Source organism: Ursus arctos, unplaced genomic scaffold, assembly GCF_023065955.2.
Source record: "Ursus arctos isolate Adak ecotype North America unplaced genomic scaffold, UrsArc2.0 scaffold_15, whole genome shotgun sequence".
Classification (NCBI taxonomy): Eukaryota; Metazoa; Chordata; class Mammalia; order Carnivora; family Ursidae; genus Ursus; species Ursus arctos.
In genome coordinates, this window is record NW_026622819.1 from 1,264,582 (window position 1) to 1,334,252 (window position 69,671).

Consider the following 69,671-nt stretch of genomic DNA (forward strand, 5'->3'; position numbering starts at 1 on the left):
TCGGGAAGAAACGGCTGGCAGACCGACTGACGGGACGTGGTCCGGAAACCAGAGGATGTCAGGTGACCAGTTCGAGAACAGCGGAGGGTGCTTGTTGTCAAAACGCTGAGCTTTCCAACAAAGAGCGGGAGTTTGGAAAGCTGTCAGCCACCGTGAGCTGGGCGGGTTCCCCGCACTCGCAGACTTGGCTGATGTGGTCCATGAGCGCATGACGAACGTAATTTCCTCATGTTGTGAAATAAAACGTCTTGGCATATGGAAGATCTGTTTAGCTAAATGATCTGAGGATTTGCTAATGACCAATGTGGGTAGTTACAAAATTATGGGTAGAAGATGTGCTTAAAGTTCAAGCTAGACCAGTGGATTTTAACACAACACACAAAATCTATTGATAGGGTTTCAGAGTTCATTTTATGACTAAGCTTTAGGAGCCTCTACCTTGGTGAGTTTTGGTGTGATATCGGAGAATAACCCACATGATCTGAGAGTACTATTAGAATACACCTTTCTCCTCCAGCTGCGTCTCTGTGCGGGGCTTGATTTTCCTCGTCCTTCAGCCAAAGCGGCGAATCTGCACTGATGGAGCGCGGCCGCAGGCGTGAGCGCTCAGCTGTCTGCTACCGAGCCAGGCACGCGAGAGATGCGAAAACGGTAAAACAATGCCACTCTTTCCACTATTTTTCTTGAAACATAATTTTAATAGAAAGTATGCCACTTATGTTAACATGTGATGGATTTATTTTTATTTTTAAATGAATTGACCCATATTTTTATGTGGCCTGCCCTAACTTCCAATACTGCGAACAGCCATGGATATAAGCCAGAAAGGAAAGCGTGTTGGCGTCCTCCATGATGGGTCCTGGGAACAAGGTGTTGGGGCCGTGGCTGTGAGGGCTGCCTTCCTCTCCCTGAGTTTCTGCCTTGTCGGTCTCTGGATGAGGGAGCACCTGTGCGTGCCGGGAGCGGCGCCTGGCCACTGCGCGGAAGACAGGTGTGCTCCCTAGGGAGGCGAGAGTGCTCCTCACGGAAATGCCAGTGCCGGCCGCTGGGCTCAGGGTGACGGTGGGACTTCAGCACATTCAGTATGAAACACCTTGCTTGACAGCGGACACAAGAGCACGTTGAGGAAAAGGGACCCCTCCTCCCCGCCATGTGTTCAGCAGCGGGGGGGGCTGCCGAGCCCCGAGATTCTCCGATGCGCTCCGGAGTTTGCACAAACACCCCCAACGTTGTGCTTCTCTAGTCAACAATTAGCGATGCATTAATTTATTTAGCGTAAATGTTATTAAAATAAAGGTTATGATTTATTTCCCCAAAAGCATTTTGGCCGTGACCGCATGGGTCCGAGTCACCATGCCTGTGTCGGAGCACTCTACTTACCGTGGCGGTGGCTGCGTCCTGGGACGAGCGTGATGCAGAACTTAACAGGAAGAGCCGCTGAAGTGCGAGGTGAGGACCGTGAAGCGTGTTCTCCCGAGCAGGTGGGGACGTCGGCGTCGCTGCCCTGGGCTTCCCGGGTGCTGCTGGCGGGGTCCCTCCTCCCACAGAGAAGTGTCCTTCCCTGCAGGTGCTCGAGCTGGGCTGGCGTTCTCTGCAGCAAAGGGAAGAATCCTTCGAACAGGTGTGTCAGCTCTCTCTTCCCACCAGAGCCCCGCGTGACAAACAGCCGTACTCAGTGGCCTGGCGCAGGGAGTGGCTGATTTACTAGTGTGTGGCCCAGGCTGTGTCCCCGGGTCTTGGGAGCCCTGGCTGGCTGTTGGCCAGTGTAGGGTGGGCTCTGAGGGTGACCAGGCACGCGGCCCCATGCCTCATGTCTCCTGCTCCCAGGCTAGTCTGCCTGCATCAATGTCTGCTCCTTTCCTGATTAAAATTCTCCTGTAATCAGCAGGTTAGCCACCGATCAGCAGCAGGAGGCCATAATCTAAACACTATTCTAAGGCGGCATCCCAGTCATGGCCCAAAGAAGAAGCCAGCCCACCCTGATTTTCCAGAGGGAGAAGTGCACACCAGGGCCTCCGATCACCCAACTCATGGGTCCACCGTGGGGATGGGTGTGCACAGCCCAGCCCCGCCCACCACCGTGGACTCTGGGAGAAGCTGGAGCCTGGAGGAAGAGGTGCCAGGCAGAGGAGTGGGGACCGTGCTGCTTCTCCAGCGGGAGGGCCCCACTCTGGGCCTGAGGGGCCGACCGGCCGGTGAGCTGATGGGGAGCCGGGTCCCCGGGGCTGAGGCCCCCACCTGTGGGGCTCAGAGCACCGTCCCCTGTCCCATGCTGTCAGCCTGCTTCTTCCCCGCCCCCGTGCCCTTTTCACTGTGGCCGGTGTTCAGGGGCCGACGGAGGGGCCGCGTGGACACCACGGAGCAGCAGCGGAACCAGGGCATTCGCTCAACATGAAGCATGGCCTTTCCTGCCACCTCCGCCTGCTCCGGAGCCATGTGCCCCATGACACCAGCTCGCCGCTGACGCCCACCCCCGCCCCACCTCTCGGGCCACCTGCTCTTCTTCTGCCCTCAGCTTTTACTTGGGAGCAGTGAACTTTCTGGCATGCAGTCCTGGACATCCGGCGTCCACCTGGTGAGAGGCTCCTTCCTCCCACGGCACAAGCGGTGGCTGCGGTGGGCAGGGGCCGCTGGTCTCAATCACTCTGGGCCTCTCCCCCGGGCGGCGGCGGGAGGCGCTTTATTACCCTCAGGGATATTGCTGATGCTTCTGCTAATTGAGTTTTATCCTCACCACCGGGTCTGCCTCTTGCCTTTGCATACGCATCTGCATACTCAGAGTGAGTTATGGGGCTTGGCTAATAAACGGAGCTTGTTTTGTGGCTAGAATGGCCATCGTGTGCCCTGGAGGCTGCTGGGCCGCGAGGGGGTGATTCCAGACCTTTGCTGGCGTCAGGAGTTTGCACTCCATGCGGACACTCTAATAGGGAAAGTTTCCAAGCAGGAAAAGATGCAGCTGAGGCATTAGCCATGCTGTCCAGTGACTTCACGTGACACCCACACAAAAAACTCACTTCTAGTGCAGCTGAAAATTGCAGAAAAGCGTCTCTCCCAGGCCCCATGGCCATGGCCATACGGCCCCGCGCTGCTCTGCACAGGGCTGGGGGCTGGACAGTTGTCAGAGACCCTTGTGTGTTTATGTTTCAGATGCACTGGAGGTCTGTCTCTGGAGCGTCAGGAGGCCCCATGCCCCCTCTCAGCTCGGCCTGCGCCCTGCTGGTGACACCCGTCTCCTTTGTGCAGCACGTGTGGGGAGGGAGGCGGCCCTCTGAGGGTCACAGGCAGGCTGCCTCAGGCATGCAGCCTGGCCGTGGGCACTCCGGCCCTGACCTCTGCCCCGGCTCACCTGTGGGCCCTCTGCTCCCCACCCAGGGCTGACGCCCAGGCTGGCTGGTCCTGCCCTGGCCCCCGTAGGGGTGGTACTCCATACCCAGAGCTTGTGGAATGGGGGCTCACCCACTGAACCCTGCAGCCCCTCCTGGTTTCTGGGTTCTGCTCCTGCTCTGCAAGGAGCCCTCCCGGCCCGCCTTCCCCAAACAGGGAGGAAGAAGGTGTGGGGCAGCTAGAAGGGCCCCGAGCTGGAGCAGGCATCTGGGAACCTGAGGCAGGGAACAGGAGACTCGGAGGCAGGTGGTGGGGCCGGCCTCGGCTCTCAGCCCGGCCCACAGCCCCCACCCTGTCCACACCTCCACACTGGTCGCCATGGTTCCCACTCCACACACAGAGCGCCGCTTTCCTTCCCCCGGCGGCTGGCAGGTGCTTGCCGTCATCTACGTCACCAGTATTTGGGACTGTCACCGGAGGGCCATCTGGCTGCGGGTCCCTGTCCTGACGGTGCGGGGTCCCAGACACCGACTTGTCCTGCAGCCATCAGAGGGGTGGGAACGAACGGCGTCCTGACTGAGGGGGCGACGGGCCTCCGAGCCGGACGGATACCCACTCACAGCGGGAGACGCGCAATCACACGCTCACAAAAGGTCACATTTGCAATAAGTAAAAAGGAAATGTAGGTAATTGGTTCTGGAGCCCGTGAATACCTCTGCCGGCCTGAGAGGCAATCTGACGGACTTGAAACCTTTTTGTTCAGGTAATTAAAAATAAGATTTCATTATATCATTAAAAATGAGGGCCAGCGAGCTGTTTCCTCGGATGCTATAATGTTATCAGAAGAGGGAACTAAATCCAGCCAGGCACCCCACACACGCACGGGTGCCCGGGCCCCAGGCTGGGGTGGAGGGGTCGGACTGCACAGTGAGATCTGGGGAGAGCAGCCGAGACGATTCGCAGGACAAATGGGAGGGGAATGAGGAAGGCCTCCCGCGGTCCCACCGCCTTCTCCAGACAAAGGCGCTGCGGCGGCTTCCCCGACCGGTGACCCGCTGGAAACAACTGAAATGGGACAGGTGCACATTCTTCAGGGAGGCGAGGCCTGACACAGGGTCCCGGCAGCCCATCAGGAGCCCGGCCTCGGGTCATAAGAGGCCCTGGACATCCTGCTCCACGTGTTTCAAACTAAATCTGTCTGGATGTAAACCCGTAGCCACTTATCCACGGGGGGCATTGGCGTGCAGCGCTGTTCCCAGCGGAACTGGTGGAATGGAGCGCGCGGGCCCCAGGCGCACACGCAAACCCCTGATGCCAAGAAAGCGTAGCTGGGCCGTCCTGCGGCTGCTGAGGGTTTCGGGTCTCCCCTCGGGCTTTCCTCTCACACGGGCCTTTCCTCTCCGGTTTGTAGGAAGGGTTTGGGGCAGTGACCTAAATAATTTCTCGGACGGGAAAGGCATGATCTCGTCGTTTGTGGCGAACGAGGCGTGGAGTCCTGCCCGCTGGCGGAGGCCCGGTCCCACGTGGGGTTCCCGCATCTGGGGGAGCCGCCGGCTTCCGAGGGCACCTGTCAGCGTGCAGGGGGCCGGCAGGCGGTCCCGTGTGCGCCACTGGCACAGTAACAAGCTGTTTTCAGACGGTGACTTATTTTTAAAGGCTTGGGTGTTCTCCGGCGGCTAATTAGTCCAGACGCCCATTCTTTGTGTTTCCAAACGAAATAGATTTTGAGGAGGATTTTCGCTCACCTGGGGGTCTGGGTCTGGGTCTGAAGAACTCCGCGGTCCATGAAGTCGTTTGTTATTTTGTTGTGACCGTGCACACGCTGGAAGGGTGAGAGAAAGGTCAGCAATAACTCTGTTGTTGCATTTTCGCCTGGAAAGAATGTAATATTGATCGATAAGAAAATGGGAGAGCACAACTATTAGGGCCTTACTTGACCTTCTCCGACCTTCACCCACCATGTTGATTTTGTTCTTAAATGTTATGTCTCCCGTTCAAAGGTTTGTCCTGTTTGGTCTCCTATTTAATTAATACATGATCTTCTTCACTCTCTCTAATGTTGCAACAAGACATTTCCTTGATGTCCTTGTAGAACCACTGTCCTCGCTCCATATTCTCTCTGCCACTCTGACTGGTTCACCAGCGACTGGTTTGCCTGGAGCCGCCATTTCATGCCTCTGTCTTCCTGCAGGTCCTGGGAACAAGTCGCTGTTGCCCACGAGAGAGCCCTGTGTGGACAGGCGCTCCACCAGGAGGCTGACCCACGTGTGTGCGTGTGTCTGCGTGTGTGTTTCTGCATGTGTGTGCTTGCGTCTGTGTCTGCATGTGCCTGCGTGTGCGTGTGTCTGCATGTGTCTGTGTGCGTGTGTCTGCATGCGTGTCTACATGTGTGTGCGTGCATCTGCGTGTGTCTACATGTGTGTGCTTGCGTCTGTGTCTGCATGTGCCTCTGTGTGCGTGTGTCCACATGTGTCTGTGTGCGTGTGTCTGCGTGCGTGTCTACATGTGTGTGCATGTGTCTGTGTGTGCGTCTACATGTGTGTGCTTGCGTCTGTGTCTGCATGTGCCTGTGTGTGCGTGTGTCCGCATGTGTCTGCGTGTGTCTACATGTGTGTGCTTGTGTCTGTGTGTGCATGTGTCTCTGTGTCTGCATGTGTCTGTGTGCGTGCGTCTGCGTGTCTACATGTGCTTGTGTCTGTGTCTGCATGTGCCTGTGTGTGCGTGTGTCCACATGCGTCTGTGTGCATCTGTCTGTGTGTGTCTACATGCATGTGCTTGTATCTGTGCGCATGTGTCTCTGTGTGTGCATGTGTGTGTGCACATGCGTGTGGGTGCCTTGTGTGCCCGCATGTATGTGCATATGCACATGTGTCTGCATGTGTGCATGTGTCCGTGTGTGCATGTGCCTGCATGTGTGTGTCTACGTGTGTGTGCATGTGCTTGTGTCTGTGTTTGCCTATGTGTGTGTGTCTCTAAGTGTGCATGTGTGTGTGCATGTGCACACGTGTTTGCACATGCATGTGTGTGTGTGTGTGTGTGTGTGCATGCCAGGAGGTGAGCCTCACGGGAGAGCCCAGTGGCCTCCTCTGAGGGCAAGTGGGACAGGAGTGTCACCTGCTGGGAGGCTAGAGTGCAGGACCATCCAGGAGGACGGAGGTGTGTGTGCCAGCGGTGGGCCTTGCAGAGAGGGGAGCGGGACCAGAAGATGGGCTCAGCTCAGGACTCAAGGGCTGGTCCACACGGCCAACAAGCTGGTCGCACCTGTACTGTGTTGAATAGTGTCCCCCGGAATTCCTGCACACCCGGAACCGGTGGGTGTGACCTTATTTAGAAATGGCACCTTTGCAGATACGGCGGAGTTAAGATGAGGTCACGCGGGTTAAATCCATATGACTGGTATTCTCATGAGAGGGAGGCACAGACGGGGGGAGGGTTGGAGTGAGGCATCTGCAGCCCCTGCGGCAGGCAGAGGCCAAGTTGGGTGGGCCCCCAGAGCCTGCAGCAGGAACCGCCTCTGCGGGCACCTCGATCTTGGGCGTCGGACCGCTGCCCCCTGTGAAACAACATGCTTCTGTCTGTGGGAAGGGAAGTAGGACCCAATGAGCAGAGGGCGTCCCTGGCTTGCCTCCCATGCACGGTGCTATGAGCTCCTGGGGGTCACTGGTCCCACACAGGAGCTGGGGGTTGGGCCCATCACTGGGGTCACTGGGCCGTGCGTGTGCTCCAGGCCCCACTAGGCGGCTGGCGTGGGCCCTTCCACGCTGGCATCCCCGAATGCCAGGCAGTGCCGGGTTCAGGGCTGGAGTTCCAGGAGGAGCCGCGTGGGCCCCGGAGAGTGCCACCCCGCTGTGGGACAGTCCCTCCCCGCAGAGGCTGGGGGCATCTAATGGGTCGTTGGCCATTCCCAGGGAGGCCACTGCCTTGTGCTGCTGCTTCTGCAAGATTCAAGACTGGTGCTGAGTGTGGGTTAATGATGCAGGGGGCTCTCTGGGCAGGAGTAGGACAGGAGAGGCCCAGGGACCCCGGGACCCTTCCCCTCCCCACCAATTCTGCTCTCCTTCAGGGGCCCCTCCACGTTCTGTCCCTTCTCAGGGGAAGGGGGGGAAGAAGGACGATGATAAGGCCTCTCGGGGATGGGGTTATCTGGCTGACCTTTGGAGAGGCTGAAAGGGGAGTGTTGTCACCCAGAGGGCACGGAGGGGTTGCTGGGCGGGGACAGCCACCAGCTGCCAGTAAGGTCAGAGGCAGGCCCGCACAAACAGCCCAATGGCCTGACCCACTGTCAGCGCCGTCAGCGCCACCGTGGCTCCCAGACGCCGACATGCCTGCCGGCATGCATGAGTGCGCACGTGAGCCCCCTGGAAGGGGCCCGGGGGGGTGGGGGAGGCCAGGAGGGAGGGGCCCATGGGTGGCCTGGCAGGCCCTATGGGGAGGAGGTAATAAGCAGTTTATTGGGACGTGGCCTTGAGAATAATGACCCAGCTGGGAGTTGCCCATAGGCTTCTCCTTAGGTTTGGTCAAATCCCAGGACACCCGGAAGGGAATATTCGTAGAGGCTGCTGCTTTGTTTAGAGAAAGTAGGCCTTTGGCTCTGTGGGTTCTGCATTCATTCGTAAATCAACAGCCTCCTGCATATGAAAGACTGCAGAGTCATCTCCATTTATTCGCACCAAACACAGCCTTTCCAGTCCTGGACGCCTGAGGGGGGGCGGTTCATGGGATGGGGAGAGGAGAATCGAGAAACAGGTTTTTCCCAAATAATCACTGCTTTCCAATTCCCTGGGATTGGTTTCAGAGAGGACCGTCCACAGATTCATGTTCTCACTTACTGGAGCATGGGGGGGGGGGCGCCCCTGCCCAGAGTGCGGGACAGCCCCAAAGCTCCCGCGTGCGCGGTCTTCAGTCCACACAGGCGCGTGGCCCACAGGAGCGATCCCTGAACACCACTCCATGGTGACAATGCCTGGATGTCCCTCTTTGGAAGTACGACCGTTTCTACATTGTTATAAAGACACCTTGATTGTGTGTTTTATAAGGTACATTTTATTAATCATACGTTACACATGTGTCACCAAAGAGAAAGTAACTTTTCAGGGCAGAAGAGGTGTGAGTTACAATCTTTTAAAGAGTTTTCTAGATTATAAATTTCATTCTACCATAAAAACTGGTCAAAACAAGGCAGGCACTGTGGCAGGCACTGTGGCCCGAACACACCGTGGAAACATGGGCAGTGTGTGGTGCGCACGGTGCCTTCTCCCACGTGGCCCGCGTGCGCCACGTCAGTGCCCCTGGGAGAGCGGTAGGGGTTTTCTCAGCTCAAATAAGACCAATGCCACAGACACCGCAGCACACTGCCCTGCGTCTGGCTTCTTCACAGTCATCCCAGATCTGAACCAACCGGGACTTTCCATACACAGAAACCCCTCCTTTCTGACCAAGCCTTCTGCGGGGTGCCTGCCACAGCGCCTGCCACAGCACAGCAGGAAGGTGATTCAGGACAAGCTTCCGTGCTCTGAAATCAGGGCCTTGAGGGCTCCTGTCCGTGACAGTGGGGTTTCTCCTTAGAGGTGGGGGGCGGGGGCTGGTCCCCGCTGAGGCCAGGAGCCCAATGATGGATGCACGTTCGGGTTGTCCCCCAAACCTAGCGGCTGGGAATTGCTTTGTCTTCCCACACCAGTTATGAAATAGAGTGAGTCTTCAGGAAGAGGGACAGTCAGGCCCTCTGTGTTCCCGGGGTTTCCATGTTTCCGCTTGGGCCCCAGGTGAGCGGCCGACTGGCCTTGGTGACCCACACCTTCTCCTCGGCTCAGCAGTGTCCTCGCAAAGACCCTGTTCTGTTTAATTTGGACAGAAGTGGGATGCGACTCAGGGTCCCAGCTGTGGGACAGCCTGAGTAGGGGTGCCCGGGGCTGTCCCCAGGGTGGGACGCCACGGTGCTGTCCACGGACAGTGCAGGGCACTGGATTGGTCCACATGACTATTCAGATGACACTTTTTTTTTCTGTTTTCCCTGTGACTCATTTTAAGAAATGGGTCAGCGGGATAATCCATGCCACGAGGCTGGGCTCGCGGGATTGGTGGGAAAGGAGCCTCCGACCCCTCCCCCTCAGGCCAGGTGCTGCCTCGTTGCCATTGCTGCTCCTGGAATAAACTTTTTGACGGGCTGAAGCGGCATCCGTTCAAATCCGTGAAATGAAACCAGGTGCAGCTCACCTCGCGGTGGGCGATTTCCCGGGTTTGTCACGGAGTAGGCCGGTCTGTTTCAAATGCCCGGACCGGAGGTCCCAGATGCTGGGGACAGAGGAGCCAACAGTTTGGGTCATCCACGTGCAGGAGAGCAGCAGCGGACCCTGCCATGGACTCTGCTCCAATAAGACCCACGCAGACAGCATGTACTGGCCCGGCGGGTGGGGGGCTGTTAGACCGTCCCCAGGGACACGCTGTGCACCACTGTCGGGGCTCAGGGAGGCGTTCAAAGGGGACACAGCGTGTTTTCGTGGGGTTGGCAGAGTTCTTTTATTTTGGCCCTTGTTGTTGGTGGCTTACTCCTCCAAAGCGTGTGTCACTCCCACGCAATGTGGCAGAATGACCCAGGGCTTGTGGCACAGACTCTGAGGGGGTCCCGATGACCCTCCCCCATTCACACCTCTGTGCCGTTCCGTCCCCTCCGGGTGGGTGGGACCTGGGACAGAGTGTAACCACGGGATACAGCCAAGTCAGCACGTGTGCAATTACGTGCACGCGACGACACACCCACGAGCTCGCTGTGATCACGTGTGCGAGCCAGAGGCCGGGAGTTCCGGCTCCACAGCAGGCGTGTATTGGGTGCACACACGCTCCCACGTGCACACGCATGCTCTCACACTGTCACACGCACACTCGTGCACAGGCCTCCTGCACTGCCTCAAATCTCCGGACAACGTCTCGGATCCTTGTTCGTGGGGCTCTGGCTGTCCCTGTGTCTCCCAGGGCGGGATCTGAGGACAGGCTTCTGGCCCGTTCTGGAAGACGGTGCTCGGGAGCCAGAGGGGCCGGTCTGGGAAACGCAGACTGAGCTCTTATTTGCTTATGAAGAAACACGTGCAAATACAGTTACTTTCCACAGATGGTTTTCTCCGGGGTGGATGCAGGGTGAACGGTGGACTTCATCCAATGGTGTCTGCTCACACCACGCTGGCATCTGGACACAGAAATCCTTTCCTGCCGGCGACTCCAGCCCTGTTACGGTGCTGCTGAACTGTGGGATGTGTTTGCACCCTGAGTGTGTGTGAGCCTGTGGGTGTGGCCACGTACGGCTGTGCACATGTGTGCGAGTGCATGCGTGTGCACGTGTGTGCATGTGTGCGCGTGGGCAGGGGCACGCCTGGGTGTGTATGTTCTGCATGTCACCGGCTGACCAGGTGTTTAACTCTTGGGCCCAGTTAAAATTGACGCTCTGTGGCCTTGGACAAAGGCCAGAGAGGATTTGAAGTGTGGACACCGTAGATACGCTGGAATGTTCTGTCTCTGGCCTCCTCACTGGCAAGCATGCCCACATCATGCCCGGAGGTCTGGGTCCGGAGCCGGCAGCCCAGGGCCCCCTGAGGCCCCAGCTCTGTAGATGTGCTGGGGGGCAGCCAGTGGGAGCTGCCAGAGCGAGCCGCGGGCCCCTGGTTTTGTTCATTGTTCCGGTTGTTTCTGGAGCGGCTCCGTGCTCTGCTTGCCCACACGGAGGAGATTCAGCTCTTAGGCTGGTTTGTCAATTGATGAAGCAGCAGGGATCCCACGGTGCCCAGGGCAGCAGGTGACGCCTGATCCATTCCACCACCGTCCACGGCTCCTCCCTGACACCGTGGCTGCCACGTCTCGCTTCCCAAGCTGCCACCCAGAGCGGCCTGGCCTTCAGCCTCTTCCTGCGCCGTCCCAGCCTCACACGGGGCCCGGCACTGAGGGACTCGGGAAGGAAGACACGGTCATCAGCCCCAGGAGCGCACCTGGGTGGGCGAAAGGCCCCCGTTGCAGCCACACCCGGGCCAGAGCTGCCACAGTGAAGGGGGGTGAGGATGCAGGTGCGGAGGTCTTTCCCGCCTCATCTCTTCCCTTCCCTCCCCTGCCCGCCAGTCCCCCCACTCCCGTCGCCTCCCTTCCCCCCTTTGCAGTAGCCACGTGTTAGCGCAGTGAAGCAGACAAAGCCAGACCGCACAGCAGCCATGCTGGCCACGTGGTGCAGGCACAGAGCCAGGTAAGCAGAACACAGCTCCTCCTGTACCCACAGACGTGTTTGGGCGTCTTCTCCATGTGTGACACTGGCAGTCCTCTCCGTGTATGTGGCTGGGGAGAGACAAGTGTTCGTGGGGGACAGAGACGAGCCCAAGGCCATGAGACCTGGTCCTGACCCCACCACTGACAGGACCCCCGCTGTGGAGCTGCGGGGTGCCCATGTGACACGCAGAGCACACGCACTTTATTATTTACACGTGTCTGGCCTTTGTCTACAAAGGACCCTGGACAGCCGTACGTAACACCTGGGACATCACGCGCTGTGTTTATAAAATGAATGGATTGGGTCAGATCATCACCATCACAAGATAATCAAGTATTTACAGAGAGACTCACTGCATGGTTCCTTAGAGAGCTGCCCTACCATGCAGTGAGTGCACACACATGTGAGCGCACACACATGCATACACACGTGCACGTGTGAGCACACAAGCATACCCATGGAATGCACACACAGGAGCACACATACGTGTGAGCACACACATGCATACACACGTGCACATGTGAGCACACAAGCATACCCGTGGCACACACGTGAGCGCACATACGTGTGAGCACACACATGCATACGCACGTGCACGTGTGAGCACACAAGCATACCCGTGGAATGCACACACAGGAGCACACATACGTGTGAGCACACACATGCATACACACGTGCACGTGTGAGCACACAAGCATACCCGTGGAATGCACACACAGGAGCACACATACGTGTGAGCACACACATGCATACGCACGTGCACGTGTGAGCACACAAGCATACCCGTGGAATGCACACACAGGAGCACACATACGTGTGAGCACACACATGCATACGCACGTGCACGTGTGAGCACACAAGCATACCCGTGGAATGCACACACAGGAGCACACATACGTGTGAGCACACACATGCATACACACGTGCACATGTGAGCACACAAGCATACCCGTGGCACACACGTGAGCGCACATACGTGTGAGCACACACATGCATACACACATGCACGTGTGAGCACACAAGCATACCCGTGGAATGCACACACAGGAGCACACATACGTGTGAGCACACACATGCATACACACGTGCACGTGTGAGCACACAAGCATACCCATGGAATGCACACACAGGAGCACACATACGTGTGAGCACACACATGCACACACACATGAACACATGTATACGTGCACAGCACCCACAGTTTCAGTGGCCTGGGTTTTCAACGCCTCGGGTCTCCTGGAACTTTCTGGAGCTGCGTGGAAGGTATGACATGACATTCTCAGGGAGCTCTGTCTGTCTGGACCTGCGTTTCACTCCTTGCTCACCCTCGGCCTCCGATGTGCGGGCAGTGACAGCTGGAAGGCCGGGAAGTGTCGGCGAGGTGCCCTTTCCTCACCTCTGCCTGTCACGTCGGACCCTCTGCCACTGTGGTATTTGGAAGCGCTCCCTGCTGCCATGGGCCCTGCTGCAGCATGTGAGCCAGCGGCTGCCAGATGACACCCGTCAGCCGGCCGGAGCGGGCGCCTGACCTTGCAGGCATGTGCTGGGGAGAATCCACAAGTGGGGGCAGGCACTCAGCGGCCATCTGGCACATTCCAGAGCCTCTGGTGACCTGGGGGATGACAGGCAGCCCCTCACCCCTTCTGAAGGCCGTCCCTCCCGCCAAGAGCAGGAGAACCAGGCCGAGCTGGCCTGGAATATTCATTCATCAGCCAGACTGGCTGGATCTTGGAAAAGCGCAACATTTTCCCTGCGTGCTTCTCAACTTGGGGGCAGGAATGTGAGGCGGGAGGCCAGCCCGTCTGGGCCTGCCAGCCTCCCCCTCCTGTGCACCTGGCTCGGGTCCTCTGGGGACTTCTTGGGGCCCTACCGGCCTGAGAACTTAACTCTTCACAGCCTGCCCGCGGCCCTGAGGTCGGTCCCAGCTGGGACTTGCTGGGAAGAAGCGGCAGGAAGGTGCGGCCATCTGCCCGCAGGCTTTGCCGCACACAGGGGCGTCTGGGACACTCGCTATCTCGGTCCCGTGTGCCTTAGCTTTCTATGCAACAGGCATACTTCCTCCTTATAGTAACAAAACAGTAAAACCCTGAAAAAGAATGAAAAATAAGTTTAAGGTAGTTTCATCACAGGAAGAACGAGGTAATGGGTTCATCAGGCGGCTTGAGTACCGTATTCTCGCTTTCTTATTTTTTCTTTTAAACCAGCAGACTTTATGTTTTTAAGAGCAGTTCTAGGTTCACGCGGACCTTGATGGGAAGCACCGAGCTCCCAAGTCTGCCTCCCGCGCTCTCCCCTCTCGCTGACTTGGAGCCCCGGTGGGGTGCACATGTCACCACGGGCGGTTCAGTCTTCGTGGCTCACTGTTGGTGGTGTTCCTTTCACAAGTGTGGACACGCGTCACACAGAAGTGCTCCGCTGCCCCACGTGTCCTCCGTGTTCCACCTGTCCGCCCCTCCCCACGGCCACCCCGGACACCACCGGTCCTTTTACCGTCTGCATGGTTTTGTACTGGACACACACAGCGTGTGTCCTTCTCGTGGCATCTTTCACTTTGCAATGTGCACCTAAGTGTCCTCCACGTCCGGTATTTTCACTCCCGTCCCACGGGCTTCTCGTGGGTGACACAGGTTCTCCCCCAGGCCTGCCCATGGGCCTCGGTGATTCCTTGCACAGCACGTGCCCAAGGCAAGCCCCATATTTCCTCCTTCGCCTGGTGGGGCAGGGCGGCCTCTTCCGCTGGTTTAGCTGCTGGTTTTCTCAGGCCGTGAAATCTGTTACCCTCCTCTCCGCGCAGAGCTCCGGGGGCTCATGGCATGGGGGCGCTGGCACGCTGAAGGTATCCAGGAACGAGCTGTCTCCGAGACTCAGGCTTGACCGCGCTCACCAAGGCTGGTGAGCCCTAGTGCTGCACAGGCGTGCACACGCACGGCCGCACGTGCACACACCCACGTGCACACACGTACCCGTGCTGTCACACGGCATCCAGACACCTGCAGAGATAAGGAGTGACCCAGCCGCCCGGGAGCCTGCAGGGTGGTGAGTGTGGAAGAAGGGCTCTCACCCGACAGCAGAGGGGGGTGTGTGCATTCGTTCTGTCTCCCTGCCCCGCCCTCACACGGCACGCATGAGGCCAAGGGAACTCTTCCTCCTCGTGGGGTCCCTGCTCCCGGGTCACTGTGGGGCTAGGAGGGCACGCTGTGCGGTTAGGAAGCAGCACAGGTGAGCCTGGGGGCCGGTCTATTACCTCGTCTCCCGGTCCCTCCCCTCCTCCCCCAGCTGAGTGGGAGGTTCGGGAACAGGCCTTCTGGCTCCTTCCAGAATCATCCGTTCCACTCACCTCACAGGTAAGTGGGAATCGTGGGCACCCCAGCCTTGGTGTGCGATGCTGATGGGTGACCATGGGGGTGACTCTTCTTTCTTGTTCTTGGTGGAAGCCAGTGGCCAGGCCCCACGGCAGGGCTTTGGCACCCACATGCCTGTGGTTGTCACGGGGCCCTTTGTTTCCCACCCATGGCCGCTTCAAGCCTGAATTCACGCCCGGCCAGAGGGTCAGGTGTAACTCCAGGTGGCTTCATCTCACGGATTCCAACATCCTCAAAGCCCTCCACGCAAAGCCCCGTGGACCTGGGCTCAACGAAAGCTGGCTCCTGTGCTCAAGAATCCAGAGCACTGCAGAACGGGGCAGCCAGCCCAGAGCGACCGCCGGGGGCCGCTGCGGGCATGCGATCCAGAGTCGCAGAGAAAGCCACCTCGTGGCTGGAGGGCTGCCAGGGCCCGGGCCCCAGGTCGCGATGGTGCTGGAAGGGTCTGCGCTGGGCTTTATCTTCCAGCCCTGCCTGCAAGGGGTCTGCTCCCAGCTTTATCGTGGCCAGTGTGGGGGTGCTCATGCATCAGCCCTGACCCTCATCCATCTGCAGGCCCGGCTCCTGCTGGGCGGAGGCAGGTGGAGAAGAAAGGCGATGGAGTCAGTTTGTGGAGACCAAACTTCCAGCCTTTGATGGAGGCCCGTGAGGGGCCTGGGGTCTGGGATGCGGTTGCAGCCAGAGTGTTTACGTGCCCAGCCAAGAGCAGTGGGGAGGCTCTTCCCGCCCCGACAGCGTGGCGAGGTTGACGCATAGGCCAGGGTGTGGTGGGAACACACGCCGTGACCGCTGCCCAAGGCCCTGTCAGCCGGGTGACACCAGCTCTGCCTGAAGCCTGACTCGGGGGTGTCAGCTCCGCTGCATAGCAAACACCCCCAAATCTCAAAGAGCTCTGTCTCCCTACCCTTCCACCTTGGGGCGGGCTGGCCACTGCTCTGCCGCGCATCTCCCTTCATCTTGGCCACACGGACGGAGCAGCCCGTGGGACGAGCAGGAACGGGGGTCAGGGTGGAAGCTCGCAGGGGCCCTCACAGCTGCCATCCCACATGGCTCACGGGGCATCTGCCCACATCCCGTTGCTGAGGCAGGTCACGTGGCGGAGCCCTGAGTCTGGGAGGCAGGGATTCATGTTCCCCCACAGACGACGTGGCAAGTCACGGGGAACGCACTTCGTTCGTGAAGAAGAATGTCGTGGTGGGCCGGGCTCTCCTAAAACACACTCCTAGTGCCCTCGCAGCATCGGAGCGAGGGCTCAGGGGGCACTTCGAGGAAAGTGCTCGCCATGTGCCCGTCACGCCTGGCAGAGTAGGGCTGCATGGACAGGGGGCCACGTGAGGGGCCGTGGACAGGCGGCCACAGGAAGGAGCTTCATGTGGCATCTTCATGGGCTGGAGAGGCCCACTCACATCACACGCCGGGCCCTCGAGAATGCCGAGGGTGGGGCCTGCGGCTGCTGGGTCTCCTGCAGGGCCCGGTGGGCGGGCAGCCTCGCAAACCCAACCGGCCTCCCGCTGGCTTGCACGCAGAGCCAGAATCTTCTGTACACGGCCGGCCCAGAGGCAGGGGCTGCTCAGGCCTTGCCCGCCACCGGTCTGCCCTGACACAACGGTGTTGGACGCACCTGTTTGCACCGAGATGCAGGGGATTGGAAATCTGTCCTTCAGAGAACGTACAGCCGGAGAACCACCCAGGCGTCTCCCCTGCCAAGGGACCTTCGTGACCACGAGCGGCACTGCGGCCCCTCCAGCCCGAGCTCCCAATGCTGCTCGCTGGGCCTGGAGACACTCCCAATGGGCCCAGCACAGTGTCCTCCTACAGATTCTTCGCTGCCCTTTTCCTCGTGGAAGAACGAGCCCGAGGCCGTGGCACAGAGAGAGGGCAAGCCGCACGCCCTTCCCGTGCAGAGTCCCACAGCAGTGTGTGGGCTGACCGGCCTGGGGTGGTGGGCCCTGCGGCGGGGACCGTCCATCAGGACTCCACAGTGGTAGAGGCTGACCAGAGGGACACGGATGGACACATGTGCACTTCTCGCCCCAGCGGCAGCACTGCCTGTGACCTGTCCTGTGACCCGTGGGAGGCAGCTGACTGTTGACCTTGGGCACGCTCCCGTGGGGCCCCTCCTCCGGGCGGCTGCACCAGGTCCCCGATGTGGGCGGTCCCGTGCACAGTGCGCTCAGACCCTGGGCGGGAGGCCCTTGTCCCGGAGCCCGTAAATCACGGCCCCGTGAGCCCTGCCAGCCCGGACTCACGGCCACCGTGTCGCTAAGTGTCCTGACTATTACTGTGGAGCAAATGAACGGCTGTTTCCCTTTGCAGATTACCTGTAATTGTGCCCGCACTGTGTCAACTTCAAGCTTAATTGCTGTGTGGGCTGCGAGGCATGCATTATGGCACGTGTAATTTATTTATGCAATAAAATTCACCGTTAACTGAGAGAGGAAAAATAAAGAGAAAAATAATATGTTTCACAAGATAATTACATAATAAAGTTTGAATTGGGGATGTCACGGGGACCACAAACTTGCTCCGGACCAGGGAGAAGGGGAGGCAGCGCCATCGCTTTCCCCCCGGCTGGACGCGCGGGAGGGCACGGCGGACACGCGGGCTGGTTCTGGGAGGCCGAGGCCGCACCCAGGCTAGGACAGGTGCTCAGGCCAGGGAGGCCAACGGCAGATGGAGAGGAAGGACCCCTTACGATGAACTCCACTTCCTTATGTGAAAACGAATCTTCGTGAAAACAGCTTACTGGGGAGCGCGGTTTTCACTCAGAGACCCAGAACTTCTAATGTTCTGTGGCCATGCTGGTCTGACCGTGCCCCTCACAGTAAGATGTTACACAGCAGCCATCGGCTTCCACGTGACATTTCCAGCAAGGAGAGGCTCTCCGTGTTCACGCATAGTCTGTAGGATTCCTGGAAGGACAGCACCCAGGGCACTGCTCCTGCGACCCAGACGTAGGGACGACAGCAGGTCCAGGAACACCCGTCCTGCAGGTCAGCTGGGCCCCTTATGACTGGAGAAGGAGCACGTTGCCAGGAAGGACTCATGGGCTGTGGAACTTGAAAGGGACATTTGGAGGTATGCTATCCAGGGCTTGGTGGCCAGGGAGGTGGCCATGGGCCACGGCAGGGACAGGGTGGGAGAGGCCTCTGGGGACAAGGCCCCCATGCACTGGGGGATGGGAGAATGCCCAGAGTAGCCCGGGACTCCAGGGATGACCAGATGACAAGGAGGTCACCAACTCAATGGGCTTGGTGGCTTACAGCCCAGGTCAGGTCCAGCCAGCTGGACACCTTCATCCTCAGGCTTGCGGCTGTCACTGTGGGGGGATTTGGGACCTTAGCTCCCAGGGCCCCGAGAAGGGGAAGAGTTTAGATCCCCTAGGGGGACAGCCCATGGGGAGAGGTCCTATGGCCCCAGGAGTTCTCTGAGAGCCCTTGGAGCTGCCCAGCCCTGACTGGGGTGCTGTTCTGGGTGCCTGGGAGGATGGCTTGGTTTTATTCTTCCTGCGAAGCTACTTGGACCCGGGAAGACCTGCCCTTCTCTCCCTCATGTAGCCCTGAACTTCCCAGGCTAAATCTAGCCTAACGTTCCCTGAGCAGATCTAAGCACCATCTTGGCCTTTACGGAGACACATCTGTCCCAGGGAAACAACAGCAAGAGTAAAGTAGAGCAAAATAGAAAGGAAACCATCAGCAACGTGACAAGGCAACCTCCCGAACGGGGAAAGCTATCTGCAAAGCGTATATATGAGAGGGGGTTAATATCCAAAATATGTAAAGGACTTATACACCAAAAAACCAAATAATCTGATTAAAATATCAGCAGAGGACCTGAACAGACATTTTTCCAAAAAAGACACACGGACGGCCAACAGACACATGAGAAGATGCTCCACATCGCTCAGCCTCAGGGAGATGCAGATCAGAACCACAGCGGGAGCCCACCGCACACCCGTCTGGACGGCTGAAGTTAACAAGGCAGGAAACGACAGACGTTGGCGAGGACGCGGAGAAAGGGGAGCCCTCGTGCACTGTTGGGAATGCAGACTGTGCAGCCACTCTGGGGAACAGTACGGAGGGTCCTCGAGATGTTGAAAATAGAGCTGCCCACACTACTGGGTATCTACCCTCCGAAATATAAAAACACTAACTTGAGAAGACACGTGCAGCCTGATGTTAACAGCAGCATTTTCAGCAGCGGTCAAATTACGGAAGCAGCCTGGTGTCCGTGGACAGAAGAATGGGTCAAGGAGACGCGGTCTATGTACACGACGGGGTGTGACTCGGCCGTCAGAGAGGGCGAAATCCTGCTGTCTGCCACGACGTGGATGGACTGGAGGCTGCGATGCTGAGTGGGATACGTCAGAGAAGGACACGTGCCGTCGGTCTGCCTCACGTGCGGGACGTGAGAACCGGTGAGCAAACACACAGGAAGCAGACACAGACCCGTAACACAGAGAGCAGCTTGGCGGTCGGCAGGGGAGGGCAGCGGGTCCGGCCTCCAGCGGTGGGTGAGTCAGTCGTGACAGGAGCTCCCCGTGCGGGGAGCGCGCGTGACGCCCAGAGACGTCGAATCGCTGTGCTAGACACCCGACACTGAGGTGAGCTTGTCTGTATAGTGCCAGCTGTATTTCAGTGAAAGAACAAATACTGTAGTTACGAAATTTTTGAGCCATAAATAAATAATGCAGATTTTTTTATGTCTGCGTCAGTGTATCCTCATTAGATTAATTTTTTAAAAAGCCCGAAACAAAGCAAGGATGCGTCCGTCCCATCAGGGGCCCGACCCGTCAGCTCCTCGTCCGTCCAGCCCTGCACTCCAGCTGGCAGGACTCACGGTATTTGCGGTCTCCCAGCCTGAGGTCGTAGCGACGTACAGACATGTCCCGCCAGCGCTTGCATGAGGGTAAGCGGAGGCCAGCAGCGCCCGCTCTGCGGCTGGGGGAGGGGGAAAAGTAGGGTCCAGCGCTCAGCTTAGAGGAATTTCTGGGGACTGTGTTGAGAGGGAAGCAGTGTCCACCTCGGCTTCCCCCGTACAGACTGTTTCCATGTTGCAGTCGGGCAGGTGGACAGAAAGCCGGCACTTCCTGCAGGACTTTCAGGTGCCCCAAACCGACCGGGGCCGCGTGCTCACTTGGCGCTCCCTCGGGTGCAGGAGATCACGCTGATTTTGCCCTGGGCCTGCTCCATCCCGTGGGGCAGGCCCAGTGTGGTCACCTTGCCACGGGACCAGGACGAGGCCGGATGGCGGGCTGGGCACCGTCCACAGCACCCCATGGAGCAGCCGTCCGTTATCTGCCTCCCGTGTGTGTCCGCAGCCGCAGCCCTCCCCTCCTGCTCTCTGAAACCCCTTCCTTCCTTCCACGGGGAGCTTGTCAGCAGGAGCATTTGGTGACTGTCCTGCCACCTGGCGCCAGGGCCCCCACCCAGGGACGGCCGCAGCCGGTCCGAAGTCAGAATCCCATCCGACGGCCTGTCCCTGTGCACCAAGCACCACAGTCAGAGGCCGGCTCCCAGGCCCACGCCCGCGGGGGGTGGGGGGCGGCAGGGGTGCAGGCCACGGCGTGTGGTACCGCAGACGCATCGCTGCCGCCCGGGAGCTCGGAGGTCGGGTGGCCCTCCGGCACGGAGGCTCCTCCACACGGAGCACGCCGGGGATGTGGGCCGAGTCCAGGAAGAGAGCGTCTCCTTGGGGAGGCAGCTCTGTCCGGCCAAGAACCATTCCCAAGCCGAGGGGACGCCTGAGGGCGGCCCAGCCAGCAGCCGGAGGGAGTCAGCGCTGCCGCTGTTCCCACGCGTGGTGACGCCGGACCAGGTCCCTTCGGAAAGGACTCCCCCCCCCCCCCAGCGGCTGTCCCTGACATGATCTCACAGGGCTTCTCGGTCCTGGGGCATCAAACGCCAGTTTGCCCCTGGGCGTGGCCATGTGCTGACCAGTCTCTGCCCTGGCTCTCCCGCCCTGTTGTCCCTGGATCACTTCTCAAGGACACCAGTGCCTCTGGGCCAGGCTCAGCTCCCGGGCTCCCCTGCCCTGACCGTGTAGATGTGAGTGGCAGACCCTGGACCAGCCCTCTCCCGTGCCTGTCACGCGTACTCTCATTTACTATGGGGTTACACCAACAGGCAGCTGGCAGGTGAGCTCTCCGTGCCCTCAGACCCGTCCTGGCTAGGAGACCACTGCCCCTTGCACACCCCAGGGTCCCCCTGGTGCCGACTCACTGGGGCCTGCAGCCCCGAGGTCTTGTCTATTTAACACGTGATTTCATCTGGAAAAGGGCCAGGGACGCTGGGGTTTGGCCCCAGGCCTCTGCCAGGAAGCCGTAGGCTCAGGATGGGGGGCTGGTCCTTCTGCATAGAGATGGGACCCTTCCTCCAGCTCATGGTCAACAGGGCCTCCCTGTGTTTCCTGGGCTCAAGGGGAGGGGGTCGCCTCCTGGGCCATGGGTGACCACCTCTCCTGGCATCCAGGGCTCCTGCACGGGGTCCAGGGCTCCTGCACGGGCCCCGCCCACCTCCCCAACCCCCCGCGTTTCCACCGCCATCTCACTGTGCAGCCCAGCTCTCCTCCTTCCCTCCCTCCATCACCTCTCAGCCTTCTCTCTCCCTCCCCATGTGCACCTCCAGTGTGCACGTGGGGGAGCCTCCCTGGTGGGAGCAGGCAGCCCACATGTGGTTCCAGGTCTGTCCAGCCCGGACATAGGCCCCTTGCTTCCTGCAGTCTGCCTCGTCCCAGAACACCTGAGCGCCCAGGTGTGTGCGCTCGTGCAGATGCAGACAGACAGTGGGCATCGGCCTTGGAGGAGCCTCCTGTCCAACGGAGGCACCCAGGCAAGAACTCACAAGGGCAGCAGGGACAGGGGTGCCCCCAGGACACGGCAGGGAGGGGAGCTGCTGGTGTGAGGCACGGGCTCCTGCCCCCACAGGCTGGAGAGACCAGAGGGGACAGGCAGGAAGACTGCCCTGCACTGACAGACCAGGCCTGGGGAGCCAATGCGGCTGATGGTCGGCCCTGGACGTGGCTCTGTGGCTCCGTGGTGGGTCCTCGGAAGCCCACTCGGGGCTCTGCCTCAGTGGCGTGGTACCTGCTTGAAGGTGTTCTCTGGAGGCCGAATGTTGCCAGACGAGCCTGAGCCTTTGCCGAAGAGCACCGTGCACGGCCCGCGGGGTGAGACCCCGTGGGCCTGCCGGGCCCCAAGCCAGGAGCGAAGGGGTGAGGCCAGCAGTGACGGCCCCCTCCGTGAAATCCTTCACCAGACTTATCCAGGCTCCAGAAGGATCTCCTCCGACAGGATCTTGAGGGCTGTGTCCTGGAAAAGCATCCATGGCCAGCTGCCTTCCTCGAGGATGCTTTCGAAAAGACTTGTCCGCGTCACTCGAGCGGTAATCGCAAAGACACGCATACAGAAAACAATCGGGGAAAATTCATCAGGATTATGAATGCTCTGAGTGAGGGCATCACACATGATTTTTATTTTTTCTTTAACTCCTTTGTGGTTTCCAAATGTTCCGTTCAAGTGTCTAGAGTAAAGGGAAAACAGTGCACGGGGCTCGGCCTGCAGCCACTCCAAGGACACGGGGCTCGGCCTGCGTTTACTGTTGGACATTTGTCACAACCCGAGCCATGTAGGTGCTTCCCCCACAGCTAGAAACGGAGAGAAACACAGCGAAACAGCGGGGCAGGCAGGAGGGGAGGGCGATTTATGCGCTATTTCTCTCCGACACAAAAGAGTAATGGGAAGGTCATGTGGGCAAGGTCAAAGGACAATTTGACTTTTGCAGGATGACCTGGGGCCATCTGTCCTTTGCAGAGCTGATGAGCTGTCAGTGCAGGGTGAAGGGAGGAAGGGGGGCCGCCTTACTGATGAGAGCCCACCGCCCCCTGGACAGGGTCCCGCATGCCGCTCCCGCGCTCGGCCTGGAGGTCCAGGGGAGCATGGCCCAGGCTGGGGCCCTGGACACCCTGGAACGGGTCCCACCCCGGGGACTGGCCACCGAGGAAGAAAGGAAACCCATGCAAAGCCAGCACTGCCCCCTGTTCCTTTAACTGGAAGCTGTTCCTATGGGGGCTTCCCTTCCAAAGTCACCTCCCCCACACAGAACCCTTTGTTTCTCTCCTGCTGAGATTTCTCGGATTCGGGAAATAGCACACTGCGTTCCCTGACCGCCGACCCTGGCTTCGCTCTGGGCGACACGGTGAGGTGCCCCGGATGAGAGCTGTGGGGGCCGCCGGCCCTGACCGAGGGGCTACCCAGCCAGGTCGTCTCCTGTCCGTGGGTCAGGGTCACCTCCTGCCGCGGTGACTGGACATTCCGTGCCCGGCGCTCAAGCCCTGGCATCACCATCCAATGTCCTCCCAGCATCTTGGCACGAGACGCAGAGCCTTGCCAGTCCCTCAGGGCTTGGTTTTAATAACCGAGAAGCCAGGAGTCGGGGTGTGTGCCCGGCCCCCCGCGGGAGGACCCTTGCTCTGTGTGTTTGCTGTGAAGCTGTCCCTGGAGAGGCAGAGCCCCTTAACAGGACTGTCCCCAGCAAGACGGGCCGAGGGACCTGCGAGCACCTGCTTTCTCTCAGACGGCTCTGACTGTAAGCACGCACTCGGGATCTGTGTGCAGTCTTGCAGGAGTTCAGATGGCAAGTGTGCGGGAACCGTCTGGATTACTCTGTGTCTGGGCTAATTCAGAAAGAAGATGCCCCACGCCGCACAGTCTCCTGCAAGGACACGGCCCCAGGTGTTCAGAACGCCCAGAATGGGATCGGGGGGACGTGCCCTGCACTGGCACCTGGGGAACGGACCATCATCGCCGGTTTTGTACCGCCAACAAAGGCAGTTCGCAGCGGGCACACACACCCCTTGCCGACTCCCGCACCATCGTCTCCCTATTGTTTCGTTTACGAGGATGTCAGCCAGGATGGGAATCAGGCGGGCACGGTGGACTTTGGGGGTGCTGCCCCCAGGCCCTGCACCTGCAGATCGGGCCGCGGTCACAGGAAGAGCAAGGCCTTCAGGAAGCAGAGCCTGACACTGTTCGAGTCTCGGCAATGCGGAGAGCCCCAAATGGTGACACGTGCAGGGGCTTCGAGCACCGTCCCCTTCTCAACGAAAGCGGGTGCTGTGGGTCTGTCTGTGCTGGAGCGGCCCCAGGGATCCTGTCAGGGTGCCACGGATGAGGCCAGAGCACCGGCTTCACCAAGCGAGCGGGACACGGTCTCGCGGCCGTTGTCAGGGTCTGAACGGATAGTCCCACCATCACAGTGCAGACAAGAAGCCCGTCAGCATCTCGTGCATGCGATGTCGTGCCCACCATATTTGGGGCATATCGCTTTACACAGAAGCAACAGCAGAGACACGCGTGCCAACAGAGTGTCCCCAGGGGGAGCGTTTGCAAAGTTCCGGGACGTGCTAGTGGAAGCTCGCACAATCCGGCCGTGAAACGGAGGCTTTCTCCTCGGACGCCTCCCCACTTTCTGGAAGGAAACGTCGGTGGGCTCCGCCTTTCGGCCTAGTGGTTTGAACCAGGCTTTCGGCCTCGGCACGGCTGGCGTGTGTAGCCTGAGGCTTCCTCCCCCTGCAGTGTCCTCAGGCTGCCAGAGCAACGTGCCGCAGACCTGGGGACTTGCCGCAAAGGAAATTTATTTTCTCACACCCTGAAGGCGGGAAGTGAGATCCAGGCATGGGCAGGCAGGTGTGTCCTTGGCCTGTGGCCCGCTGCCTTCTCCCTGCACGTCTGTGTCCTGACGCTGGTCAGAGGGGTCTGGGGCCCACGCTAGTGGCCTCTCTTTAAGCTGATTACCTCTTTAAAGACCCTGTCTCCAAATAAAATCCCTTCTCCCCCGTGTGGATGACTACCACTTTTCTTTAGCCACAGGAAGGAGGGTCTGAAGAGCCCGGAGAACCTTCTGGATCCCAGGCATTCTCTTCCCTGCCCCGTGCAGAGCGGTGACCACATTCCCTTCTACGATTGAGACCCATCAGTCAGCACACTGAAGCAGCCGGTGTGTCCAGGGGCCGTCCCCCGTCCCCCGCCGGTATGATCATGACCAGGGGCCTTCAGAGTGGTGACCCCGCTGTTGAGTGCATATGACTCCCTGATGTCCCACATGGTCTGGCGTCCCCTGCCCACGTCCCCGGGAGGTCCGTGGGTGTTTGATGGTGGTCGCCAGCCCCAAATCTCTCAAGGCTTTGAGCCCAGACTGCACACACCTGTCTCCACGACGTTTGTCCTGACTGTGGGCCACTGTGGCCCCGGGTTTGCAGGAGTTAGTGTCTGTCCCGAGCCGCTGTGCAGAAGTCAGCAAGAGGCCTGGCTGTGTCTCACCCACGGCACACGGCCATGCTGGCAAAGGGGCCCCGGACAGTCCTCTCGGAGAGGTGAGGAAGGAGACGGTATACGGCTCTGGGGGCACGGCAGTGTCTACCCGGGCCCCCAGTGTCCCGTCCACGCTGGTGGCCCTGGGCCTGTCAACGGGCACAAGCCGGGAGGAGCCCATCACTAAGTCGAATCTCCTTGATCAGACTTGAAGGTGGTTTCACACTGTTTTTATTCATTTCCAGGTTTTGTGGTTTTGTCCCCTTCATTAGACACATCAGGAAAGATTTGGGTTGGCTGTCTACTGGCGTCCTGGGCGCGTCAGGACTCACAAGCCGTGTTTGTGGCTGGGGTCCCACCCCCACCTCGTCTCTGGAGGTCAGGACCTGGCCGTTGGGAACGGCTTCCCCCGCGGACTGGGACCACGCTCTGCCAGCACCGCTCACGCCCACTGCTGCCCACAGAGAGTGGCCATGCCGCGTCTCTGAGATTGGAGGCTCTCTCGAGCCACACACTTCTCGAGGCTGGGGGAGGGGATGTTCTCTGACCTCGGGTGGGAAACAGTATGGACAGGTGGGCACAATGAATCCACACAGGCACAACCCTATCTCCGTAAGCCTTGGCACCCTTCCCTTCAACCAGAGAGTCCACGTTTCCATCAACCACGGACAGCCACGCTCAGCAGTGCCAGCCAGCGCATGAAGCCCGCGCAACGCGTCAGGGCAGCTGTACCCCCAGCCCGGCCTGTGGCCCTTAGGGTCACTGCCCTACAAACACCCCGTGTTTCTTCTCATAAAAACTGTATAATCCTGCTATTCTTCTGTGCACGGTCTGTCCTCTTGGGTCACAGCACGTACCTGAGCCCTGGACACCAGGATTTCAGCCGGGTTTCCAGTTTTGAAGCAGTGAGAGGTCATGGGGACAAGGAGCTTGTAGACAAGGGCAGGGCAGTGGGAGGTGCCCAGGGGAGCTGGAGGGTCATCGTCCCCCCCTTCCTGGACACTGCCCCCTGTCTTCTCCCAAGGCCGCCCCTTTCACCGGCCCAGGACCCGCGGGCTCGGACTCCAGCTGCACTGCCAGGCGGCCGAGAATCTGGTATCCAGGAACTGTGAGCCTCCAGCTGCTGGAGACAAGGGCCAGCACGGAGGCTCTCTGGCCCTGACGGGGCCCAGGGCGGGGGTTCACAGCCCTGGCCTTCTCAGGGCCCAGGCCTTGGCTCTGCCAAGTTTTCCACCCTCGTGCTTGTGGTGGCCACCTGGTCATCAGAGCCTCCTGTACACGGGCACCAGGCTCCGGGTGACCCCGGGTGACCCCAGGTGCAAGCTGTTGCTGTGTGCTGCGAACCATGAGGCACAGGGTCATTCATGCCTCTGGGTCTCAGCCCGTCAGCCAACTCCATCTACACTTCTGTCCTGAGGTTCTGTCCTAGGGACCACATCTGCACACAAGCCTTGCTCGGTGGGGATTGTTAAGGGGACGAAGGGCGTGGGAGAGGTTGGGGTGAGGGTCTTCAGGAAGGAAACGCCCCGGGATGTCAGCCTGCAGTGCTGGAGAGAACAGGACAGCCCCGAGTGTGGGATGCGCGCCCACCACTGCGGTCTTGGCTCCTCCGGGCATTCTGCAACCTGCTGCCCCTGCCTCCCGGACATCGAGGCCTCCTCGTTTCTGATTCCTCAACCTCTTGTGAGCCACTCTCGATGGCACGCCGACCTGGGTCTCTGCGGAGAGCAGAGGTCAGGTGCTGGCGAGGGAGCCTGGTCATGCCAGCCCAGCCCTGGGCCCCAGTGGACGGCGCGGCCACTGTAGCTCGAGGCCCTCTCCCTCGTTCCCGTCCCCTGTGGCGTGTGCACAGTGGACCGTCCCTGTGTCTCTCCTAAATGCTCCAACAACCCCGGAGCCCTGCTGCATGTGCTGGGGCAGGCAGCGGTCACTCAGCCGGGTGCATGGGGGCTCAGCGGGCCCGGCGGAGAGCCAGTGCAGGCCCCGCACGCTTCAGGCTGCCGTCTCCTCTTGTTTTCTGGAGGGAGTGAGAAGTCAGGCAAATGTGTAAAATGAAAGCAAAGCTGTGATGAATACCTGATTTTCAAGGGACCACGTAGGAAAGGCCCGTGCCATGGCCACTCTGGCACCTAGCGCACTCCTTGTATTTAAATGACATGTTGCTTTAATTTATTTTTATTTAAAAAGGTTTATTTATTTTAGAGAGAGAGAGTGCGGGGGTGGGGAGCAGAGGGAGAGAGTCCTCAAGCAGACTCCTCGCTGAGCTCAGAGCCTGGAGCTCGATCCCACGACCCTGAGATCATGCCTGAGCCGAAACCAAGAGTCGGACCCTTAACTGACTGAGCCCCTAAGCGCCCTGACATGCTGCTTTTCTCTTCAAGTCTGTTTCTGTGCTCGTATCTCACCCCCGCCCCCAGGCAGCACGATCCCACAAGCCCACACCTTCCTGCCCCCCAGATCCACCCTTGATTTCCAAAGCCTGAAATGGGTCGGGGTCGGGTCGGGGTCTGGGCCGGGCTTGTAAATGACGGGGTGATGACTGGGGAGACTCTGCAGACAGGCCCCCCACCCCACGGCCTGGGACTGGGACTCCGGTGACTCCAGCCTGGAAGAGCTTGGAACAAATCTACTTTCCCTGCAAAGACAGCATTTCCAGACACGCTCACTGTCGCGTGAGCAGGAGGCAGAAGACGCCCCGGCCCGGCCTCGCGGCTCCACAGAGGTCCTGTCCCGCCAGGTTCCTGATGACTCTAGTGAGGGAAGAAGGGGCGTGTGAGAGCTAACCGCCTGGTCTGCACTAGCTGGAGGACTAAGGAGAGTGCGCTCCGGCTTCCAGGAGCACGGGGCACAATAACGACTGGTTCCCGTCCTCAGGGGGCCGGACGGGGCCCTGGATCCACTGTCCCATGCACTCCCCGTGGCGGCCACTCCGCAGCCCCACGCGGCTGCCGCAGAACTAGGTGGGGAGTCGAGGCGGCCCTCGTGACCCGCCTCCAGTCAGGGCTCTGCCGGCAGCCGTGGGGGAAGCGGCCTCGTAGGAATGAAATCAAGATAAGCGCTAAACCAACCAGGCCGGGGGAGGCCGCTGACCACTTCACCCCGAGGGCTGCGGGTCCCCTTCTGGCGGGGACGCGCCCTGCCTCGGAGGTGCCCTCACCCGCGGCCCTGCCTGGACACTGGCCCCTGGGTGCGGTCGGGGGGCCTTGTCCTCGCCATGGGGCTGCTGTGTTCCCCTGCGGTGGGACGTTCTGGGCTGGTGTGTTTCTGAAAGCACAGAGGAGGTGGGAAAGGAGGCTGAGCCGCTAATGCGCTGTCCCCACCTTGGGTGCCTCACCCCTGCCGCGCCCGACATAGAGGCGAGATCTGTCTGGGGTTTCCAGGTCCTGCAGGCCCCCGGGTCTCACGTGGCCTCAGCAGGGTCCCTGTGTGAGGTCACACTCACCCGTTTCCTCTCCCGGCACCTGCAGCCACCACACCAGCAAGCCCGTCAGCTCCACAGAGGGAGCAGAGCTCCCCCAGGGCAGGAAGGGCAGGAGGAAAGCCAGGTAGTTGCCCCTTCCCACCAGGGCTGCCCTGCCTTCCCGAGTCCTGAGGGCCAGCCTCCCTGGCGTGGGGCCCAGAGAGCGTGCGCCTGCAGCTCCTGTGCTCCCCTGAGACCGCTGCCGGCGCGGAGCACCTTTGTCTGGCCGGCGGAGCGGGTGCAGACTGTCCTTGCCGAGGCCCCCGAGTCTGCGCCTGGAGCGGTCCCCGGGGGCTGCCCCACCTCGCAGCAGTCCCCCATGTCTAACCACACGCATGACTGCTTTTCACTGCACAAGGACGAGGTGGGAGGGGCCACACCAGATTGTGATGTTCTCCCAGGCCTCCGTGTCCCACACCCCCTTCCAGGCCGCCTGGTCACAGGGATGGGGCCACCACAGAAAGACTTCATCCTATCCTCCTGCACAGATGGGAGTGTCCACTAGACACCCACAGACCAGCAGAAGCAGAGGTGAACCCAGGGTCGCCCACCGTGCCCTCTGATGACCTGGAGAGGTGCTGATGACAACACGTGTGCACGCTCCCCAGAAGGGTCTGCCCCCAGTGCCGGACAGTGTGTGCCCCGAGGTGCCGTGAGCCCCTGTCACAGAAGCAGCAGGCCCACCTACACGCCTGACATCGATTATGCTCTTGCCCCGGGCGCGTGCGGTTGCAAAGCTGGGGTTTCTGTTCAGGCTGATTATCTTGAACTTGGGCTAATGTTCCATGAAAACAGAGTCTCTATCATCAAACTCATTAATTAAGGTCCCATTTGCAGGCTGGTTGTGAATCGGAGTCACTTGTGCGATGGGACAGCCCTGCTCTCCGCCGGTGAGGCCGCTGTGAGTCTGCAGGTCGGTTTCCAAGGCGCAGGTGGAACAGAGCAAGGACGCCCAGACGGGCCTCCCGAGGCAGACAGACTCTGATTCGAGGTCGAGGTCCGAGGGCTTGCACTTGGAGTTCAGGCTGGAGTGTTGGGGTGGAGGTCCCGTGACCAGGGGGGACTGCATGCCCCACGCACTGCTGCCTGCTGCACAGGGAGGCTCATCTGGGCAGGTCCGTCCCTGCCTGTGCAGGAGGACGGCGCCGAGCCCCGGGCCTGGAGCTCCTCGGGGTCAGGCTGGGGGGCCCTCACCCTCCCTCCCGTGACACGGGGCCCAGCTCTGATGCCTCCTCTCCCCTTCCCGTCCCAGCTGCTCATAGGCTGGGATCCTCCTGGGGCAATTCTCGGGCTGCTGGCCCAGATCCATGTCCTCGAGATCTCTCCTATGGGAGCCCCCCCTTTAGCGGTAGGCGGTCTTGCTGAGTCCAGGGCCAACTCTTCAGCCAAAGGCACTGAGACCGTCCTTCTCCCCCGCATCCCCCCGGCCTGCACTTCTCCCCACCCTGCCCCTGCATTGGGGGAGGCCACAGCTGCAACTGGCTGGGCGGAAACCTTGCCTTTTCGCCACAGGCAATCACCCAGGGAAGCTCCCAGCCTGCGGGTCCCTCGGGGCAGGTGCCCTGGGTTGGGTCAGGACGGCCCTGAGGTGCGCAGTCCATGCCTATCACACCGCTGTGCTGTGTGCGGAAAGGCTGGGGCTGTTCTCTGCGGCTCTGTCAGCACGGAGTGAGGTCTACCCCGTGGCACCCACAAGTCTATGAGCACCCACTGCTTCCCTGTGTTTCTAGCCCCAGAAATGCCCCTCATTGTGTTAGCTTCTCCCTGAGTCTCCCTGACACGAGAGTCCTCCCTGCGGCATCCAGACAGGTCCCTGACAGAAGTGAAAGCGTCCCCTGAAAACCACCTTTCCTCTGCTGCTGGGCTGTCCCTGCTGCCCGCATCCTGGTGCTTGGATATTTTCCTTCAATCCCTGGCCGCCCCATGTCCGGAGAACCTGACAAATGTGGGTGAGCAGTGCCCACCTGCCCAGCCCCAGCCACGGGGTCCCAGCCCTGTCCTGGGCACTTTGGGACTTCCTGTCCCCAGGGGCTGCGGCAAGTGACCTGAAGCTACCCCTACCCGTGGTCCTGCCCAGGCTTCCCCAGTCTGGCTCCACAAGTCCACCGAGGTGGCTGCCCCGCCTCTCCCCCCTCCCTCCCCCGAGCCCCAGGGTAAAAGGAGCACTGCCCCTTCTGGTGCCCTGGCCTCTGGACTGGCCTCTCCGTCCACCGTGACTGCTCTCCCCCCTCCTGCTCCGTCTGTCAAAATCTTGGGTGCTCACAGAGACCGGAGCCCAGGACAGCTGTGGGTCCCCCTGCTCACCACGGTCGGGGGGCATCACTTCCGCAGGACAGGGGCAAAGACGGACATCATTCGCCTAATCTGCTAGGGCAGCTTCGAGCGCCTGGCATGGGCCCCCTGCTCTCCCCGGCCCGCTGTGATTCTGTAAGCCCTGGGCCAGCGGAAACGGGGTTACACAAATACTGTGCACAGGGGCCCCTCGGCGCCTGCCACTGGCTTCCTACGGAGAACATACAGATTCTGCATTGAAATAGTGCGGTGTGTTGAGCAGCACAGGTGTGGAATTCTTGGCTGGCACACCCCCACCTTGATGTATCCCCCCAGTACTACTACTGTCACTACGATCGCCCCGTGAGATAACAGGGCCCCTGAGCCACAGGGCGGTTCTGCTCAGTCCAGGCGTCTGCCCAGACCGGCAGTGGAAATCAGAGGATCCTGCAGAAACCTAGGTCCTCCTCTAGGAGCCCCATTCCTGGGATGACTGCGTCACTGCAACAGAACAGAATCGCCGTGGATGCTGGCAACGGCGGCACTGGCTGCACCACTTAGAACAGGGGACACGCAAGGCTCGAACAACCCCTCCTGGTCCAATTCTTGCTTTGGGAGTTTGATACCTTCTTGCATTTCAGGCTTGGTTCAAGACCTCAAGGTGCTCACTGGGTGGCCCTTCTGGCTTCTGAACTCCACCCTTGGTGTTTAGGCCTCTTTAGAGGTCGCAGTAAGTGCCCGGGGGCCTGGGTCGTCCCTGCTCCCTGGCTGGTGAGGGAGCCCCTGCCTCTTAAAGTCCAGAGTGGGCTTGGTTGATCCCTGAGGACGTTCGAGGTGCCCACCCATCCTTCCCCAACAGCAGCGTGGGGGCACCGCCGGCCCAGGGATCACCCAGGTGCATGTGCAGGGGCCTGTCCTGTCCCGGGGCTTCAGATAAACTCTTCACCCCAGAGCCAGAGTCCTCTAGGGAAAACACAATTTTTTCACAATTATTTCTTCATGAAGCTGATGCTGGCTGGAAGGCAGTCCTCCCTCCACCTTTCTGCTCTCTGCCTCCCTGCTCACTTCTCTCCCTTCTCCCCTTTCCTCTCCTCTTCCCCCCTGCCCACTCTTCCTCCAAGGCCACGCTGTTTCAGCTCCTTCCAGTGGGGCCAGAGACAGGGCCAGATGGAAAGGCCATGGTGTTTCCTTCCTGGGGCTTCACTGCCTTCCCACAACGTGATCCTGGCTAAGGGGCATTCTAGCTGCTTCTGCTTCGTGGCACCAATGGAGCAGATGCTCTGGCCATGGTGAGGGAGGGGACAGCCGCTGAGCCCAGACGCCGGGCTTCCATGGAGATGCACTGAGACCGCATCTTCCTGACGCCCTGGCGCAGCGGAGGGCAGTGTTTGGCAAGGGTGGGGACCCCTGCCCTGAGTGTGCCCGCTGAAAGGATGCAGTTCACAGCGGCTCTTCTGATACCAACTGCCACCCCCCCCCATCCCCGCCCCAGCCGGGCTGTCCCTTCACAGGAGGGCCTGCCCACTGTGAGCCAGGCTGACCTCACAGGCCTGCAGGTGGGCACCCACACCCCAGTAGAGGGGCCATGCCTAGGCACCCAGATGCCGGGAACACCACAGGGCCAGCTACACGTCTGCAGGAGGGGCCAGGCTCAGTTTCCCTTAATCCCCTGTTACCTGTCTTAGGAGACAGGAGACCTCAAGCATCCTTCCACCAGAAATCTTGCTTCTAGTTCTTCTCTTGTTCTATTGTGGAGGGGGGGAGGAGGGAAGAGGGGGAGGGGCTGAGCGGAAGAAGGGGCTGTCTGCAGCCTGGCAGGCAGGCCTGCCAGGGAAAGGCGGGTGGCGTAAACCACATGCATAATCTCGGAGACCGCCACTTTAAATCGTAATTGGTTGCCTTTTAAATATCATTTAAGGGCTGGCTTCCCTGCCTCTCTCTCCAGTTAAGAAGGTGTCGTGTCAAACTCTATTACCTTGCCGGATGTCTCTCCCTTAAGTTTAAGAAAAAAAGGGGGGGGGGAGGAAAGGAAGAAAAAAACAAAGAAATGGAGGCATCAGCGGTGAATGGAGGGTCGATAAAGCTTTTAGATTTGGAGACGTTTTCTGGGAGCCCATTTCCCGCGGCTAAGAGTTGTTAATGGAGCTTAAGGAATTATCTTAGACTGGGCCGGCCGGGAGCGCCGTATATCTCCCTCGCCCGTTCCCCCGTCGGGCCTGGATATGCTGCTGTCAGACTCGCTTAATGAAAAGTAACGCGCCGCTGATTACAGTTGTATTTGGGCTCTATGTAAAGAGCACCCTTAATTTAGCATCCCTTCCTTGGCGTGTTTGAATTGGCCACGCCTGAATGGCTGAGAGCGCGGTCCCCAGCGCTCCTCTGCGCCTCCAGCTCCTGCCCTGACAGCCTCCCAGGGAGGGAGAGGGGCCCCTGCCCCCGACCACAGGACCTTTCCCCGAAGCACCGACTCTTAAAACCCAGGTCCCCTTGCGGCAGCCCACTCCCTGCAGGTGCCCTCCTGACCCCACCCCCAGTGCACACAGGCCAGAGGGTGGGTAAGGGTGCCCAGGGCGAGCCTTCCAGAGTTTACCCCCCTCCAAAGGTGAGGGGGAGGTGGAGCTGATAGCCCCTGGTATGTGGCTGAATCCCCCCAGCCCTCCTGAAGTCTTTATTTTGCACAATTTTGCAGATTAATCAAATAAATATCTTCTGGCCAGTGCCACTACGGTCTGATGGCTTCCACACTGTGGGGTTCTGACCGGGGTCTGCCGGCACAGGCCGTGCCCAGAGCGCGAGGTCCGGAGGGCAAAAGGCCCGGGCAGCAGCCTGAGCTCTAGGCGCCCTGGGCCGGCTGCGCGGGTCCACACTCAGCGGGGTCCCCGCACGCCCCTGCCACCAGCAGCCGGGCGCCCAGGCCTAGGTGCCCACGGCCCCGATCCTGCCCCGCCGCGCTGCCTGCGTCAGCGAAGCCTGGTTTTTGCTGAAACTGTCTGGCTTTGTCTGCGGTTGGGGTGGGGGCCGCCCTCGGCCGCATTAAAATTCCTGGCGCCCCAGCCACGGCCGCAACGCGTCTCCCGCGAGACTCCACTTTCGCTATTACTGTCAAGTACCCTTGACTCTTTATTTTTGCCCTTTTATCTATTACAACTAATTCGAGTTCTTTTGCCCTTTTCAGTCTAAGACGTGGGCTTTCTGCAAAGCCTCCCCCTGCCAGCGAGCTCTCGGAGCGCGGAGCCTTTAGAAATTGAGGGGTTTACTGTCAAAATGAAAATTTCACTTCAAATTATCTTGGCTGATGCTCGCTCGCCAGGCCGGGGGCTCCCGCCGCAGCCTTTTGACAGGCACATCAGCGAGGAGCTTCCGAATCTCGATAATATCATCCAACAGAGCGAAAGTCAATACGGTGACAGCGCGCGGGCGGATACAATCCAATTACCGCGCCGCCCGGACAGGCCTGGGGCTGGGCGCCGGCTCCGCCACTCGGGGCCCGGGCCTGCCCCCTTCGCTCCACCGCTGGGGTTCGAGGTTCCGTCTCTCGGACTCGGGGGCCACCACGCAGGGGTGCCCGACGCAGACCCGAGACTGGCTTCTGGCTGCGCGCGCCCTCCCTCTCGGTCCCAACTCTCCCCAACACCCGCCGCCCCCCCCTCCGGCCGGTCCGGTCCGGTCCGCTGCCGGCGCTCCCGGCTTACCCGGAGCCTCGCCCCGGGGCTCGGGACCCCACTGGGCCCCGGGCCCGTCCCAGCCCTCGCAGAAAAAGGCCCCGCCTCCCGTGTCCCTCCAAGGCTGCCCGCCGGCCCCCGAGAAGACCCGCGTTTCCAGCCTCGCTCGCCTCGCCGCTGCCCCCTCGCAGGTTCGCTGACCCGGCGATCTGTCCTTCCTCGGGACACCCGGGACTTTAAAAGGAGGCCCAGTGCGGCCTCAAGCTAAGCGCTGGCAGGCGAGGGCGCGCCCGGAGCCCGGAGCGCGCAGCGCTCGCCGGCAGCCCTCGAGGGGCCCTCGCAGGGGGCCAGGCGCCTGCGGGGGCGGGGGAGCAGGGGCTCCGAGTCCACGGAAGCCAGGGAACCGGGACTTCGCTTCAGTTCAGGGGTGAGAGCCGCCGTGGGCTTGGCTCCGAGGGGGTGGGGTTGGGGGACCCGGGTTTAAGAGCGAATCCAGGGGTCTATAATGCGCAGGAACCTAGGCGAGGCGGGGCAAGCCCGCGGCCCCCCGCCCCCGCCCCAGGGCCTTGACTCCCAGCCCCGCCTCCTCCGGGCAGCCTACTAAGTTCTTGCCCCCCCCCCCCCCACCGAGGCGGGGCCCAGGGCTGTCCAAGCGCGGACGCTTCGGGCGCGGCTGCCGGTCTCTGGGGGGTAGGGGAGGGCAGGCGGGGTTAGGAGCTGGGAAGGGCCGCAGAAGACCGCCTCACCATCGCAAAGGACCGTCTGAAAGCAGTCCGCAGCGCCAGGGCCTCAGGGCAGGGATGGCCCCCCTCCTCAGTTCTCCCCTGGGCACAACTCCAGGGAATTTAGAAAGTTTAAAAGTTATTCTTATCTAGCAAGAGAAACTCCTATTTTCTCAAAATTCTGGAGTCTGGTATACTGGGGAGAGCTTCAGAGTCTTGGGCCTCTCATCCACTTCCATTCTGGAGTCCCGCCATTCGGGAAGGACACTGCAACTCTGCTTGGAAAGGACTGGCTTTACGTACCGCCCGGGGCTCTGCCGGCGACTTCGCTGAGGACTCCGGGCCAAGGGCCCTCTCCCCTCATTCCCTTCGGGAGTTCACCTTTCCTCTGGCAAGAGCTCTAACCCCCGGGTCTGAAACGTGTTCATCGTGCAATGCAAACACCATCACTCCGTTTATTGGTTTTGTTATATTAGCCTCTGGAGCAGGCAAGTATTGGTGTGAACATACATTTAAAAAAACATAATTTTATCGAGTTAAGAGTGTGCAATAGTGTGAACGAGGTGAGTGCTGTTGGCCAACGTGCGGAGGATGCGATCAGGTCCGCGGGGTGTGGAACTCCGGGTGCCAGGAACCCGAAAGGAGACAGCCGAACAAAGCCTCAGAACGGAAATGTCTTCTCCATGTAAACTTTGGGACGTAAACTTTATGCTTCAGGGTGGCTCCCTTCTGCTCTGAGAGCGCCCTACCCGATGGGTCGCGGAGTTTGGGAGTGGCCTGAACTGGTGCATGTCCAGGTGGGGTCGGCAGACCTGGCAAGGCAGCTCCGGGGGCTGGCCTGTGGCCCGGAGAGGCCGAGTTCAGCTCCTCCCTCCAAGGTGGCTTGGCTGCCTGAACTTTGCCGTGCTCCTGTCCTGCTTTGGAAACTTGGTAGAAAAAGAGTCTGCGACCTACAGGCCTGCAGCCCGAGCCCTGGCTCCTCCTCTGCTCAGGCGCGGGCCCGTTAGGCGCAGAAGGGCTTGCCGCTGGCCTTAGGGATGGCCAGCAGCTCCTTGGCTGCGCCCGAGGAGGGGGCGTCGTGGGGTGTGGCAGGCGGGAAAGCGCGCGCCAGGGGCGTCGTCAGCACGTTGGCGCCTGCCCCCAGCGAGCGTCCCAGCGGTCCTGGGTCCAGGAGGGCGCCCTTGGCGGTGGCCCAGGCCTGGTTCAAAGTGCTGTGCCTGAGGATGGGGTCGTGAAAGACCCCATCCACCCAGTTTCTGAGACTGGTTACCGGGGAGTCCTGGTGCCTGTCCAGGGCACCAGTGGGGGCCGGGGCCGCAGGCGAGGACGAGACAGGAGCCAAGGAAGTGGCCGCAGGGGCAGCGGGGCCTTGACGCTTGAGCATGCATGACGGAAACTCAGTCTGGCTCAGGGCGGTGGCGGCAGCGGTTGCGGTGTGAGCCAGGGACCAGATGCGCGGCTTGGCCTCAAGGCCCGCCGTTGCCCCAGCCGGTGCAAAGCCCAGTTTGGCCTCGCAAGCCTGCGAGCCGCCCCCCGCACCGGGCTGCTGCTCCGGCCCAGCCGCTGTGCTCCGGAGGCAGCTCCTTGCCCTCTCCAGGTCCTGGTCCAGGGCAGCCCCACCACCGGTGGCCAGGGGCATCCGGAGGGTGCCCGAGGCCTCCTTCCCCGGGGCGCTTGGACCATCTGGCACAGCAGGGATGCGCTCCAGGCCACCGTCCAGGGTCTGGAAGGCCGGTTTCAGCTCGCACCCAGCGGACTCCGATTCCAGTGGGTCGAAGTCCTCCAAGTCAGTGAGCTCTAGATCCTTTTCCTCTTTGCCCACTGACTCTGCGCAGGACAGAAAGAGGGGCCAGTGCAGGAGGAGAGGGGGGCACTAGTCAGAACCCCACTCTTCCTTCCTAGCTCTGCGCCCATGGTTCTAGGGCCCGACCCTGGAGCTAGGAAAAGCACCCGCAGCCTTTCGTTGCACCTCCCACCTGCTCCCCAGGCTCTATACCCCCCAGGTGGCAATAGAGGGCTGGAGATTTCCTCCTCAGATCAATAGGGACAAGGGTAGGGTGGGTGTGTCTAACGTTTTAACCTTTGTTTTGGGTTTCTTTAAGGCTGTTCCCAGTGAGTACCGCAGGCACCCTGGGCTCGGGGCCTCTCTGGGGCCAGCTCATTTACGTGCTGCCCACGCCCTCGAAGCTTGCTTCTAGTACTGCAGGTTCAGTGTCTTCAGAGGTCCTGGAACCCCAGAAGAAGGCACGGGGAGTCCCTGAGCTCGTGCCCCCACTTCAGCATCACCAGCCTCCCACACACCTTCGCTCTTGGTGCTCTTGAGGGGCTCCTCCCTGGCTTCCTCTTCGCCCCCTTCTTCCTCCTCGCCCTCGGCATAGGGTCGCTTCTCGTCCGCGCACTTGTTCCTCGGTGGCCACGTCATCTTGTTCTCCTTCTTGAGGCGCCGGCGCGCGTTGGCGAACCAGGTGGAGACCTGCGTGAGGGTCATCTTGGTGATGATGGCCAGCATGATCTTCTCGCCCTTGGTGGGGTACGGGTTCTTGCGGTGCTCCTGCAGCCAGGCCTTGAGCGTGCTGGTGGTCTCGCGCGTGGCGTTCTTCCGCCGCGTGCCGCTGTCCATGGTGCCGTACCTGGAGACAGGCTGGGCAATGGGGGTGCCGGCCGAGACCCTTGCGGCGCCAGTGGCCAGAACGAGGCCCATGCAGGCTTTCAGTCCCCATCGTGGGGGTGTGTTTATGGTGGTAAGACCGGGTGGGACCCAGGCCCCCACCCTTTGCCACTGCCCATGGGCACTGCCTTCAGTGGCCCAAGAGTGAAGATGTTTGTATTTGATTAAACTTACAGGGAGCCTGGGCTCCTTCCCAGCCAGAGTGATCAGGGTGGAGTGCTCAAGGCCTGGCCAGGTCTCAGACACTCTACCTAGACATCTATTCTTCGAGTTCCTTTATGGGGCCTCTCGCCTACCCTTTTGATACCCAAACCAGGAAAGCACATCACAGAAGTGTGAACCCAACTGTATAACACCCATGGGCAGAAATGGTCATTAGTGCTCATAGGGAGAAAGTGCCCAGATGGCCCACTGTGGACTTCCTGCAGTTAAGTTTATAATTGTTGCCCTCCTCTCGCCAAGATGGGTCATGCTGTCTTTGAGTGGATTCCACTGGACTCCCCCTTCCAGTTTCCACCATAGGCAAAGGTGAACTGGGTCCCACACACCACACTGACCGCACCTCTTGGGTGGGGCAGGTGTCTGAAGCTTGGGCAACAAGACCTGGCTGCCTGGAAAACCTCGGGGGAGGGGAGGCTATGGATGTATTTTACCCCTGTGGGGCGTGGCTTGCCAAGGAGGTGGGGCTCAGATTCACCCGAGGGCAGCGGGAGCCTGACCCAAAGAATGTCCCTCCTCCTGTCTCCCAACCTTCACAGGGAGCATGGGGTTGATGGTGGTGGGGAGTCTGATGGCTGAATGGAGTGCCAGGGCCCGTGCGGGGGCGGTGAGGAGGGGTTCCGTCCCTCACCTGTCATAGGGATACTGGCCCAGCGCCGGCTCGTAGGGGTAGTAGGCAGCAGCTGCGGCAGGCGCGAGGCCCGCATGCGCAGATCCAGGCCCGTCCTTGGAGTCGAAGCCATTCTGTAGGATCCCAGGAGCTGGGGGTCGCAGCTTCCAGGAGGCGACCCAGCTCGACCCCGCCCCCCACGCACCTCCGCTCCAGTAGGCTTTGCACAGACCCCTGGGCAGCCTCACCAGCCATCCCGTCCCCAGACTCTAGGGCCCAGGGAGCAAAGGAATCTCGAGAGGAGGAGGGAGAATGAGCAGAATGGGGGAGGGGGTTGGGGAGTAGGAGAGAGGAGAATGAGATTGGAGGAAGAAAGGGGCCGAGAAGAGGGGTGGGGGGCTGGGAGACAGCAGAGGAGTGGAGGGTGAGTGGGACACAAGACGACGACCCGCAGGGAGGAAGGGAGGAGAAAAATGGGGTGGAGCAAGGGAGTGGGCATGGAGGGGGAAGGGAGGGAGAGGCCAGGAGGGGGCAAAGTGGTGGGGGGTTGGGAGGAGAGGAAGAAGGAGACCAGGAGAAATAAGGGGAGGGGAGCTCAGTGGGGGAAAGCACGGGATATGGGGAGAAGGGGCGGGCACTGGGGCCGGTAATGTGGTCAGAACTGCCAGCCGCCCCCCCGCCCCCCGGGCTGGAGGTGTGCTGAGGAACCGGACTAGGAGGAGCAAAATTGAAGAAGCAGCGAAGGTGTGCTTCTCCCACCCCCTCTGGGGTCCAGGGCACTGGCACCCCTGACTCCAGAGTTCAGGGAGAGGCTTGCCAATTCCGGGGTGGGGGCGTGGCGGGGGAAGGTTTCAGGTAATTCCCTCCCCTTACCAGCGAGTAGAAGGCCGACGCCTCGGAGCCGTAGGTCACGTAGTTGCCATATCCCTGCGAGCCGCCATAGGGGCCCCCATAGACGCCAAGCGCAGCGGCCGAGTTGAGCTCGTGGCGCGCGGTGGCCAGCAGCCGGCTCTCATACACCGGGCAGTAGACAGGCGCCTGGGCCGAGGCGGCGGGCCCGGAGTCGGCCAGCGTGCGGCCACCCGACTCACAGCACGTGCTCAGGGAGTTGGTGGTCATCAGGAACTGGAAGAGAGAGGGGCCGCGAGGAAGGGCCTGCGCCTGGGCGCGAGGCTGGGGCTCTAGGCCTCCACCTGCCTGGCGCGCGGCCCAGGAGGGCGTGCCCCGTGGCCCCCAGCGTACCGCCATCCACGCAGGACCGCGCATTCCTTCCCGCTGCGAGTCTGCTCAGCCAGGCCTCCTCCGCCACTTTGGGCCCAGCCCGTCCAGGCCCCGGAGTTTTCACACCGTCCCGGGGGTGTCTGTGTGTGTGTGTATGGGGGGGGTTTCCAAGGCCGATTACGCCCCCCTGTGCCACGTCTATCCCAGGTCCCTGGGCTCCTCTGGGGCGAAGCCTCAGAGCCCTGGGTGGTGTGTGGTGAGGGTCAAAGTGGGAGAAATGCCCGCCCCCCCTGCATTGCAGATTCTCTCAGTGCCCCCGCTCTCCCCCGGGCTGGGTGCAAGGAGCGCGCGGCACAGGCCCTGCTCTCTGGCAAGCGACACCGGGTCGCTGGACGGCCCGCCCGCGGGTGTGTCCGGCCGCGTTCCCCGCACCCTCGCAAGGCCCCCTTACCTGGGGTGCGGAGGAATAGGGGTATCCAAACTGCGGGTAGGACATGGCGGGCGCCGCCCGGGGCCGGCGGGCGAGGCCGGTGGGGTCCTGCGCGCGGTGGCCGGCGGGGTGCGGCCACTGCTCCGGGGCCGCCGGCTCCTAGGCGCTGGGAGGGCGAAGCAGAAGAGCGGGTTAATCCATCCACATGCCCCGGAAACTTTTCTAACCCAGTAGGAAAGTGTGCCGCAGCGAGCCTTTTAGCGTCACATTCCTGAGCCTCGAGGGGGCTCTGGGACCAACCGGCCTCGCAGCGGCGACACAAATACATATTTTGAAAAAAAGGAAAAAAAAAAACCGAGTTGCGCGAACCCGTCAAGTCAGATGTGCTTGGCTTTAAGCCGCGGAGGCGCTGACGTCAGCCCACGCCGCGCAGCTCGGCCCGGCCGCAGACGTGCGGGTCAGTGGCTGCGGCCCGGTGGACCGGCGGCGGGGCGGGGATGGCCCGGGGCGCTGCGCGGGGCGAAGGGGCCAATAGGCTCTAACAAATGAATTTCATCCGTGGAGTCAATATCGCCCCGACGAATGCTGTTTCTCCTTAGTCACCGAGGACGGGAAGCACTTTTAATTAGAAATTAATTAATGAGCACCTGCTCCTTCCCGCCCCACTGTAATCATTAGTCTCAATTACAAATGAGACATGTGAAGGGACACACGACTGAGTCTTCACTGAAGATGTAATCAACAGTTAAAATTAGCCCGGCGCTGGCGCAGGCGGCCAGCCGCCCGGGCCTCCGCGCCCCGCTCCAGGTGCAGGAGGGCAGCTCCGCAGGCCGGCGCGCGGCTCCGACTATTGTTTAGCCGGTTACCCGCGCCGCCTCCCGCCAGTTCGAACCCTACTCCGGGGCGGAGTTCCAGAACTAAATGCGGCTGCAAGTGTCCGCGTCTGGAGGTCAAGATACCCTCAGGAGCGTGGGTTCTGAAGCCCTTCCCAGAGCCATCCGCTCCAGGACTCGGTGGCCCAAGTGCTGCGGGGCTTTGTGACTCTCCGTCACCTTGTCCCCGGGGAACGCCCCCTCCTCCGTCCCACCCCCGGTCCTGTGGGTTCCAGCGCGGCGAACGGCCCTCCCTTTCCTCTTCCACCCCCTTCCGCGGGCCGCCCTCCCTCAGCCTCCCCCTGCCCCTCGCGGCTAAACCCGGGACTGCCAGACATCCCCGCGCGCTCCGAAGAGCAGATTTCCCGACTCAGCTCCGGGGCCCCTCCCGCTACGCGTGCTCCACCCGGCGACCCTCAGGGTTAGATACCGGCGAGGCAGCGCCGGGACGCCTTTCCCCGCTCCTTTGGCAAGTTCCGTGCCTGGGGCGCACGGAACAGTCTGGGGAGACGGCCGAGTGCCCAGCCCAGGACTTCCCCATCCAGTCCCAGTCCTGGGACCTTGCCCGAATCCAAAACGGAGGCGAGCGCGCAGGCGGCAAAGGGGCGTCCGGGCACCCCGAACTCGCTCCCCGCCTTTTATGCCGCCGCCCTCTGGGGGCCAGGGCTCGCGGCTGCTGCTCTCGCCCCGCTCGGCCTCCCGCGGTCGGCCGGGAGGGGAGCTATGCACGGCGGCGCTGTGCAGACTTGCTCGGAAAGATTCCTGGGTTCAGACCTGCGAATCGCCCCAGGGTCACCCTCTAATTAATGATGACGTTCTCGCCCTCTCCCCAGCTGCAAACCTGCCTCCCAGAAACGAAATCTGCCCGCTCTGACAGCTCGGTTGAAGGTGATTGATGACTATCTGGAGACCACAGTACGCATCATATGATATCTGCTGCGTAATTGCTTTAATTTACAGATGAAAATACGAGCTCTCCGATCGCGTTGAACCACAGCCGGCCACGTCCGAGCTGCTTGCGAAGGAAAATCATCGGAAATAATGAATAGCCGCTCCATGCAAATTATTCAGACAGTTTAAGCGTCTGTAGCCGGGAGAGATATATAAAGAACACGAGTCAAATGACGTTAATAATTGTTTCTGAATTCTGTATTGATCTCGTGGCGGCCGTGTTTATTTCTTTCTCACCTGAATTGCTAATATCACCTCCTGTAAATAATATGAAACTAGCCACCGGGGCTTCTCGGGCAGAAATGAATCTCTCAATCTCTCTCCCTTGGCCTCTTCTGCTCCTCCCCTCCCCCATCCTCCCTCCTCCCAACTCCTTCCAGTTTTCTGGCTTCTGTTGAGGCTTTTCTGAACGTCCTCCTACTTTCCATTATTTATTGTTTACAAACAGCGCACTTTCTCCCGGTAATGAGGCCAGGGCGAGGGCGGGGCCGGAGCCGAGGGTGGCCAAGGGCTCAGGGAGCAGTCATCAGGATAGAAGGATGCATTCAGCATCTTTTCCTCACCCCACTCCCCAAGGCCCAGCCCCAGCAATTGTGAGCGCTCAGGTGGCGGGGATGACAGTCGGCACCCAGGTCCCAGCGGCCCTGAGGCTCGGCTCGGTGTGCAAAGCAGCACACCCAGGCCCGTTCCTTACCAGGCCACAGCTCGTGGGGAACGGCACCCCCTGAACACTCGACCGTTTATCTTCTCAGCAGAAGTGCCCACCTTCAGGCACAGCCCTTTCGTGGGGACCTCTGGGGGAAGGGGTGTCGAGGGCTTCCTTTGACCATCACTGCAATGTTTTCTATTCGAGCCTGCATGCGTAAATAGCATCTCCCAGTCCCTACCCACCTAGCCCAGTTCTCCCCGGCAACCTTTTCTTCTAATCCAGAAATCAAGCTCACCGGCTACTTTCCAAGGCCGTTGCACACTGCTCCTCAGCTTCGTGCTTCCCCAGGCCCGCGACACGGGGGCCTGGATGGCCACCCTGTTTGGGGAAGCTCTGTATTGCCCCAGGAGCCTAGCGACCTTGCCACCGCTCACCCAGGCCCTGGATTCAGGGCTAGGCAGTCCTGTCTCCAGTCTGGAGCACACCCGGATATCCCGCTGGCAGCCTCCGGCTGAGGCCGGCCTCCTGGAACCGGGATACTTTTTGAGTTAGCTTTGTCCCGTAAAAGATGCCAGAATAACATCTGAGGGCCCTTTCGTGAAAGGCCCCGCCCTGAGCGCAGGCACCGAGGGTTCCCTCCGAGAGAGGGTGAGGCAGGAGTGTCAGCCTTTCAGCTATCAGCAGCTAAATGCGCCTCCATAGACGCGCGCTGAACCCAAGTCCCTTGAGGGACCCTCGGTTCTAAGTACACCTAGGAGAGGCTCCCCACGCACCGGGCACCAGCTCAGCTTCCCTGAAGTGCCCGCACTGGCCTGTTGAGAGCTAAAGGAGCCGAGGCCAAGGAAACGTCAGGAGATTTCGCGCCAAATATTAGAGGCCTGCGGGTCGCCCTTCTTGCCCGAAGGTGCTATAGGCCGTGGAGGGCCTCTGGGAGATAGGCCGCGCCCTGATATTCTCCCCTCTCCTCCCTGAAACCGGCTGAAGCCAGGCGCTCCCGGTCGGTTCCCGAAGTCGTCCCCCAGGGCCACCTGCTTCTCCGCTCCGAGAACCGCCAGGGGCTCTCTACAGCCCAAAGAAGTTGACCCCAGGCAGAGGGCGGAGGCTAGGGCGCGCAGAGCCCTCAAGGGCCTTTGCCGAGGCGTAGGGCCAGCCCTTGGGGCGCCTGTACCCGCCCACCGCTCGCGGACACCCGGGCGGGGTGTGGGGCTGAAAGGCGTTCTGGATAAAGGTGGCGCGGCACTCTCGAGCCCCGAGGTCGGCAGGTCACTCCTTCACCGCCGGTCCTCTGGGTCTCATGCGAAGTCAGGCGGTCGAACTGCAGGCAAGCGCGTTGAATCCTGCTCCCGAAACGCCTCCATTCCAGGTCGGCTCGCTCCGGCTCTCCCGCTGCGCCCCGCCGCTCGCTCGCAGGGCGCCGCCCGAGCGGGAAAGGCGCGCAGTCGGGGCGCCCGGAAGCAGGCCCGGCTACCCAGTGTTGGCCCCCGCGTGCCGCGCCGCCCCCGCACCCCGTTTCCGCAACTTGCAGCGAACGCGGCGGCCCCTGGAGACCCCAGCGGCTGGCAGCAAACTTTATGCCCTCCGGCGCAGAAGCGATCCTGGCAAAGTTTGTGCGGCCGAGCCCACTCCCTACCTGCGCTGGGGACGCGCCCGCTCGCGCCGCTCGGGCGCCGGGGCCGCGGGGAGCAGCGCGCAGCCCGGGACGCACCGGGGAGTCGCCGCAGTCGCCGCCGCCCGCGCCCCTCGGCGGCCGCGCCGAGCCTCCGCCTCCACGGAAGGGGGGAGGGGTCTCGGAGCCCCGGGGCGGGGGCGGGCGCGGGGACCTCGCCTACCTGCGGTGGCGCCCGGCCGCTACCGGCCGCCCTCGAGGGCTCTGCGCGGCCGCTGGGCGCGCGCGCTCCAGCGGGGAGCAGGCGACAACTAATGGAGACATTTCCAGGCGGAGCACCTGGCGAGCGGAGCGCGCCGGCGTCCCCAGGCGCCGCGGTCGTCAGCCGAGCCCGCACCGGCGTGACGTGGGCGAGCGAGCGCTCTGCTCCCACCCGGCCGCCCATTAACGCTTTCCCCCGCGGGCGCCGCGCGCTTGCCAACTTTCCCCTCTGCCTGGCCCGCGCGCGGGATGCGTGGGGCGTCTGAGCTGTGATGAGGGGCGCCCTGGGGTGGGGGCAGGGATGCCGGCTCAGAGAAGACAGCCCTGCCGCACCGGGGCAGCAGGAAGGTGCGCCGCCTTGATTCGGCCAAAGCCTTGGCGGCCTTGGGCTCTTCAGGCGCTGTTGTGCTGCCGTCCCCATGCCCCGCTGTCTGGGGCTAGAGGAACCGCGCTGGGACAGCTTCACTGGTTCTTGGCCCCAGCTCTCCTGAGTCTCCCCTTGGTCATGGTATCCTCCCGCTCCGGAGAGCTGGGTGAGGGTGCTGCGGCGGCGGCGCGCAGGCCTCCTCGGAGTAGACGAGGCCACCAGGCTCTCAGGCCCTTGGCTTTCTTCCCTGCACTCCCCGCCCCCAGCATTGCCCCTTCACAGTGAGGGAGGCCAGCCTCACCCGATACTGTCCACACTGGGTGCTGCCTCCTCCAGCGATCTAGGCAGCAGTGATTGCCTTGGTGTGGGCGCTGGCGCTCGGGCAGGTGGAGGTGGGTCTACAAAGGTGACAAACTGCTTGGGGACCAGCAAGCCTGTGACCTGCCTGGGACTGGGTGGCCTGAGATGGGAGCTTTCGGAGGGCTGTCCAGAGCAGTGCTAGGCCGCACCTCTGGCGGGGGGGGGGGGGGGGGGGGGGGGGGGGGGGGGGACACACCTCCACCAGAACAGCCTGAGTCCGGGAGGGATGGCAACCTGGGTGGGTCCCAGGTCACTCAGCCAGGGGCGCCTCTTGCCCCGCCCGCCACCCCCATCATTTCAGAAAACCATGAAGTTGTTCTCCTCATGTTCTCTGGCCTTATAATGACATTTGAGATTTGTTGATTGGATAATGTCTGAAAAAGTGATTTGCTGTCCCCCCCTTTTCCTTCAGAGCTCTCTGCAGCAGCGGGGAGGCCGTGCACATCTCCCTGCTTCAACAGCAGCACCCCGGTGTGGTGTGGGTCCCCAGCCCTCTCGCACGCCTCCACCTCCCCATGGGGCAGAAAGAGGACAGTCAGCAGTCCCCGGCCTCCTGGCCCCGGCGCTCAGTCCAGAGCTTCTGCTGGCTTCTCTGGGCAGGACACGGCTGTGGTCTCGGGTCTGCTCTGAAGACAGGAAGGTGGGCTCCCCGAGGGCTACAGGCCTCCAGGCATCCGTCCAGACGGGCATGTCAGCGAACCCTTCGGCGTACCCTGGGCTGATTGGGGTTGTGGGAGGGCTGCCTTCTGCGTGTGGAGGTCTGGAAACCGTCTCCAGGGCAAGGCAGGACTTTGAGTCCAGCCAGAAGGAAATGGAGGAAGGACCCAGCAGCACCAGAGGGAGGGGGCTGGCTGCTGTCCCTGCCCTGCTGTCAGCTTTCTCCTCCTTCTCTGTGCCACGGGATGATCTTGGCAGGGCCCTGGGGCCAACAGGGACGAGCACGTCAGTCCCTCCCTGCTGAGCTCACCTGGGACTTAGATTCTTTTCATAGCTACAGATAAGCAAAGCATGTCTGTGTCTAAGGCCTTGATTCAGAGATAGACTCATTTTGGGTTCACTAGGGCCTTTTAAAGACAGCAGCAGCACCGGAGCTGTGGGGATAACCAGGGCCCCAGAGGAGCTCCAGCTGCCCTCTGTCCTCTGGCGTTTGCAGGGTTGGAAGCAGCTCCCCTCTGGAGGCCAGTGCGTCCATTGCCCTTGAAAACCTGTCTTTAGTGTCCCATCATCTGGCTGCTACCTGGCCTGACCTTGCCCGATCCCTGGCCAAGTGACCAGAAGCCTGGGTGGCCGTCGTCTGCCCCTCAGCCCTTGGCCGTCCTGCCATAAGGAGAGGGCCTCATGGGTTGGTGCTCTGGGGAAATGAGGGAAATGCCCCAGGGCTTGGCCAGGGGGCCTGGCTGGGAACGGCCCTCTTGGGCGTCAGCGTGAGCAATCAGTGTGCAGCTGTGGCCACATCTGAAGGACCGCAGTGCTCCTGGGGCTGGCCGAGGGCGGGCCCTGGCGCGCACCCTGCACTGTGACAGGGCCGCCGGCAGTGCCCACCGCTGTGCCCCCACCTCTGGTCAGGACTTGCTCCCTGATGGACCCCTTGTCTCTCAATTTGGCTTTTGTTTTTGCTGCTGGCAGAGCTGCCCAGTGCGATGTGAGACAGAAGTCTCCGTGCCCCCAGGGCTTGGCCCTGCTGCTGCGTCCCCCCCTCGCCTGGCCGTTGCAGCAACATGCAGAGGCATCTGGCGCTGGAGAACGTGGTGCTGGCCCGCTCGTGGACTGCTGCCTGCCACCAGCGAGGGATCCACAGCCTCAGCCCCCCTTCCTGGGGACCCGGGACGGGCACGAAGCTCCCACTGAGGTCCAGGGGAGGCTGCGGGAGGACGGCCTCGGAAGGATCACTTGGCACCGCGGGGCATGGTGTCCCAAAGATGCCGTGGTCCTGGGAAGGGCCCGGCCTTCTAACGGCTCCTTGGCCTGACTTAGCAGCACAACAGGGTTGGGGCCCAGATCCTAGGGGTGTGGAGTGGAGAGCCGTATCTCTCATCTCTGAATGAGACCTGTTCCTCATTGGCCCTGGGGCTGCAGGGGGGGCGTGTTTCTCTCTTCCTTTTCCCGTTTCACAGTACAGAGCCAGACAGAAGTATTTAAGGCAGAAAATTGGAGTAGTTTCTTTTCAGAGCAGAGTACTGGGTTTGGGCAGCAACGCACTGCTGGCCACGGGTCAGAGGTGCCCGTGGTCGCAGCGCAGAGTGGACTGAGGGCAGTACCTCCCGTGTCACATTTTCCTCTCCCCCTTGCCCCCCTCCCCGCCCTCGTGAGCTTGGAAGGAGGCAAGCCAGGGGAGCAGAAGTTGGGAAGTTTTCCTTTCTCCTCATTTCAGAAATACGATGTCGTGTCTGTAATGCTGAAACTTATCAGCAGATTTTAGGGAGGTTTCTATTATTAAAAGCTAGAGGCTGTTAATTCAAACAATGTCTGTAGTCCGTATGGTTGAACTTGGAATGTTTGCCTGCTCCAGACTGGAGTCCCCAGCACTCAGACTAGGGATACGTCTAAACCAGAGAGAGTTAGTTTGCATCGTAGCAAAAGTAACAGGATCATCGTTGCCTGGAGTCGGAATGCTGTTGTGAGTTTCTTGACAGAGGGGGTAAGATGCCTTTAGAGAAAGGAACTGAGCAGAGGGCCCCAAGTGCAGGAGCTCGTACTGGTGTCAGGACCTCAAAAATATTTAACAGCAGGTCGGGGGCTCCAACAAGGAGCCTCGCTGGGCGCCCCGCCCAGAGTTCACTGCGGGAAAGAAGGGAGGCACGCTCCCGGCGGCTTCGCTCACATGCACTGCTGCCTAGCAATGGCTCACAAACAGGACTTTGACGAACGGGAGGTGACGAAGCCGCACAAGGCATGTGCCCGGGCCAATGAGCAGATAAGACAGACAGAGGTCTGGGAGCGGGTGCACGTCGGGTCAGCTGTCCTTCTGGTCTCTCGGGAGTGGAGCCCGTCATGACCTCCCCCTGCTCCTCAGGCCTTGCTCTCGGCCTGGTGTTCTGACCAGCCTGGTTTCGGGAGGTCTGTGTGGACTCCATCCCGCAGCACTCTCAGAACCCGCGAAGTTAGGGACCCTTCACCCACGATGGCTGGTCTCTAAGTGAGGCGCCGACCTGCCTTGTGTTTTGCTGTCCTGTGAACACTGATGCGTCCCCTTCAAGGGGGCTTCGGGAGAATGTGCCGGCCACCCAGCGCTGCCTAAAGCCGACTCGGGGAGCGCTGCAGATCCCGCGGCCGACCTCAGCGCAGCTGGCGGTGTTCAGACAGTGACCGGTATAACGCACCGGCTTTTAATTACTGCAGCGGGAAATCATGTGGGAATGGCCTCCGGGACTTAGCTGATTTTTATATAAAAAAAACCATTTCAGAGTATTTTTGAAATTCAATTACTTGAAGGCCCCAGATAAAAGGAACACATTCTTAATGGCTATAAAATAACCCTGAGGAGGAGAGGGAACCACACAGCCCAACTTCAAAGTGTGGCAGAAATAACTTACTGTTTTACTTTTAAAGTATTCAGATCAATGACTCAGTCAACATTACTTATACATTTAGCAACCTTTTCATTTTCTGTTTAAAAATGGCAGAAAGAGGCGCTCAGGTTGCCCGTGAGACAGTTGCTCCTGAGAGGAACAGCGGACCCAAAGCTCGGTCGGACGTGGCACCTGCTTCCATGTGGGGCCCCCCAGCACGGGGCTCAGGGGAGCCGAGCATTTCTGCTCTGCCGCGGGGGAGGCCTGTCGGTGTCCCGGGCTGCGTGACAAAGAGCTGGTTATCGGGTTTCGTCTCGGTCTGGAGGGGAGAAGCCCGAGACCAAGCCGTCGGCAGGGCTGGTCCCCCAGAGGCACGAGGCGGGAGCTGCTCCGGGCCTCGCCCCACCTCTGGTGGCTGCTAGCCGTCGTGGGGCTCCTGACCCCTCACTCAGATCTCTGTCTTCACGCTCTCTGTGTGTGTATTGGTCCCTGTGCCCGAATCCCCCCTTTCTAATCAGGACATAGTCGTATTGAATTAGGGTTGGCTCACTCCAGCCAGGTTCATCTTAACTAATCACGTCTGTGATGACACTGTTTCCTAACGAGGGCGTGTTCTGGGAACCGGGGGTTACGCTGCAGCATATGCGTTCTGCGCAGACACAGTGGAACCCAGAACAGGGAGTCTGGGAATGCCGCATCTTGGCCTGGGTTATTTTCTTTAGATTGATCCCTCCCCCACTGCCTCATCCACACTGTTGTCCACGGAAGGTGGACCCCCGCCCCTGGACTGAGAGCACTTCCCGTGTGTCCATCTGGAAGGATTGCATTGCACCCTCCTTCTTAACCGCCCAAGGCCTCTCAATCACCGCCAGCCCCTGGGCAGTTGGGGGGGACGTGAGACCCACTCCTTTCCTTTTTCCCTCCTTTATTGTATCACCATTGGACACGTTGTATCATTGTTTTATTTCTTTGCCCTCACTCCCTCCCCTCTTGCCCTAAGATGAAGGCTTCAGGAAGGTCCAGAATTTTCTGTACATAGTAGGTGCCATTAAACACACAGTAAGGGCTTGGTGAGTGTTGCGTGAATGAGGACGTGTGTGTAGCATTCTTCGTAAAGGAGGGCAGAGCAAGGAGGAGACATCAGGAAGGTTCTTGCACTGGGGAGGCTGAAACGGTTCCTGCAGGACACACGGACGGCGCCTCCCGTGTCCCCGCCCTCTGCTGCGGTTCTCAGGGGCGCCAGTGCACAGGAGAAAGGCATGCGTCCTGGTGGAGACCACCTGTCCTCAGATGGACGAACGGTCAGCAGAATGAACGAATGCATCACTGAAGGAGCATAGGAAATACGTCAGTGAGTACCTGCCTTGGTGCTCTGTTCTGCACAACCACGCTTCCGCGGAATTACCGCGTTGTACCGTTTCCTGCCCTGACTTTTGGGGACCAGCGACCTTTTCTCCGTGTTCTCATCCTGTGTGGCTCCTGGTGACTTTGCCGGTCTCTTAAACGTTGGGGCCTTCCGCAGACCTCCCTGGGGTCTGCTCCCGTTGAACAGCCTGAGCGGCATCCTTGTGACCGCATTCTCGGACCTTTGACTTCCCCGAGGTTTTAGCAAAAGTTGTACAGTCACAGGAGGCGTGGTGGACTCTTCCAGGCATGGTTTTTCTGGTTCCCAGCCTGCTCCATTTTGCTTCTGGCCAGGGTTGCAGTGAGGTGCTGATGCGTGGTGGGGCGTTGGTGCTGGCGGCCAGCGCTGGAGGCTTCTTCGAGCCGCGCACGAGTGCCCTTGCCTGCCTCCAGGGAGGTGGGGACCTCGTGTCTGTCTTTGGCTTGTGCTTCACCCTGTCCCCTTTCACCTGCTGGGGCAGACGGCAGTGCCTCGGATGGCGGAGCCTCAGCCGGGCTCTGTGGATGAGACAGCCTGCTGCCCTGGGTGGACATGCTCTGGGCGGACGTGCCCTGGGTGGACGTGCCCTGGGCGGGCGTGCCCTGGGTGGACGTGTCCTGGGTGGACACACTGTGAGAGTGAAAATCAGCCATGGTTGTAAGGCACTGGATGTTGGGACTGTTTGTTATAACAGCACGACCTGTCCTATCTGACTGCCACAGTTATTCTTTTGCAAGTCAGATTCATGATATTATAATATAATTGTATATTATTATGTGATTAGGCTAATTATAAGGTATATAATTATAAATTATGAGTGTCTCTTATTATGTAATTATACATCATGATATAATTTTCAATACAGAGAAAGTAGAAAGAAAGAAACACTGTCTTAAAGGGAGACTGCAACGTAAGGGCAACGTATACAAGGCACTAAAGGCTGAGGCTGAAGGAGGCGTGTCCTGTCATTGCGGCCGTGGTCAGGAAAAAATAATGTTTTCAAGAAAGTTTCTTACTTCGACATGAGTACTTTCTATTAATGAACACTTCTCGCACCCGCTGGCACACATCCCTGCCCCGGGGGCTCTTTGTAGGACAGCCTGGGTGTCCACATGGCTGGCTGCTCAGACAAGGGCATCTGGGGACTCACTGGCTACGGCCCTGGCCACTGGTCACGAGGCTCACGAAGACTGTGGGGGGACAGAGCACCGTTTCGACAAGTCTGCAGAACTTAAAGAAAAATAACGATGCAATAGCATTTAAATTAATGTTTTAAATGAGCAGTCTAAAGAACAAAGAAGCAGAGAAGTTCGGGTGTGGCCCTAAAAAATCAAAGCCTTATTTCTTGTCATTTAAGGAGAGAACAATATTTAATATTATAACATTAATAATAAATAATAGTAATAAGTAGTTTTATTTTATCCAGTTTTAAGAATTCAATATTAAATAATAACATTTAATATTATTGATAGTATTTTTGACCGAATGGAAGTATGTTATTTTGACACAGTCATTTACTTCCCGATCTATGATTTGTGGGTGTGTTCCCATCACTCCTCTATCTTTCTAGTTTCAACCTTCACATCCAGGCCTGTGGATGTTTTGTTAGTATATGGTGTGAGGCGGGGATCAGCATTTTTTTTTTCTCTGTAAGGGTAGCCACTTTCTCCATTATTATTCATCAAATAATATGCATCCGTCATCAAATAATAAGTATTGTATATTTTATCTAATTTTAATAATTGATTAAAATATTTGAATAATAATGACGATTTGATTATATTTAATTAATAATTAGAATATTAATTTTACTACATAGATCTGAAACTCAGTCCTACGTTCTTGCACTATAGCTCCTGAATACCGACAGCCTCTTGTTAGAAAACGACGGGCTCTGCCTGGAGAGCATGTTGGTGCCATCACTCCCATGGCCTCAAGTTACCCACCGGTGCACAAGGGCTGACCGGCAGACCTGGCGACTCTGGCCGCGCAGCGGGGGCGGGTGTGCGGGTGGGTGGCGAGCAGCCATCCTGGCCTCCATCCTTCAGTGACAGACCCCTGGTGCCACACTGCCAGGCTCCCTTGCAGCGATGCATGGGCCGCAAACAAGTCTTCCGCCCCTGGGACGTGGGAGGCCGGTGCATGTGGCTCCCACGTGACTGACTGAAGAGGACACTGCTTCCCTCCGCTTCCTACTTCCATCTCCCCAGCCTCGGCTGGGAAGGGGCAAACCTTTGTCACTCTGAAGTCGGAACTGGGAGCCGTGTCCTGAGCTCGTCCGACTGCCTCTGCTGGACTGCCCGTCTTTGGTCTCTGTGGACGTGTGTGTCCGAGCCACCATCTGCTTGCCCGTTGTGCGACACAGCTCAGCCTGCACCCAGGGAATGACGGGTGCTTGACCTGGGGCGATGCAGTCGGGACTGATGGAGGAGGGGGCAAGCAGGAACCTTGCTGGGCTTTGCAGCTGGTTACGCGTGTGGGGCCCGGACAGGCAGGCATCAGAGAGGGTGCGGGGGTTCTGGCTGGGGAACACGGTGGTGCTGCTTGGAACCTTGGGCCTGGGGAGGAGGGTTAGCTGGGAGCCCACAGGCGTGGCTCAGTGGCCTGTCTCCCCCGGGCACCCACACTGCCTGTGGTTTTCTCTGTTAGACTTCGTGGAGAAGTGGCGGTGGGGACTCCAGGAACAGGACGAGACATTCGTGAAAGTGGCAGAATGTGGTACACCATTAGGTTCTCCAAGCATATTTCTTTGTATTTTCTTTAACAATTGACGAAATGTGGTTAAATGGTTATAATGTCAGACCTGGAAATGAGGTCTCCTTCCCCATGCACTTCCCTCCCAGCATTTCCTTTAACCCCGGTGGTCTTCACACCCCACAGACTTCCCCGGTGGCTGTCACTTAGCCCACCCCCTACTCACCGCCAGCATGGGCTCCTGCATGAGCGCGAGTTTCCTGGGCACACAGTGCGCACACCCAGAACCACACCTGGTGGGCTGGGCCTTGTTTGGGGTTTGGGATTCTTGCCTCTGACGACGCACACCTGCGGCTTCAGACCCGCGGTCTCACAGCCTGGCATCCTGAGCCCCTGCCGTCTCCCCTCAGAGGGAAGGGGTCTGCAGGCCTGTGGGGGCCAGAGGTTCCCGACTGCCTGAACCCAAACACCATCCCAGGGTTTGCATGCTCTTTCCATTTAACTCCCTCAAAAGGTGTCACCACCATATTTAAGAACCCTACGTCTGAAGACTTGCTCTGTTTCATCGTACGTGTAACATTATTCCTGCAGCCTGGGTGGGACTGGATGGGTCACTCTGCTCCACAGTCCAAGGAAAGCTCAGCTTAGACCTACCTTTCTTCCTGGGGTGACTGTCAGGGCAGGTGCTGCGTGCAGGGCCCTGGGTCCTGCATCTGAGCCAACATGCACGGCTCAGACCCTCCCCTCCCGGCAGGGCCCCCCTGCTGCCAGACAGAAGCAGTGTGGTGTCTTGTCCGTGGGACGTTCTGTTCCAAGAACGCTAGAGAGGAAGGCATTAGAGATGACACTTTCCCGGCCATCTCGAACGCTGTGACAAGTTGCAGCTTCTCTGGGGTCCTGGGGCCCTGGGCAGCAGGCTTGAAGCTCGCCTGTGGTGTGGGAGCAGACTCAAGTTGGTGCCCACGGGGCGTCTGCTCCCTCCTGTCTCCCCTGCCCCCATGACAACACTGACTCTCGGTGCCCTTCTTATGCCTCGTTGGGACAGGGAGGGATGGGCTGGGCGTCATCTGCCCAGAATAGAAGCCCTTCAAACACCAGGAGCCTCTGACCGTGCACGGCACCACCAGCCGGAAGAGGTGGGGTCTCATTCGGAGTCACAGTGTAAGTGAGCACCTCCCACAACATTGAGCAAAGGTTGCTGGTTTCTCTTGAATTCTTAGCCGTTTTTCCGGGCGCGGGGGATAGGCTGAGTGCTCTGGAAGATCGTGAGCTCGGAGAAATTTTCTATGGACTAAAAGTTTCAAAACACATTGAGCTGGTAGTTTGAAAATGTGCTTTTTGCCCAGATTTCTCTTCACAGCCACCCTAAGACAGAGAAGCACAGTTATGGGGACCCGTAACCGTCCGCCTCCATCTGTAGCCAAACGCTCCCTGGAAAACAGCAGGCGAATCTCACGGGAGGCAGTGTTTTCCTAAGAAACCCAGAAACAGAAAGCTTGTGTTCAAGCTGATAAGGGTTTTCAGTGTTTTCCTGTGAATCGCGGTGGCAGGCCTGGTGCTGCGAGCGCTGGATGGCGGGGCAGGGCGCGGTGCGGTCAGGCAGCGGGGCGAGATCTCTCCATCGGCCGCGGGTCCTCCAGGCACACACTCAACAGACAATCAGTACGCGTCTTCCTGGTCTCACTGCATACGAATCTCCTCCAGTTCCATGTGTTTACCTCTGATCTGCTTTTTCAGGTCTGATATCGCTGTGGTGTGGCCTCTTCCGACCCTGGATTACGGTCTTCTGGGGTCCTGGTGCACGGATGACGTGCTGGGGGCCATGTGCTCGGCTGCTGGGCTCGGCTGCCCACAGAGTCACCTCCGCTCTCCCGGGCTGCGGCACCTCTTGTGGGTAATGAAGCCTTAGTGCGGTCAGAGGCAGGGAGGCGTGGGGACAGGCTCGTGAAGTCCCGGCTGGTGCAGTTGCGGGGCCACGTCCCTGCCCTCTGAGTGTGCCCAGCCTGCTTCCCGAGGGGTGACGATGGAGGAGTCCAGCCGGACCGGCTCCTGCTTCCATGGACTCCAGCGGCCCTGACCCTGAGGTGCACGGGCTCTCCAACTACTCGCTGGAAGAGAGGACAAGGCTGCCCAGGTGGACGTGGGGGGCATAGCTGCCCCCAGCGCGGGACCGTGTAGGCTGACGGCATGCGGAACACTCGTTTCGGTCCATCACTTCCACACTCAGTCTAGACAAGAAGTATGTAGGGCACGAAGACATTACCTTCTCCTGCTTCAAACTCCACACTTAAAACCTGTTCCTCATGGAAAATTCCAAACATTGAGAACAGAGAGTGAGTGGGCGCCCATCAGTGGTTTCAATAGTTAGGTAACTCATGGCCAGTCCTGCTGTTTCCCCAACCTGTTTGCTGTCAAGTAAATTCAGAGCATCATATCTGTAAATATTTTCTTCTGTAAAAGAGACAAAGAAAACATCTCGGACAAATATCAAACCTAAAATTATCAATAATTCTCCGAATGCCCCAAATATACAATGTCCCCCTTCCTCGTTTCCACCCAGTTTGCTTAAGCTCAGGATTTGGTGCAGGTCACACATTGTGTCGTGAAGTCACTCGGGTCCCCTCTACCCTTTATCTTCCATCTGACTTTTTGTTGTTAAAGAGGAAGCGGGGCTTTGGTCCTGAAGAGTGTCCGAGTTCCTGCTTCTGCTGAACCCAGGCTGGTGGAGTGGGGTCACATGGGTCCCCTGCACGTCCCGTACACCGGCAGCTGCCTCCGGAGCCTGCTTGGGTGGGGGGCGCATGGCGGGACGCACGGATGGTGCGCGTCTCCGTGAGGCGTTGCTTCTCTCTGTGGTGCTGGTGACGCCGCTGGTCGTGCAGGGTCGGGAAACGTCTTCCCTCCTCTGGGAGCTGGGGCACTTTTCTAAGGGCCACACGCCTGGTGCTCCGTCTGGTTACACGGCATGGGGACGGAGTGCTCTCGAGCTGGTTCTTGGAACCCAAAGGGGAGAAATAAGGGCTGTGGTTGTCGAGGGTCCGTATCACCCTTGGATCTGAACACGGCTCTGCCTGTTGATCTGTCACAATTATTAAATTGCCCCGTCTTGGCCACCGGGAGCCTCCCCAGTCCCGCTGACGTGGCCCTGCAGTCTTGGGCAGCTCTCCACATGTCCTGGTCTCCTGCAGTCGTGGCTGCTTCTAGGGGCCGGTGGTATTGATGGGCCACGGCCTGGACGCTGCGTCGCCCCACATTTAAGATGCGGCAGATGGGAGCTGTGAGCTGGTTCACAGGGCCCGGCCCGTCCCCTGTGCTGTCCCGCCTGCTCTCGCTGGGATGTGGGGCCCCCCGCGGGCTGCCGGGCTTCTCCGTCGGGGCTGCAGCCCAGCTGGAGGGTCTAGTCGCCACCATGACCAAGGGCATGAATTTGCTGGCCTCACACATTTTGTATTTTCCACATTCTATTTATTCTTGACATAATGTTTTGCCCCATAAGAAGAAATATTACTTTATATCCAGGGGTACCATTTTGTTCTCAGAGCTCCCTCCCGAGGAAGGTGCAATTTTCATCAAAACAACACCACCCAACCGCGGGGGTCACCTCAGGAGCACTGTGGTTTGTATCACTGGTTCTGTCGGCGGCTTCGCGGTGGCGGGAAGGGGAAGCAGGCCGCAGGGACGATCTGTGGGCTCTTATGGCCCCTGAAGTGACACAAAGGGGACGGTTTTGAGGAACACGGAGGTAAGCCATGGCGTTCGAGCACACAGTGCGCTAACTGGGAGCCTGTCAGGAGGGGCTGCCTCGGCCACGCCCGCCTCCTGTGGCCTCGCGGACCTCCTGCCTCGGTCCTCGTGGGCCCGGCTTCCCCGGGACGTCTGCGACGAGGAGCGCGTGCCCAGCAAGCAAATTGTGCGTCTGGCCGGTCACAAGAGGCGGCTGTTGGCACAGAGGCCGCCGGGAGAGGCAGACAGGGAGCGAGCTCCCCTTCACTCGGCATTTCTGGAGGACCCCCGCTCACATCACACGACACCCCAGGGGACACGTCACCAGCCGCTGGAGTGAGAGGGAACGGGGTTGGCACGGGCGGTTGAAGCCGCATAGCACACGTGCCCGAGAAGCACGTCCCTGCGGGGCCTGGGCCAGCCCAAACCCACCTCAAAGTCGGGGCTGAAAGAGTCCTTTGTTGGCCTGGCTTTTCCTCCTTTTTCTTATTCCTTGGGTCTCTGTTCTGATTTTCTAGTGAAGTTTCCTGGAACAATAGCTTTCTCTTATAAACTCAATTGATTTTATGGTACTCAGAAATGTTTTTCATAAGCACCTCACTGGAAAAATATTCTCCAGGAGCGTCTGCCAGCAAGTTGACATAAAAAGAGTTGAACTCCCTCGACCACTTTCCCATGGTTCAATTCGGTGCCCCATTTCTGAGAATTCAAGAAGGTCCAGCCGATAACCAGAATCATATTGCAGGAAAGACCCCGATTGCGGCCCGCGGTCACCAGCCCTGCGTCCAATCACAGCTCCGCTCAGGGCCGGGCGTGAGACACACACCAGTCCTGCTGGCCCAGAACCCACTCCAACCCGAGCCCAGACGCACAGCGTCCCAGGGGGGCCCTGTGGCACTCACATAGGGCCCCGCTCAGGCCCAGAAGGGCAGCAGGCTCTCGGCCAGCGTGTCTGAGAGAAAATGAAGAAGTCCACCCCACAGGCTCCTCTCACTGCCAGCCCCCTCTGGTGACCGTATCCGCGGCTCCCAGGAGCAGCCCCGATGGGCCCGAGCCGGTCACCTCATCTCCCTCCCTGTCCCGTGATGGCCCAAGCCCTGCGTTACTTAACAGTTGCCCTAACAACATCGCGAGACTTAGCGGCTTACAACAACCACCGGTCATTCTCTCCGACTTGCAGCAGGCTGTGGATCTGGGCGAAGCCCGTGCGGGCCTGGGCTTTGGGGGCTCCGGCGAGGCTGCAGGCCGGTGAAGCCTGTGCGGGCCTGGGCTCTGGTGTCATCCGAAGGAGCCAGGGCGGAGAGGGTCACTTCCACGGCTGCGGTCAGGATTCAGGCCCTCGAGGGGCTCTGGATGACCGGCCTCGGTTGTGAGCAGACAGTGGCGTGCAGCCTAAGCTCAGAGGTGACAGATCACCACGTTGGCTGTGTTCTGCTCCTTAGAGTGGGTTGTGCTCCTGACTATAGCGCTAATGACAGCTGTCGCTGGTGGCGTCCGAGTTCCCGCCACACACTCAGTGCTTTAGACGTTTGTTTGGGACGCCTCTGGGCCCGGCCCAGGGGCTCCTGGCCACCTTGGAGACTGGACGTGGTTGGGACAAGCAGCCCCATGCTGGTGCAGTCCACCAGCCCCTGCCCTGGGCAGTCCGTCCTGCTCTGGATGGTGGCATTCAGCTCGTGGGACCAGCTTGTCACCTGCACGTTGTTGCATTGGGACTGTGGGACCCTCCTTCACCCGCCTGGCACACCGTTGATGGACAGGGCAGGAGTCAGTGCGCACGCTCTGCTCCTCCAGCCTTGCCTAGCAGACAGCGAGCTTATGCACGAGATCCCCTAGTGGTGACAGGCTCAGGGACGGCCTCAGACTGCCTTCCGTCCTTGTCCCCGGCTCTTCCCAGGCCCCACTCCTGCTCCCTGGGGCCATGTCCCCCAGACAGCCAACCCTGTCCTACACTCCCCCCTTTGTGGGTGAAGACTTACTCAGGTAAGGTGCCATCCAGGCGAAGAAGCGACTCTTGGAAGGTATTCATCTGTTGTGCAGGTGAGATGACAGATGCAAGGAGTCAAACCACCAAGGAGAGTCCCTCGGATCCCACAGTTGGGCACCAAAGCCACATTCTTCTGCTTCCCTCGCTGTGGTGTCCCGTGGTACAGATGAGGCACATGGCAAGTACCACACGGAAGAGATGAGCCATCGGGGCAGGGGCTCCGCCAGCGTCAATTACCATCTGGAAACTCCTCCCTGTGCGTGGCCCACATGGGCCCCGAGGGAGCAGAGATCCAGTCTCTTGTGCACAACACTGCAGAACGCTGCAGGGGAGGAACACGCCCTTTCTGAGTACATGAATTAGTGGAATGAAGTAGATACGCAGCCGTTGTTGTCGAGGTCCTACTGTAACCAGGGGCCAGGCTTCGTGCTTCCCAGCGTCTGCGACCCAGTCGCCCCGACTCCCCTTTGTGTGCGTGTGCGGGAATGGCTGGTGAGGAGGCCTGCTCCGTGGCTGCAGACAGGCCATCCTCAGGGGACGGCGGCACTTCTCTCCCGGACGGCCCAGTGAGTGGCAGTGTGGTGTAGATGTCAAGGAGATTCACAGCCCCCACCGGACAGGCCGGCACCCCAAAGGTGGGCCCGTTTCTGAGGCCCAGGAGTGTATGTGGTGAGACTGCAGACGCACCCAAAAGCAGAAGGCAATGGTTAAATCTGGCCCACCACATGCTTTTGTAAATAAAGTTTTATTGGAACACGGCCATGCACACTCTTTTATGTACAGCGAGGGCTACCTTCACACTGCACGGGTAGAGGTGAGTACTTTCGAGACAGAACGTACAGCCCATGAAGTCTAAAATACTTTCTATCTGACAAATATCTACTATGTGGGGAAGCTGGAATCCCAGAGGGAAAAGGGACAGCAAAGGAGAAGAAATATTTAAAGACATTGCTCAGAATTTCCCCCAAATTTGATAAAAGACTCAACCTTACAGTTCCAAAAGGGTCAGTGAGCCTCAAGCAGGAAAAACATGAAAGAAACCCCAACAAATGGGAACATTACAAAGTCCTCAAAACAGAGAGAAAATCCAAAAGCAGCGAGAGGAACTTCAATATATATTCAGGGGAATAGCAGCACGAGTAATGGTTCATTTTCCATCAGAAACAGTGGAAGTTAGGACAAAAATAAAAGGTTTTCTATTAGAACATTCCACAGTCACTGAGAATATCGCACATCCATGAGGGTTAAATAAAGACATTTTCTAGACAAACCAAAGCGAAATAAATTATTGCTGCCAGGCCCCCCTACAAGGGAGGCTGAGGGATCCAGGAGGGAATGGAACGTTGATATCTCCCTCCTGATTTCCTTAGAAATATGCTGAATAAAAAAAGTGATTTGAAATGTATTCTGAGTTCTGTAACATAATAGACAGAAAATACGTGATGCACACACGTGGACAGGGAAGCGAGGGGCCACGTGGTGCATCAAGTCCGACGGCATCCATGTGGGCAGACGGCGGCGGGTCAGGGATGCTGGTGCCGTGGCCGTGGCCGCCGCCAGAGATGTGGAGCTGGAGAAGCAGGGCGTGTATGGTGAAGCGTCTCACGTCTCACGAGGTGCAAGGGGAGCGTCGGGAGGAGCACGGCGTTGTCCTGCGTGGGAGCACGCGTCCCCACACGTAGTGATCGAGGTGAAACGCAGCGATGTCTTCTCGAGAGTTTACATGGAGGAGAGGAAAATAAACACGAAGAAAGTAATGGAAGAGGCAGAAATCAGGGAAATACAAGCCAGACGTCCCACAGAGAACACGCGGCCCCTGGTCGGCTCTGGCGTGTTCCCAGACGCTGATCCAGAAAGCACCGGAGGACACAGAGGGACTGTGGGTCCTGCAGACGTGGCAGGAGCAGGCAGGTGCCACGTCCAGCTTCCTGCACACACAGGGCACCTGGCAGGCTCTCTTCCTTCCTGCTGGACCTGCTGCCGAATTCTACCCCGTCTCCTGCATTCACACACAAGTGCATTTGCGTGTGCACACACACTCACGTAGCCAGCACACGCCTATATAGTGGCCTGAGCGTCACGGCTGCGGCTACACAGAACACAGACGTGACCGTGAGCTTCGTAGATTCTGGTTCCACACCCACACCTCCCGTTCCACGGGATGGATAGGGCCACGTGCACCCCCCGCTGCTTCCCCCCACCCCTTGTGGACACGGAGGCTTTCCCTAACGGAGCTGCAGCCGGGGCGGTGACCTCAGCGGGGGCTGGAAGCATGCCTGCACATGGGTTCCCTCTCTGGCCGGGTGCCCTGGCCACCGTGCCTGTGTCCCCTGTGACCCAGCCGACAACCAGCCCCACCACTCTCTGGGAACAAAGCCCACTGGCCAATGTGTCCCCGTGGTTTGTCCACCAAAGAGCCACCAACACGCACACACACCTGGAACATCTCGACCGTGGATGGTTCTGAGTGTGGCTTCATCTGAAGCTGCTTGAGTTATTCAGCCGGTGTTACAGGCAGACCTCCTCTGGGTCGGGCTCCACAGAGGACGTCACCAGCGAGTGCCTCAGTTTCCCCTTCATCAAATGCAGGTAATCCCCAGGCCCCTGGCTGTCAGATCCCATTCCCTTCCGCTGGCTCCTCAGTCTCCCGGCGTGTGGGCCAGGGGCGAGTGGGCAGCCAGCAAGTAGAGCCCACGCAGCCGCGTGCACCCCCCGTCCCCATCCCTCATCCCTGAGAGCCGTCCTCCCCCAGCTGGGACGTTTTCCCGAGGCTTGAACTCAAGGAGTGAGTGTGTTGTCTGTGGGATGCGCTCGGGGCCTTTTAGCTCCTGAGAGGATGTCTTTCCTCTGTCTGCTCTGTTTTCTTATTTTTTAAAAATCTCATATTTCAGATGACCCATTTGAGTAGAGCCTGGAGACGTGTTAAATTGTTAGTTTCCTTCAGGAAAAGGGATTCACAGTAAACAGAAGATCTATGATTTTAAAAGTGCATCTACTTTAATCCCAAGTGTTTCAATTGTCCTGCAGAATATTAAATCCTGCCGGCGCGGTTTGGGTGCGGGCCGCGCTCCCCGCGTCGTGCGCTGTGCTGGGGTCACATTCGTCAGCCCCGCACCCGGTGTGCAGAAGGATTTCCATACCACAGACATGCTGGGCTCATTGCCCCGCCACGTGCGTTCCAGGGATGTTTTAAAGCGGAGGTTTCTCCACGGTTGCCCGGAACATAAAGATGATATACGCACGGCATAAACTGTTTTCATTAAGTATGAGCTTATTTCATAAAAAGGAAATTCAGACAAATTAGGTTTTCTTTTCTTCCATCTCTTTCCCGAGGAAGATTATTTACAGGAGATTTTTTATCCCTCTCCCTTCTATTCCTCCAAGGGCAATGAAAACCAATTCTGAGAGCAGAGCAGAAAATCAGTTTTTAATCAAGGAAAACAACGTGTGGGAAGTAGCTATGTGCTGCTCACCTCAGAGAAATTCCCGCAGCTGCGGGCCGCAAGCCGATACCGCACGCGGGGCCTGGCGTCTGGCACTGCCCGCTGCCGGGGCTCTGGGGGCCTCTGGACCCGGGACGGCCGGGGTGCGGTCAGGCGGACGGCAGCCCCTCACTGCAGTGGCCCGGGTCGGGCACCTCCCTGACACGAGCCTGCGACGGGGATACCGTGGCCAACGCAGACAGCCTCACGGACGCTGGTGGTTGGGTGTGGCCCCTCTCCGTGCTTATTTCCAGACCCAGACAGAAGTTGGGCAGTGGACCTGCTGGGACCTGAGAGCCCCAGGGGGCCTGCCTCTGGGAAGCCAGCCCTGGTGTCAGGGGCCCGAGCAGCCACGCAGAGGGGCCACTCAACGTGGGGTGTTTGGTCACACAGCGTACATAAGGGAACAGCTCCAGGACAGTTAGCCCTTGCCAAACTTTTGGCCACGTTTCTGGTCCCTGGGGTCTGGTCTGTGTGTCATGGGAGTGACCTTCACAGCCGAGTGGGCAGTGCCCCAGTGACACCCAGGCCCTTGGCACTCAGAAGGCGGCTGCAGGGCCTGATGGCCACTGTGCTCTGCTCAGAGGATGAGGAGAGATGGGAGGTGTGCTGGGGGCATCCGGAAGCCAGTGTGGGAGCTCAGCTGGGCCGTGTTCCCCCCGGGAATCCCAGGACTCACTTCCTGCTGGGAACATTGGAAGTGGCCCCTGTCCCCCACTGACACCTTCCCTGGCATCCCAGGGACACTGCCCCTCTCTGAGCTCACCCCACGCCCTGAGTGCCCACTGGCAGCTCTCAGGGAGGTTTGCTGGGTCTGGGGGTGGCTGCTGGAGCAGACTCTGGGTGAATGGTCAGCACTCCCCTTTGGAGTGGGTCTTCCGAGGGAGGCCAGCTCATCCTGGGTGCTCCTAATGGTCCAGGGGCTTGAGGCCTCTGAGGGGGCCGCCCTGCAGGGATGACCTCAATCCAGAGTCTGTGAGTGAGGGTCAGGGCTCGTGGGCACTGGGGTCTGAGCGAGCAAGCAGTGGATGGTATGGCCAGGGGTCTGGGAGTGCAGTTGGGGTTGCAAGTCCTGTCCTGTGCCTCGTGTGTCCTGGTGCAGAGCAGGGAGCTTGAGGGGTCCGTTGGGAGGCAACTGGGAGGTGGGGGCATTCAAGATCACAGGGAGGCTGGCTGGGGCATCTAAAGGAGCCCAGTCGGGGTGGGCAGCGCCTCCCTTCGCAGAGAGGAAGGTCAGCTCCAGCTCTGTGCACACGACCGTCACAGGCAGGGCTCCGAAGGGAGCCTCTCACGCCCTCCCCTGGAGTCCTGGATCCTTCCAGAAGTCTGTCTTCGTCCTGAGCTCGGCTGTGCACCATGACCACACTGACAGTGTGCGGCACCCCTGTCCTGATGCCACGTGGCCCCACTGGTGTGGGAGGCTGACGATGTCCCCACGTGTGGCGCACCATGCAGGTCTGGTCACCCCTGTCCAGGAAGGAGCTGTGGTCATGGCAGTAGTGGGCAGTGGTGGACAGGAGCCCTAGAGAGCCCAGAAGCTGCACCCAATGTGTGCCTGTCCCATGTCCCCCTTGAAGGACCTGCCGGTGCCCGCCCAACGGTGCCTCCCCCAGCTGGGCAGGACTGGATGGAATGCCCCCCTTCTGCACACAGCTGGAGAGGAGGGGGACGATGGCTGCCCTGGGCCCTGGGTGTGAAGCCATGAGCTCTGTCTGCACTCCTGACTTGTTCTGGGGGGTCCATGGTGAGCTTGGTCGTGCACCATGAGGTCGAATTGCACAATACCTAGAGATGGTCGTGAGAACACCGCCGGCGCCCCCCCCCCCCCCCACGCAGGGCGCTGAGGGTCGGCACGCCGCCTCCACGGGGGCTGGGCTGACCGAGGCTCTCCGGCTATAGGGCTGGTCACCCACGCTCTGGGAGAGCTGCCTCCGGGGTGTGGCGGGGACGGCGCCCTGCGTCTGCTACTCGGGCCCTCTCCACAGATGGGAGCCCAGCGCCAATGGCACCACATGGCCCGACCGGGTACTTGCGTTTTGTGTGTGGTTGTGTCCCTGGGCTGTCGTGGGAGACCCTCTGGATGCGGGGAAGAGCTGGAAGTTCCGGACATGGCTGGATTGGAGAGCCCCCAGCGGCGTCCCGCCCCAGCCTCAGGCGCTCCTGGTGTCCACTCCACAGACTCTGGATTGTAATAACTAGCCTCACTGTACCACATTTGCTCTCCTGCATTTTCCTGAAATAAATGCAAATATTTTCATTTCATCCTCAGGGAACCTTCGTGGACTTTGAGGAAAATGTATCAGTTTCCTTAGAAGGGGAGTCCTGCAGGAGGAGGAAGTCTCGGGCTCCCGCGAAGCCCACACGGGCCGACACGGTGACACGCCGCCTATGCAGCCCCCGCAGCTCCCCCTGGGCGCACAGGGCGGGTCATCCGTCTGGATCCCGCAGTGCCACTGCCCCAGGCAAGACCACGTGTGGACGCGGACCCCCTCAGAGGAGGGTGAGGGGCCGGCCGGGGACAAAGCCTCCTTCTCCTGTGTGTCTCCCTGCAGCCCTCCTCCGACCTGGTCCCCACGCAGCGGCCACACACCCGCGCTCCCTCGTCTCTGTGGGGTGCAAACCCCCGCTGCCCTCGCGCCCCGCGGGCCCTGGAGCAAGTCAGGACATGCTCCAGGTGCAGAGAGCGGCAGGCGTGTGGCTTCAGGGCCTGTGCCGGGCGGGAGCTTGAGGAACAGCAGCCCTCCCCGCGAAACATTCAGAGCCCATGCCCTACACCCCGCCCCTGCCGCACCCCACCTCCCACCCCTGTTCGCTCCAGGTCCCGGGCTGCCCAGGCGCATCTCTATTACCCTCCATCCACCATGCCTCCCGTTACCCGCCCTCCCACCCCTGCACCCGAAGATCCTGCCACTGACGGAGAGACGGCTCTGCGCGGGCTGGCTCCATGACAGGACAGCTTTCATAAAAAGGTGGGTTTTTTGGATAAAAGTTATCATGCTCATTGCAGAAAGTTTGGAAAACACAGGAAAGATTAAAGAAGAACTAAAATGACCGGTCGTCAGCCCCCGGAGGTTTAAGGCTGACAAGAGCTTTGTTATGATGCCGTAGTGCCTCGAGCCGCCGTGTCCCGCGTGGCCCTGACCTCCACCCGCTCTGTGAAGCTCAGCGGGCTCTCCCTGTGAAGGTCCGAAGCCCCCGCAGCTCTGCCTCACAGAGAAGCAGCCCCACGACACTGAGCATGTGCGTGGCCATGGCTCGTACAACCTCATCCATGAAACAGGTGGCTGGCCAGTTACCCGGCGCACGTTTGAAAAGTCTCTAAATACGATCCCTGAAGTTTAATGTGTTCAATTAGAAAAACACTCTTTTAAGGGACTTTTTCTATCCTCCCCACATCCTTGTCTGCATGTGTGTGCTTCGTGAAAATATCAGGACGCTGCTTGCTTCCCACAGGACCTGTTCCCAGTGAGGGAGACACGACCTTTCCAAAGATCTCCGTGCACTGCGGGCTCGGGGTCAGGCAGCATTAATGTTCCTCCAGCCAGATCTTCATCTCCAGAAGGTGAACTGTTTTAAAACTCATTACTTTTCATGAGAAAAATAATGAACCACAGAAACGTTAGCCTAGCGGGCATCTGTGTTTGGGGAAAGGGCATCAAACAGGGTGACTCTGGGAAACCAGCTCAGCCAGGGCTGCTCCCGAGAATGCCCTGGGCAGGGCAGCTCTGAGGAGGGGGCGTCACACAGGGAGCTGAGCACTTGGCTGGGAGTTCACCAAGTGGGGTTACCTGAACCCGCAGTCCCTGGTGCTGGATGGTCTGTCTTTGTTCCCTTTGAGGGGCCAGACCCCCAGCTGAGGCTTGCCCGCCCCCCCTTCACCTCTGGGGTGCAAAGGAGCAAACGTGTGACTCCCAGGTCAGATGCAAGGTGGGAGCCTCGGGTGTCATGTGGGGGGTCCTGGGGCCTGGCAGGACGGGGGTGTGTGTCCTGAGCATGTCATGGAAGAGGGCGTGAGGGAAGCAGTGCATCAGTGTCCTGCGTCCATAAGGAATGCCACACGCTGGTGGCTCAGGACTGCACGAATGATGCTCTCCCAGTCCTGGAGCCACATGTGTTCTAGGGGAGGGTCCTTCCAGCCTCTGCCACTGCTGGAGGCTCTAGGGGCCCCTGGGCTTGTGACCACGCCCTCCGGTCTGCCTCTGCCTTCACAAGGCTTCTCCCCCGGGTGTGTCTGCCTCTCTCCGCGGTGGCTTTTATAAGGACACTTGTCATTGGATTTAGGGCCCACCCACATAGTCCTGATAAGCTCTTGTCTTGAATCCTTAACTAACTTACGTCTGTGTGGTCTCTCTTTCCAGATAAGGTTGCAGCCCCAGGCCTGGGGATGAAGATGCGGCTGTGTCCTTTGGGAGCCACCCCTCAGCCCACTGTGAGTATCGCCCTTGTGCCCGAGAGCTTGGGGCAGGCCTGGGCTCCTGTCCCGTCCACAGAGATGGGAACGCCTGGTGGAATGGCGGCAGCCGGAGGATCCTCAGGTGCGCTGTTGCTTCTGAGAGCCCTCCAGCAAGTGCCCTCAGATACCCACCCATCTCACTGGTCCAGGTGGAGACCGCTGTCGGTACACAGCAGCTCAGTCCAGCGTGATTCTGGGCGTGAGTTAGATTGGGCATCACTGGCTGAAGGGCGGAATCGGGATGGGGGACAGGAACTGCTGAGAAGAGGTTTGAGGACCAACATTCGGAAAAACTCCCTGATGCGGTGATCTGACACAGGAGCAGGCTGCTGTGGGGCGTAGCCCATTCTAGCTCTTGGCTCCTTGCCTGGCTCTTGCTGTGGACACACTGTCTGCTGAAGAAATCCATTCATTTTTGGAATGTACACCGGGAAAGGTTAGGTGGCCTCTAAGTAAGAATGGAACGAGGTCTCTGCAAAGCTCTATCCTCAAAGAATTGAGCTTGGTTGCTAACAAAAGACACTGGAAATGACAGTAGCTTAAATAAAATAGAACACAACCCCCTCCCCCAAAGGGGGTTGGAGGTGGGCAGCCTATGCTGTCATGGGAGCTCCAACTTCCTTAGGGACCAGGGCTCCTTCTATCCTTCTGCTCTACCTCATTGGCCTCCAACCTAATTTTGCTTCGTAGTCTTATCGTGGCTGCTGATGTTTCAGCCATTACTTCTGCATTCCAGGTGAGAGTCAGGAAAAGAGGGAGAAAGGTGAAAAGAGCCTTTTCTGAAAGCCTAACTCAACAATGTCTTCTTCCATCTGATGGTCCTCTTTCTTTGGTGATGGTGGTGATCCCAGATGACCACTAGACCACAAGGAAATTTTCATTCATCTGCAGTAAAATGATAAAATTAAGAAAAAAAAGAGAATTTCTTTGAACTAATTTTTTAAAAGATTTATTTATTTGAGATTGAGAGAGACAGAGAGAGAAAGAGAGAACAGATGTGAGTAGATGGAGGGGCAGAGGGAGAGGGACAGAAAGAATCCTCAAGCAAACTCCCTGCTGAGCAAGGAGCCTGACTCAGGGCTCAATCCCAGGACCCTGAGATCATGATCTGAGCTGAAGTAAGAGTAGGCTACCTAACTGGCTGAGCTACCTAGGCATCCCTTTCTTCGCACTAATTTAATTTTTGTTTTTCTGACTTTTTTTGGCACTAAAATATACTTTCAGAATGGTGGAGGGAGTAGATTGTCATGATTTATTTTGTTCAGTGCCCTTGCTTTTCAGAATGGTTCTATTATTTCAAAAGATAATATGAACATTGTTTAAAATCAAATAAGACTGAAAGGTTTATGAGAAAATGCAGTACAGCCCCACCATCCTTTAATCTCACTCCTCAGAGCGTTTCCCATTTCTATGACCTATTCAATTATTGTCTCCATATTTATAAATAATATAGTTATCCTACTGGTGTTGATTTCTGCCCTACCCTATATGTCTTTTTTAGCGTGACCCCCCCCTCTTCCTAACACACTTTTGCCACTGGTTTTGGATAAATCATTTTTATTTACTGCTAAGTCAAGTTATGCCCTGTGATTATTTTTCCTTTGCTGTGTGACTTTACATTTTTCCTGGAGTTAATATTTGCATGATTGTTTTCATGGAATGATTTTCTATCAACCTAGTACTACATTTTCCACATGTTCTCATCCTCTGTCAAATACCTAGTAATAATGTTTCTAGATGTCCAAACATATTGAGTAATATAATAGCCCCCCAACCCCAACTCCAGCCCAGTGCCAGGCAACTACTGGTCTGCTTCTGTAGTTTTCTGCTTATAGATATTTTTGTCCTTTTCTATAAATTTTACATAAATGGAATAATTCAATGTATGCTCTTATAGGTCTGGCATTTTCAGCATAATATTTTAATTTTGTTTTTAGTATGTTTTTGAGGTTTGTCCATGTGGAGTATGAATTAGTGGCTTGTTCCTTCTTATCGCCAGTAGGATTTTATGGGTGGCTATGCTACATTTTGTGTACTGATTTGCTCGTAGATGGACATATGGTTTGTTTTCCTATTTTTATCTATTACAACTGAGGGGGCACTGGAGTCTGTGTTGATGTGTATTTTCACTGACTTGTGCATCCTCATGGGCTCAAAAAGTTTGTGTGTATATCACTCTAAGAAACCTCAAAATTCATAAAGAAAAGAGGAATCCTGGGACACCTGTATGGCTCTGTCAGTTAAGTGTCTGACTTCTGCTCAGGTCCTGATATCGGGGTCCTGGGATTGAGCCTGACATCAGGCTCCCTGCTTGTGGGGAGTCTGCTTCTCCCTCTGCCTGCTGCTTCCCCTGCTTGTGCTCTCTCTCTTTCTGACAGATAAATAAATAAAATCTTTAAAACAATAATGAAGTTCTCCTTTTCCTGATACAGAGAGGAGGACATGCTTACCAAATGTAGTTTAAGACAAGAAAAGATGAATCCTTACAGAAGGGCCTTCAGAGCCTCTTTGCCTCCTAACATTCTTGGGTATTTATTTTATGGGAGTTTGATGGTCACCGTAACTGAACCAGGTTATCCCAACTCAGGTGAGAAGCCAGTGCAGGTAGCAATGCATGCTATCTTGAAAACGAAATAAGAATCTGCTGGAAAATATGCTTACTTTTTTTTTTTTTTTAAAGATAAGACTAAAGTTGTATCCAAAGAAAGACCTTTTTCTGAGAAGGGCAGACAACAGCAGCCAGAAGTTCCCCACCTAGCGGGATTTGGGCTCTACGTGGTCTTCCATTAGCGCACCTGGATCCATAAGTCAGGGTGATAAAATCGTGTTACTTCCGTTCGAGCGGGTGCCGGGCCGTGGCCCTCGGAGGACTG

At 59.1% G+C, this 69,671-nt stretch overlaps 1 protein-coding gene across 1 annotated transcript; it reads right to left on the reverse strand.

The window, feature by feature from the left end:
• Positions 1-35,801: 35,801 nt before the first annotated feature.
• Positions 35,802-40,566, reverse strand: IRX4 (iroquois homeobox 4). Its single transcript, XM_026506592.3, has 5 exons — positions 40,522-40,566; positions 39,723-39,974; positions 38,871-38,983; positions 37,654-37,982; positions 35,802-37,179 (listed from the first exon to the last, which is right to left on the reverse strand). The coding sequence occupies exons 1-5, from the start codon at positions 40,564-40,566 to the stop codon at positions 36,356-36,358; spliced, it is 1,563 nt and encodes a 520-aa protein (XP_026362377.1). The 3' UTR covers positions 35,802-36,355.
• Between the last annotated feature and the right edge of the window lie 29,105 nt (positions 40,567-69,671).

Bases quoted from the DNA above. Each gene is read 5' to 3' on its own strand.
- IRX4 (XM_026506592.3), bottom strand. From the start codon at position 40,566: ATGTCCTACCCGCAGTTTGGATACCCCTATTCCTCCGCACCCCAG. The intron at 39,975-40,521 runs GTAAGGGGGCCT...TCTCTCTTCCAG, and splicing joins CCTATTCCTCCGCACCCCAG to TTCCTGATGACCACCAACTC. The intron at 37,983-38,870 runs GTGAGGGACGGA...GCCTGTCTCCAG, and splicing joins GGCCAGTATCCCTATGACAG to GTACGGCACCATGGACAGCG.